The sequence below is a fragment of the Notothenia rossii genome (genome assembly GCF_949606895.1).
Source record: "Notothenia rossii genome assembly, chromosome: 8".
NCBI classification, from domain to species: domain Eukaryota; kingdom Metazoa; phylum Chordata; class Actinopteri; order Perciformes; family Nototheniidae; genus Notothenia; species Notothenia rossii.
In genome coordinates this window covers 60,513,337-60,585,425 of record NC_136906.1, presented here as the reverse complement: position 1 = coordinate 60,585,425, position 72,089 = coordinate 60,513,337, and the positions used below count along the sequence as shown (strand labels likewise).

Genomic DNA, 72,089 nt, shown 5'->3' with positions numbered 1-72,089 from the left:
AACGAGTTAAACTAGCTAAACAAATTGTGAAAAAAACTAACATTGCTTTTTATTTAAGTTAAATACATAATATTTCACATCAAAAGAAACAATGTTTTATCAAATCGTATTAAATAATCTGATGACAGAATTGTAAACAGAATATCTGAAACTTTAACAAAATAAATAACTCAGTTACCTCTATCATTAACCCATGTTTGTATAATTTAGTTAACTCTGTGTGTTGCTGCTAGCATACATAACATACCTGACGTGGAAACGTTACTCGTGGATGGTGCTACAGCGCTACTAGAAAGACAGTCGAAAACGGTACATTTCTCCGTCTGAATGTGGTGCACTTTAGCTAAATGTTTCGACAAATTGCTCGTGTTACCGCCCTTACATGCTAAACTCTTATTGCACTTTTGGTAACGAGCATTGTCCACATCGAGACGGGTAAAGTTTACCACACCTCGGAGCACGTTCTCTCCGCCATCTCCTCCGTGTGTGTGTGTTGCTGCATGTAGCAGCTGGCTGCGTGTGTGTAAACTGCCCCGCCCCCTCGCACACAGACAGGGGAGATAGATCTCTCGTCTGGATTGGAAAGATCGTGAATACTAAATAGACGCATTTTGCAGTCTTTTTGCATATTAGAAACGGAGTTGGCGACGCTATAACTGCAATATAATGTTTGTGTAGCAATAACACATATGACATATGTTTTACATGTCTCCAGTACCGATAAAAAGACTGATAACGTCAGAGCTTAACGGTACCACGGTCTTTAATAATTCAGCCCCGGGGCCCGTTTAATACCGGGGTTCGGTACCCATCCCTACAATATATGCACCTCACAATTTATTTCAATTCCTTTTATTCTCATATCACCCCTTACCAGTTGTGCTAACGGCTCAATGCTAATGGGAAAAAGGAGGGGGGATAGAGGGCACCCCTGCCTACATCCACGTTCCAATGTAAATATGTCTGTCTGTCCGCCTTAACAGCGGCTTGTGGTTCTGAATAAAGTGTTTGTATCCAATTCATGAAATTAGGACCAAATTGTAATCGTTTTAGTGTTTGAGTCAGGAATTGCCATGATACCCGATCAAAGGCCTTTTGGGCATCCAGTGATATAATCATTGCTTTATCCCTCTGATATGACATTATATTAAACAGCCTTCTATTGTTATCTCCATAGTGTCTCCCAGTAATAAAACCTGTCTGATCAGGATGAATAATACGAGTGATACCTTTACTGACACATTTAGCTAAAATCGCTGTCAGAATGCGCAAGTTTCCATTCAATAATGATATTGGCCTGTAAGATTGGCATTCAGTCGGATCTTTACCCTCTTTATGTATAACTACTATAGTGGCTTCTCTCAAGGAGGGAGCCATAATCTTTGCCTTTAATGCGTAGTGATACGCTTTTAATAAAAGTGGGGATAATTTGTCAACGAAAGTTTTGTAGAATTCCTTAATGAATCCATCTGGTCCAGGACTTTTATTATTTTTCAGAGTAGCTATAACTTGCTTAATTTCCAAATCTGCTATTGGTTCGTCTAATCCCTTGGCCGCTGATTCTGTTAATTCAGTCAAATGTATGTCTTTCAGAAATGTTTCCAATTGTGTATCACCAGTGCAGGTGTTTGAGAGGGATTTGTAAAACTCTGCAAAGGACGCTGCTATTTCATCTGGTCTGGTGTGGAATTTGGAGTTCTTTGATTTTATGCTGTTCATTATATTAGACGACTGCTGTTTCTTTAGTCTAAATGCCAGTCGACTTGCCGTATTCATAATATCGCTGATTAGTGAACCCTCAATCTTACCTGCTAGTAAGCTGTTTTATTAAGGCACGGTGTGGCATATCGTTTATGCTCTTTTTCTAGTCCCTTTTATTTTATCCTCTAATTCCCGTTGTTTGGCATCCTTTTTCTTTTTCTTAGCACACGTGTACGAAATGATACGACCTCTGATAAACGCTTTGGCACAATCCCATAATATAAGAGTTGATGTTTCTGGTGAGTCATTATTTTCTAGATCAGGGGTCTCCAACCTTTCTTCATCTGAGAGCTACTTTGAAAAAATGAAAGTGGCCAAGAGCTACTTGCATCACATCGCTTACATTTATTTACATAGCCCTCATCAGTTGAAGGAAGCTATACTTTTGTACACGTGTGAAATTGCAATACCCAAAGCTTATCAAAAATCTTAACTTCACATCAAGGCCCAAGAAAACGAAAATGTCTCACATATTATTATGGCCCACATAGTAATTACATCACTGAACATTCCCATACGTCCTTAATGTCTCCCTTCATTTGATCCATTTCACCCCGAATTGCAATTGTGTTGGTGGTGATTTCTGACCTGACAGTCTGCAGTTCACTTTTGAGCAGGCCAAATTCCTTTGCAAGGGCGTTCTTCACTTCTTCCCATAACATATTAGCCAACTCTCCCCTCAGGGATGACAGGACGTCTGCCTTGATCTTTTTAGCGGTCATACCTCTGGCTTCGGTCCGGTCAGGTGACGCTCCGTTACGGTTGGCTGGAGTACCCTGCGCCGGAGATTGTTCAGGCCTTTTCTTAAATGTATATTTCCGCAGATTTGCCGCCATCAAAGTCGGAATTTCGGACTTAGTTAAGGCTATAATATCTTCAAGCTTCTTTTAGTGAGGTTTTGATGTGAATAACGCCGTTTAAGTATAAAACTCTGCAGGAGCTCTGAAAAAGACGTCTCACCCCATACCCTGCTCACTAGCGCCCCCCGAACAGTATCTTTTTAACTGTTGATTACCCTGAACGTATAATTCAACTGAAAAACCAATACAAAAATAAATTAAATAAATTATACATTTAAATAAATAATATCAAAATAATAAATACCAATAAACAAGATCAACAAATATTTTGGAGCGCACTTCCACAAGCTACTAAACATACATAAATATGATAAATAAAACCACAGAAAAACACACACACACACTTTTTGTCTAACACGCTAACACAGTTCTGTGCTGTTATGTTCAGTCATTGTTCTTATGTTGAACATGAATACATTTACTTTGTAAGTAATTATGGGACATATTTCTTCTTTCATAGCAATTTTCCTTCATACTTTCTTGCCGTGAAATAAGTCTTAAATTATATTCAAAGTCTTACATTTGAGTTGGCAAAACCTGCAGGAACCCTGTTTTAGATTAAAGGCAACCCGTAGTTGGTCAAAACTGGCAAACAGACTATCAATGTATAACTCCCCTATGCAGCGGAGGCCTTCCCTCTCCAAGTGAGAAAATCGGGGGTCAATTGTGGCTGGTAAAAGTAGATGGTTGTTACAGACAGGTGTTGCTTCAGGAAGAGTAAGCCAACCAAAGTGACGTCTAACTTGTGCCCAGATCTTTAAAGTGCCGATTACAACGGGGATAGATGTGAATTGTGAGGGGGAATGGGGTAGAGTGCTACACGCGAGGGCTTGAAGAGACGTGGATCGACATGAGTTGGCCTCCACAAGACACCAGTTACTCTGCGGCGAAGTCAGTGTTGTAGTCAAGTCACCATTTCACAAGTCCAAGTCACTCTCGAGTCACCACTCTTCGAGTCCAAGTCCGAGTCACCAAGGGAGAGTCGTAGTCGAGTCCGAGTCCAAGTCTGAGTCAGCCACGGAGTGTCCGAGTCATCATTACCTGTGTTCGAGTCACAAGTGTTCATGTATCGCCCAAGGAGTGTCCAAGTCGAGTCCGAGTCATTATTACCTGCGTTCGAGTCCAAGTCCGAGTCACCCAAGGAGTGTCCAACTCGAGTCCGAGTCATCATTACCTGTGTTCGAGTCCAAGTCCGAGTCACCCAAGGAGTGTCCGAGTCGAGTCCGAGTCATCATTACCTGTGTTCGAGTCCAAGTCAAGTCCGAGTCACAAGTCTTCATGTATCGCCCAAGGAGTGTCCAATCGAGTCCGAGTCATCATTACCTGCGTTCGAGTCCAAGTCCGAGTCACCCAAGGAGTGTCCGAGTCGAGTCCGAGTCATCATTACCTGTGTTCGATTCCAAGTCAAGTCTTAGTCACAAGTCTTCATGTATTAACCTTCGTGGATATATGTGTTGAAATGTAGCTGCTCCTTTACATTGCTTTTATCCTGTCATGTTATACTAATCTGTCTATTGAACTACTGTGAAGCGAGTTTGGCTACAATTCTTGTAATAGGTGCTATACAAATATAAAGCTTATTATTAATATTATTATTGTAAATTACCTTTAATATGTCCAACTATATTTAAAGTGAGTTAACTTTTAGAGAAGTGATTATATTTGTATGCCAATATTTTCCGATGGTAAGTTTTCGTTTTGCACTTTTATTTTGATAGTAATAAGATCGGGGCTCTTATGTTGAAGGAATTTTTAACAGTTAAATCAGTTTACCAATAAAGATTAAGCCCCAGAAAGCACATGGCTACTTAGCATGCAAAATGAGACATTCTGCATGTTAAGTAGCCATGTGCTTTCGTGTTATCGGCTGAATCTTTATTTATTGATTAGATCACGTTACTCTGATGATAGTGTTCAAGCCTATATGTCTGAACTCGATCCTTAGAGTAATGTGTTACGGAGCCTTCTCTTCAATCTTGTTTCCACATAACGAGCATTTTGCGCTGCTCTTTTCCAATGTGGAAGCAGAATGTGGGAAAGCATACAGCATGATGCGGGGTGTGTCCTAGATATGTTTAGACTGGAATAGCGTGGCCCAGTCCGTGAACTCGCCTCACAGGTGCACAAGCCAGGATAGAGGACATCAGACTCCAGAGAAAACTTGCTCGAGTCCGAGTCCGAGTCGGGGCGTCAATGTACAAGTCGAGTCCGAGTCATCGTGGGGGGAAAAATTCACGAGTTCGATTCCGAGTCCAAGTCATCGTGCGCGAGAATTCACAAGTCCAAGTCCGAGTCACGTCAATCAGTGCGCGAGTCCGAGTCACGAGTCCCAAAAATCGGCACGCTATCTCTGGGTTTCCCTTTATAAATCACAGTCAACTCGAAATGCGGCGCAGCTTTTGCGGGCTTCACGTAACGCCCATATTTGCCTATAAATAGTCAAAGAAACGCCCATTCATTCATTTTGACTGACTGCATGAAGAAGATCGCAGGAAATGACGACAGAACAGCTAAAAAAGACATTTCACACCGTGTCAGATTTTGGTTATTTTGGGGAGGTCGAGATAAATCATATTGTTTGGTGGATGCAGTTTGAACCAGAGTAGCAGCATGGAGGTTGGATCGTCACCAAAATAAATAAATAAGTGGTCCGAAAAAGGTTAATGACAAAAAGAACACACATAACCTTCCTCAGGCAGTGTGTTTGTACCGGCGACAGGAGACACCCCCTTGATGAGAAACATAATAATCCACCAGTTAAAGAAAATATAACTAATGTGTTGTTATATTAGCTGTACAATTTACCATATATTGTGTTCTTAGTTTCCATACCTCCCGTGTTTTACGAGCGACTTATCAATTAGGCTATTGGCGAACGGCATAAAACATGATAGTATATAAAACCATGCTCGTATCTATACAACCTACAGAAATGCAAAACGGCGTGAGTTTAAAGTAATTCTGTCCTTCTGTTTACCGCATCATTTATGAGAATACATTTATTAACAAGAGAACCTAATCGAGGGGTGTTCAATAACATTTCCGTATTTATTTATTTCTTCAAGTTATATTTTTGTGTGCAATGAGGAGTCTCAAACATGTGTTTGTTAAATCATTTTAAGATTGGCTTTAATCAATTTGTGAAAATGAATTCTTCATTTATGATAAATGAGAGGTAACATTCTATTTATGGTATTATTTCCACATATTTCTCTCCATTCTTCCTTCTGCCAACGGTGTTGCAGTTTCTCGTCTCTCCCGTTTTTGTGCTTAGTGCGTACACATGGGTCAGAGTTCGCGTGGAGGACCGAACAGTGAGTAGAAACTGGCATAGGCCATCTTTTGTGTGTATGCACTGTTTATAAATGAGGCCCCTGGGCATTATATTCATTTGTATCATCTGAACTCTTCCTGCTAAAGAGAGTGGCAGATGGCCCCACATTTTTAGGTCAGATTTGACTGTTGCCGTCAGGACAGTAAGATTTTGTTTTCGTAGCACACTAAAAGACTACGTGATTGCAATGCCCAGATATTTAAACCCTGAGTTGGATATTCCAAAAGGCAACAACAACGGAGGTAATTCTGTAGCCAATTGGTTGATAGGGAAACATATTCACGCTTTTGGATGTTTAATTTGTATCCTGAAAATGAACCAAAAGTGAGAGTATGTGTGAATTACTAGCTATAGGATCGCGCACATACAGAAGAAGGTCGTCAGCATATAACGAGACCCTATGTTCGATATCCCCTCTCTGAATCCCCTTAATTCCTCTCTGCTTTTAGAGCAATTGACAATTGCTCAATAGCAATTGTCAATAGTAGTGGGGCAAGCGGACACCCCTGACGCGTGCCGCGGAAAAGAGGGAATAATTTGGCGCACTGGGTGTTTGTACATAGAGAGGAGTGAGGAGAAGAGTACAGAAGTCTAGATCTGATCTAGATCTGTCTAGTGTTGGGTCTATTACACAATTCATATCTCCTCCCAGTATCAATAGATGGGGATTCAAATCGGAGATGGTGGAGAATAGCGATTTCACAAAATGATGATCATCCCAATTGGGAGCATACATAGAAACTAAGATGACCGGCTTCTGATATTGTGCCAGAAATAATGACATAACGTCCATTTGGATCTAAAATTCTATTGGTAGGGGTGAAATTTACTTTTTTCCAAACTAAAATGGCTGTGCGCCTTGTTAAATTGCGAATTAAAGATTTGTCCAATCCACGGCCTCTTCAGCTTTTGCTGATCAGAGTTACAGAGATGTGTCTCCTGTATAAACATTATATCCGCATTCAGGTTTTTAAGATGTGTCATAATCTTTGTGCGTTTCACCGAAGCATTCAACCCACCAGTGTTCAAAGAGAGTATCCTGACCACCTGCCCACCACAAGTAGTGCTGCGTACCGGTACGCCGAACCGGTACTGTTTAGGTTTAGGTTAAAACCGGAACGTCGGGAACCGGTACTTACGTATATTCTCCTTTTTGTTCTAAACCATCTAAAACCTTCCATAGATCGAGAAATTTGCGCTGAGAAAAGACGGAAAAAACATTGTTTTGGCTTCTGATATGGCGGCCATTACTGAACTCACGAAGTCTCGCAAAATATCGCAACTGCTCGCGAGATCTGTGTGACGTCAAGGGAAGCTGGCTTAGACATAGTGGACACTGACAGCGTGGGATGCTGGTTGCCATTTTTGGTAGTGTAGCTTACTGACAGCATGGGATACTGGTTGCCATATATGGTAGTGTAGCTAAGCTAACTCCTTTGTATGTAAACACAATGCCGCGGTGCTTTAAATCCAGTAAGGTGTGGGACCATGTGACGAAACTGCCGCTAGATACTGCGAAGTGTAACCTGTGCGGGAACGTGATCAAGTGCGCTGGGGGAACATCGAACATAGCGAGGCACTTGAGGAGAAACCACAAAATAGAAACAACTCCACATGCGGCCTCAGCCACATTGGCGTCGATGTTTGGCGACCAAAATAACAACGATCAAGGTAAGCTGAACAATACTTTTGGAGGATTTTCAGTTCAGGAAATAGGCTTGTAAAAAATTGGCATTCTTAGTATTATAGCAAGATATACTAGTAGTAGCATCGGTCCGACTAGCCGACTAGGGCGTTTATTCAGCGTCATCTTTTATTATTATTATTATTATTATTATATTATTATATATATATATTATATATTAGTATTATCAACTGATTCTTAAATACTACATTTTTTTTAAAATCATGGCAAGTTTGCAACGGTAGGTATTATGAAATCTATGATAGTCTTATTTATTTTGCATGATCACCTGGCAAGATAACTAATAAACAAGTAATAATATATTAAAGATTTCTTATTTCCTTTATTATTTACACAGTAACCCTGAGAAAGTAGGACTATGCTTTGGTTCAATTGGTTAATCAATTTTATTTTGCTTTCAGCCCAGGCCCAACCTCCACGTGCCCCACAGCCCCCACCTGCGTCCCACACTGCCACTACTGGGACACCTGCCTTACCATCACTAGATTCATTACCGTCAACGTCAAGTTCCACTTCCACTGTGGCCTACTACTGTAACGCCTTTCACCTTGGCAAAGCTTACCAAGATGCCTGCAGAGAAACAGCATAAGATAACCGGCAGATTGTGTCATTACATTGTAAAATCACTGCGGCCATTCTCCATCGTGGAAGACACATACTTTCGGGCATTCCTAAGCGAGCTGAACACATCCTACAAAGTCCCAAGTCGTGGAGAAGTATCAGAGAGGTTCCTCCCCAAGATGTACGAAGCAGCCCTTCTCAATCTCAAGACTGAGCTACAAGAGGTGGAGTACGCGGCCTTGACTGGAGATGGTTGGACATCTAGGGTGGCTGACCATTACTTAACACTGACTGTCCACTACATGAAAGACTGGGAGATGAAAGTAAGAGTCCTACAAACGTTGAAGGCAGAAGTTTCCCAGACAGGGGACAATATCGCGGCCAGTGATTGGACAGTGTTTGGAAGACTTCAGCCTCAAGGGCAAAGTAGAGGTAATGACCACTGACAATGCAAAAGCCATGGTCAATGCTACTACTAGTGCAGGGATTCCACTGTCTCTAGGATGTTTTGCCCACACTCTGAATCTTTCCACACAGAAGGCCATGAATGTGCCAACTGTAGGCACAATGCTAGCTGTCATCAGACCTCCCATCATATTTTTCCGCAACTCATATCTTGGCAAGATTGTGCTAAAGGAGAAACAGAAAGCCCTGGACAGACTATCACACAACCTAATCCTGGATTGCAAAACCCGCTGGAACAGCTCTTACATGATGGTCGAGAGATTTGTGGAACAGTACCCAGCAATAGTGGCTGCATCATTCGATGAGAGACTTAAGAAGAAAGACAGCTTTAAGAAGCTGCAACGATGCACAGACAAGGACATTGAGAGGATGGAACACTTCTTGGAGGCGATGAAGCTCCCTTACATGATAACTGTGGCCATGTCATCTGAGAAACGCCCAACATCAGGACAGGTGCTCCCCATGATCGACAAACTGGAAGTCCATCTGGCTGAAAAAGAAGAAGATGAGAAGTTCATCAAAGACATCAAATCAGCAATCAGGAATGATCTATCTACCCCGTACCAGGATGATGTAAGGAGAGAATTCCTTCAAGAGGCTACCGCCCTAGACCCCAGGTTCAAGGGTTCCTCTGTTGTGACCGTGGATGTGTGGGATCGGATAACAAACAAAATCGAAGTTGCCCAGGCCCAAGTACAGGTGAAGAAGGAAGCTGAGGAGGGGGGAGTTATGCCACAGTTGCCACTACAGGTCAAACAGGATGGTCTTCGTGACACTGTCACACCTCCTCCCGCTAAGAAGTCAAAGCTAACAGCCATGGAGGAAATATTCCAAGATGAAGACGATTTCATGGTGACCCACATTGAGCCACCCCTGCCTGTCCGACTACGTATTCAACAAGAGATCCTGAAGTTCAAATTCATGCCAAAGCTGAAATCAACAGATGATAGGGATGTAACGATATACCGAATATCGCGGTATCGCGGTAAATAAACTTCCCAATACCGTCGTGAGACTGACAAAATCTACCGCGATTTTCCCCCAAAAAATTTTTTCAAAAAAAGTTTTTTTATTAAACACTTTTTTTTTTTTAAACAATTTTTTTTTTTAAAACCTTTATTTAACCAGGTGGTCCCATTGAGATCATCGATCTCCTTTTCAAGAGAGACCTCTCTAACATGGCAGCAAGTAGGTTACAACATGAAAATAAAACAACAGATAACACAAAAGGACATCGTATTTACAGGGCTACATTTACACACCTAGAGACATTGACAAGTATTAACCATATATTTATATCTCGCCCTGTCAATAAGCCTGGCGTTAGACTTTTTCGCTGTCCGTCATTTCGACAGACAGGATCGTAAAATATCCGTCATAATCCCTTATTACCCGTCGGGTCTGAAAAGTTCACGATAGAGCATGCTCGTGAACTGTCAACGGGGGGGGGGGGCGGTGTTATGCCGTGTGTGCATGCACCTCGCGGGACGCGCACAGCGTAAAGCAAGACCTCCCAGACATGTATTGATCTGTACGGCAAAGTACGGTTTGGAAACTATATCATTTCCTTTTGGAGGGCATGCATAACACGGCATAACACCAGAGCCTGGCTGCGGGGAAACGTTGGCGCTGTTCCGAGTTTGTTCTAATCTGTCAAAATGACAGACTGCGTTCAGATTTTTCCGTCATTGTTAAATAAAATATTCGGTTAACGCGACCACTGGTGTCCCAGCAACATCAGTACCAAGCGAGAGAGTTGTTTCCAGAGCAGGGGATATTGTAAATGCCCAAACATCCCAACTTATAAATACCTGGAAATGTGGACATTCTCATATTCCTAAAAACCTTTCTGATGATGCTGAGTGAGTGACTAGTGAGTTTGAGTTGAGTTACTTGAAAAACTAAAGTGAAACTTGATTTATTTTATTGCAGGGTCTGATTATTAAATGTCCTTGTTTATTTGTGAGATGCAGTAGCACAAAGAAAATGCTTACTTTGTTTGGTAGTACTAGTAGGTACAAAAACACTGGTTTTCTTGTTCCAGTCTGTTACTGTCACTTTGTTTTTGACACTTTAAAATACTGCTATCCTACAAAAATGCTGTAAAAATCTGATTTATTATTTAATAAAAAAACATTTTCCGAGTAAAAAAATGTTTTATTGAAGAAAAACAAAATTCTGATTTTTTTCCCCTTCCCTTTATTATTCAATATCGCGATAAATACCGTACCGTGGACTTGTTATCGCGATATTATCGTACCGTGAGTTTTTGGTATCGTTACATCCCTAACAGATGATATTATTGCTTTCTGGGGGGGGGATATCTGATGAGCTACCATTGCTCAGTACATTGGCAAGGAAGTACCTGATTGTTCCTGGTACGAGTGTACCAAGCGAGCGTGTCTTTAGCACTGCTGGTGATATAGTGTCTGCCGAAAGAGCGACACTTCACCCAGACAATGTCAATATGCTGTTGTTCTTGAACAAGAACACATAGACTTGTACTCTTGCATATTGAGTCTTGTATATACATCACTATGTATGTAGTTGTGTTGTGTAGTTAGTAACACATGTAGAGTTCTAGAAAAGACATGGTGTAGACACAAGTTGGAAGGGGGCACAATAAACCTGACAAGTTTGAATTTGAGTTGATTATGAGTTTATTTTCAATTGATAATTAGCTCACAATAAGTTCACTTTAGTTACTCACACAACTTGACACAAGTCCGGACTTATAAGTCCGGACCTGAACCTGAACCTCTGGACTTGAGTCCGGACCTGAACCTGAATGTGAGTCCAGGTACACAGCACTAACCACAAGTCCCTGTCCCTGTACCAGTTACATTAGCCAGGACACCACGTACAGCATCGAAAGTGTCAGGTCAGCCCTAGAACATCCACAGCTAAAAATGGAGAGAACAGTGTACATAAAGGTGACAAAACAAAATGTAAATGAAACGGCTGCCTCAAACAAATGGAAACCTATGGCCCCATAAAGATAAATGCCCCGCCCTCTCCCTCCAATCCTCTACTCCCTCCCCACCCCTTAGCTCCATCTGCCGATGAAATTGGCAAAAACTTCCCTACCTGAATCATCTCTCCTTCTTCAAGGTGTCTCAGTACCCACATCATGCAGATACAACCTCCTTAGTAAGTGTAACAATTGTGAACAGCAAATGTTAACAAGAACATCCCAGGTATAGAGTGTAAATACCATTTTTTATTTATTTTTTAATAAAAATAGATGTAAACATGTCACATTGTGTGCTGTCTTGGCCGAGTAACGGTAGTTATAAAATAAATTACGTCCCAACAGAACGACGGCTGTAAAGTGCCCAGAAACAATTGTGAACAGCATGTGTTCACAAGGACATTTGAAAAAGTGTAAAAAAAGTATTAATACTTTTTGTAAAATATGCCGTCAGTTTTACCTTACTTGCAGGTTTGACAGCTAGTGCTTCCCGTCCAATAAAACTTCTCTTTAATGCATTCTCAGCCAGTCATCATGTTAAAAATTACATTGATAATGATGAAATATTCACTTTCAGACATTGATTCACTAGCCAACTTTTAGGTTGTTAAGGCTGTGTTCACTTAGTGCAATGGTACAGAAATAGATAAATAGGGATATTAGTCCCAGATCTTATGTCATGCTACATCTGTCTCCTTGCCTCTTCTTCTTGACTTGCAGATACTGGGAACCACTATCAACCTGATGTTTAAATGCCCTGATCAACAAAATACAACACATCCATAGTGTCTATGTTCTTCCACATTCAAACCTAAAGCTCAGACTCAAACGGAAGACAGAATAATGATTCAAGAACACATGAATGCACCATTAACCTGCTGTTCTATTGACTCTAGTCCGATTTAATCAACTCTCCGTCATTCATTCAGTCCTGTTGGGTGTGTAGACACAGCTTCCTACTTATTGATCAACCGCACCACTGTACAATGCATACAATCAAAGCAAGTGGGAAAAATCTTGGATCCATGAGCACTGGGTCCATTCAAAAGCCTTACCACGGTACATAGCGGACATTGAAAAGAGTTGTTGACATTGTTTTTGCACATTACAATTACAGCACTGGCCCTATCACCCACAACTCTAAGAAAGGGCCCTTTATCCAAACATATGCCCTGTGAGCCCTGCTTGACCCAATTGAATGGAGAAAGGCTACCATAGGATGATAACAAAGTAGCTGAGCTCAGGCATCACAGCTTGATTTATACTGCCAGTGTGTATTTTGTTGTGTTGCATGAAGAGCTAGGTCGTGTGTAGGCACTTGGTGAGGTTGTTATCCGAAAGTCTTCATTGTGTCCCTTTGGAATTGACTAAACTTGCGTCCCATGAGGGTTGAAACAACTGCGATTAAGCAGAGCAGACCGTTGACTGTGTAGCTATCCTCCATAATCCCCCTGATAGAGGCTCTCATTTATATTCATTGGTTTTCTGAGTCACACTAGCAGTACATCTCCACATTCGACATTTGTCTTCACGTCTGATGGGCTTTGAATCCTGATCGACCATTTGATGCTCTCTAATATTTTTGAACAAGTCAAATTGAGAGATTTTAAACAGTTTGGAGCATATAGAGATTTGTGAGCATCCTCCTGAATTCTGTGTATTTGATTTGATTTTAACACTATTTCAAGATCAGCAATTCTCTGTATTTTTTAAGATAGCCCTGAAATGTCTACATTTTAAAGTGGCCAAGAAGAATATTATGAGTGTTAGTTTAACATCTAGTTATCCCCACTGTTGCCCCTGCACAACTTTATTCTTTTGGTCTAAAAATGGTCTGAAGATGGTGAACAATTTCCATCCGATTTTCCCCAATTTCAAGGTTGTGTCTTTAAAGGTCCCATGACATGCTTTTCCGGTCATTACCCGTCCCCTTGTGTGTTATCTAGCTTGTTATGCATGTAAACGGTCTGCAAAGTCACAAATCCTCAAAGTACACCCTGTAGCGAGTACAACTCTAACACATAAAAGACCTCTCTATGCTGCCCCAGAACGCCTCGTTGGAGATTTTTATTTTTCCATATTTTTTTTTCCTGGTCACAGTGAAGTAACGGTCACAGTGAAGTAACGGTCATAGTGACGTAACGGCTCCGCGGATTGATCCATCACACACAGACACTCACTCAGCCTTATCTTTTCTCAGCCATCGTACTCCGCAGAGCTTCGCCGGCACACACACACTCAGCCTTATCTTTTCTCAGCTGCGGCTCTACACACACACACACAGCCAGCCTGTCTGTGAGTGTGTGTGTGTGCTCAGGCTGAGTTCCGCGGTGTCTCGCTGTCTCGCAGACCCCACGCAGCAACCAGGAAACTACACCAGTAATCCAGCTCACACTGTCTGCTCCTCGAGCCTCAAAGGGCGGAGTAACGAGCCCCGCAACGTCCCGCCAACAAGGCACCCAGACCCCACGCAGCATTCTCATCCGTTTGCCATTACTGGTGTCCTTTTCTGGTTGCTAACAAACGCCATTGTAACACATCATCACTGATGTTCCACTGTAACGGTGGTAGACTCATCAGAACAAAGTGGGCGAGCTGACCAATCAGAGCACAGTGGGCTTACAGGGTGGGGGGGGGGGGGCAGGAGCTCCAACAAGCCGTTTAGGACAGAGTAAATACACATACTATACTGAGATGCTGTATGAGAAACCAATGTCATTTTGGAACATTGAACAATGTAAATCAATTCTAGTATACCTCAACAATGGAATTATGATCAGTAGAAATGGCCATGACATGGGACCTTTAAATGTGTCTTCAATGTTTTGTAAATCCAAACCAAAAAATAATCTGTGTACTATATTATGAAAAAGAACAGTCAAGATATATCTGTATTGGGAGGCTGAAAACTAGGACTAAACCATTATTAGAAATGTTATCGAAATTGCAATATCAGGATGGCAAGAGACGCAAAATGTTATTGGCAAAATATATGAATACTATTCTGAAATGAAGAATTGTGGGGCTGCAAAGATTTCCTGGCCACAAACCCAAGAAAAGATCTTACTTTGGCACGAATCCTTGCAACAAAAAAAAGACACCATAATCATTTAAATATTTTTCTTTTATAACATTTTAAATAATAATGCCAAAATGACATTCCATCTAATGTCACGAATAACACTGCAATTGAGATATTGGTCTAAATCAATGCAATTAGATATTATTTTTGAATGTTTCCGCCATACTTAAAACTGCATTATCTGCTATTTTTGCATAAAAAACGTTATTGATTAATTGATAATAAAAATAGTTACCTGTTTGTTTTTTGTCGATAAACAAATCGTTTAATCAACTTATCATTGCAGCTCTACTGATAGGATACGTTCCATAGAGTTTCAATATATGTAACAATACATAAAGGAAGTTTTATTGTTAAAGGAAAAGAGATAAAGGTCCATTGTATGTTGATTCTGTTTTTCAATATGTTTCAGCTTTCTGTTATCTGTTGTGTTCAGCTTTTTGGAAAACACCTTGAATGAGACTTTGCATTGTAATTGGACCCACTGATACATGTTCTCCCCCCCCCTTTTGTCCTTCAGGATCAGAGGTTATTGTTGGGGTTAACAAGTACCGGCTGGCGAAAGAGGAGACCGTGGAGGTGCTGGCTATAGATAACACTGCTGTGCGCCACAAACAGATTGACAAACTAAAAAAGGTCAGTGATCCTTTGACAATGAAAAAGATAAATGTGCCTCATCTAATGAAAAACACTGATGTTATTGCAGCCTTAGGCATTGCCACCACAATTACATTTGCATGCAAAGATAGGAGAACATTGGTGCTGACTCACCAATTAGAAGTGATGTGTTGCGATGCCCTGCTCTATAGTAAACATAAAAATCATCCATTATTTGTACGCTTTGTTTGTTTTGGTTTGTTACATTGTTGATAGTAAAGACACAGAAAATAGTGAAGGGAGTAACATGCAAAAGAAGTAGAGCTCTTACAAGTGAAAGTTGAATTACTGTTTATTATCTTTAAATGATTCTCATATTGATGTTGTGTTCCACATTATATGTACCATAATCTGTCAGCACAGTATATTATCCATTTTTTTCAAAAAATCTAGAGATGTTTATCGAGTGATGGTTAAATGAATGTGCGTTAATTGTGAAGTTTGACATTTTACTATTATTTTGAATGCTTTATCAAATATCCTCATATTCTAATATCGTCAATTTACCAAACCGCATGAAGTATATGCTAGAGAACAATGAATTACATTTAGAATCGATGATGACAGGAAGATAAATGAACCATCATTTTCTATACTCTACTTGAATTAATACCTACAATTGAGAAATAATGAATAGAGATCTCAACAAATGCAGTTGAGGAACTCTGTGTGTAATTCTTAGTTAGGGAAATCAACAGAACTACTCTTCCCATATTTTTCTATTTTTCTGTCCGTTATATGTACTTGATTTGAATGCACGGCGACCTTGCAGGCAGGCATAGAGCATACTGTATGTAAACTGAGAGGAGAGAATTCCCTTACCGGCTGTCATGGAGTTAAATATCTCTGGCTCACCGCTCTCGTTGGAATGCCACTGGGCTCGGAAATCTAGTTACATTCAGATCTGTCACGACAGGTAGAACAAAAAAAAAACAGGTGCTTATGGGATTTTAGGATGGATAGTTTTTGACAAAAGCTTTAACTGTCAAAACAATCTGCAGTGATATTATAGTGAAAATAATTTATAGTGCGCCTTCATTTAATAGGATTGGTAAACAACTGAGGCTTTTTTAAATGTATGGACCCAGTGATAGAAGTGTTTGTGTGGGACCTGCAGACACTATACGTCATACTCCAAGGCTCAATCACAAACAAGTATTGTTTAGGTCATGACCTAAATTACTATTCAGGGGACGTCAGTTGGACGTCAGTTGGATTGTCTGGGTTCAGGGTTTATGGGGGATGGGCTCTAGGGTTGTCAGTGGGAGACATCATGACGTGCTGCTGCATGTGCCGATGAGTCACACATATCTGAGCCATTTTCACTTTCGATCTTTAACATGTTTTACTACATTTTAAAGTAAGTTCTCCCTTGGTATGTTCTTATTTTTACTGTTTAGTATTGTTAATTTTGATTTTTGCTAAAAAAAATTATTTTAGCACCAAAATATCATAACATTAACATATTGTGCTCAGTGACTTGAAATAGTTAATTCCCTTATTTCCATCTTCTAATCTTTCCATATTTATAATAGTTTTGAATCAGATCTTCTTGAAAATAATTCCCAAAAGTTATGTCGGAATGCCTTTCTACAGGGGAATACAAACAGGGGAAACACTATGTTTTGCTTACCATACTGGCGGTGATAATAATAACTTTGATTAATAATAATGGCTGCATTCCATTCCGCTCAGCCATTTTCTTTAGCACTCAGTGATCTTGTTTTAGTCCTAAAGATTCCTTAAACACATTATTTTGTATATCTTTATACATTCATATATTATTTATAATGAATTCTATTCGTCTTAAAAATGTTGTTTGAAAAATAACTTGTTTATGACTCCTGTCTCTTTCGCAGGTGAGGGAGACTCGTGACCCAGAGGTGGCAAATAAGTGCCTGGCAGCCATTGAGGAGTGTTCCCGAACCGGAGAGGGCAACCTTCTCGGCCTGGCTGTGGAGGCAGCACGAGCCAGGTCAGAACTCCCCCAGTCACTAAAACCTCTAACTGTACTGACCATCTTTTTGTCTGTGCATCTTAAAGAAGACATATTATGCTCATTTTCAAGTTCGTATTCATATTTTGTGCCTCTACTGTGGCATGTTTCCATGCTTTAATGTTCAAAAGGTCTTTATTTTGCTCATACTGCCTCTTTTCACCCTCCGTCTAAAACCAGAGCTCAGTCTCCTCTGATTGGTTAGCTGGACAGCTTTGTTGTGATCGGTCAACCGCTAGAGATGTGTCGGAAATGAACTGGAACAAAAGGAGAACACTGGAGAGTTTTGAGCTGAGGTCAGACACTGAGGATTTAAAGTTAAGGAAGGAGAATCGACAAGACACTTGCTTAGACACATTAATATCTCAAGCCTGAGATCCTCTTGCCTTCTTCTTGTTATTTATGTCACCCTAAGAGAATATTCAATATTCTATGACAAGATACTAGAAGTTCGGTCCCTGGTATCTGACAGGTATCCACTTCAGGACTCCCAGAGGTCCCTCCTGCTCTATGCCTCTCAGTCAAATTGTCCTGGTATTATCGGTCGAGCAGATCCCGGAGGAGTGAGAGGAGAGGGAAAGGCTAAATTAATTAGAACTCAGGATCCAGATAAATAATTCCCTATCAAATGTAATTGCCTTAATGTTCACTCATAGCATATCGTTTCTTCATTGTGCATAATACTTCACAAAGATGTTCTCTGATGATCTCTGACTGTGTGAAAGAAAGTCCCCCTTTGTTTCAGACCAACACTTTAACGATACCTACGCACGCATGCTCCGTGCAGTAAAACAAAAACCATCTTGATAATCATATTTTTTCTTCAATGCTCTTTTTGTTCATCAACCTCTGGCAAAGTGTCTGGCTTAATGTTCATCTTACTTGAGGCTGTCATGCGGAAAGTCATGTTAGAGTCAATCTCATGTGTGGCAATACCGCAATTGTAGGAAAACTATGTTTCTGTTTAGTTGGATACTTAAAAATCTGATTTTAATCAAGTAACTTTAAAATGAGATGTCTGAAATTAGCAGTGTAAGTAAATAGTGATTTTGTTAATTTAATTTTGTTTAAACATCTATTTTTTGTTGTTGTTAGAATACCAAAACCATTACTATTTCTATACTGTAGTGTTTTGCTCACTTCTGACCAAAGTTATTGCAGGTTAACTCAGGTCACACGAGAAATTAGGTCGTATGGTACAATCTGACCTGTGTGTGAGGCAAACACACACGTGGATAACCTGACTACAACACTGATACTGTTGAGCTGTTTCCATGAATAAAGAGCCCACCTGCTGATCAAAACCCACAAACTGTGAGGAGCTTCCACAGCATGAGGCACATTCCCTATAACCACTTCAACATCCTGTGCAATTTTAATACCGTTTGACCTTTACTCTAAATTAAACATACATACATCATACTTTATTTTGAATACAAATGACTCGCTCCTATTTTATTCAATAGCTACCATACAGAACACAAAAGCTTCTTGATCATTGCTTTTTTATTACCCTTAATGCAACACTGATATTGTGGAAATGAGACTAGTGTAAATCTTTATGCCGTGTGACACAGAAGGCACTTCTATAAATAATAATGAAACATCCTGCAGTGAGATAAAAAAGCAGAGGCGTTGGCATTCAGTTTAAATTATGTAGATGTCTTGAACTGAACTGAAACCATTTGAACTGCATCTCCTTGAATTATTGAGCATCATTTAGTGAAAACACATTGAGAAAGATGCTGTCTTCTTTTTTCATTACAGGTGTTCGGTTGGTGAGATAACTGACGCAATGAAAAAAGTGTTTGGTGAACACAAAGCCAGTACCAGGATGGTTAGCGGTGCTTATCTCAGCGAGTACGGAGCGCACGAAGAGATCTCTGCGGCACACAATAGGTAGAAAATGCATCTAATCAGTGTCTTCACATTCATTATGATCTCACTGATTGCTGGGCTGGTTGACTCACATGCGTTTTGTTCCTATTTCTCTCCTCTTCAAATCTCAGAGTTGCAGAATTTAAGAAGCACGAGGGCAGGAACCCCCGACTGCTGGTAGCCAAGATGGGGCAGGACGGTCACGACAGGGGGGCCAAAGTCATCGCCACAGGGTTTGCCGACCTGGGCTTTGATGTGGATATCGGACCACTGTTTCAGGTCAGTGTGAGACAATAGCTATACATCTGCTGCAGTACAACACCACAGTTAAAATCTTCCCAGAAACAGTTACTATACCCAGAAGCTACCTTTTAAGCAAGAGTTGGTCACATAAACTCAAATCTCATTGTATTTGTGCAGTACTTGTAAAATGTAAAACTTATAGTCAGTAATAAAAAGTAAAAGATCTGCTTTACTTGATAAGATACACCTATTATAGATGGACTTTTGATGGTTAACCGAATATTTATTCAAGATACTTATTACAGTAAGTAGGTCTCTACTAGACCAGTGATTCTCAAACTTTTTTCAATAATGTACCCCCTACAAAAATGCAGCCAAGTACCCCTTGATCAGCGCAAAAACTATTTGTCAGGGGAGAAAAACCTATATAAAGAGGTACAGTACAGCGCTGCACCATCAGTGTCTGATTTATTAAAACAACAACATTGTAACTGAGAAACACTTAAATGCTACATTTCAAATGTTTACAATCCATCACTAAATTCATGGCCAACCAATTTTAATATCATGCAATAACACTAAGACGACATTATTGCATTGAACTGATCTTTTTAATAAGTTGTACTTACAATGTAGTGAGAAACATGGGCTTGTGCTTCACTGAGGAGCTTTGTCATTCTGACAGGATGCAGTTATTACACTACGCATTTTTAAATATGTGTAACTCTAGTCAATTAATATAAAACCCACACTGCTCAAACTTTGTTACTTTTCCTAAAATTTGTATATTTATCTATATATATTTTTTACATTAACATAAAATAAATCTCACGTACCCCCTGCAGTACTCCAACGTACCCCTAGGGGTCCGCGTTTTGAGAACCACTTTACTAGACTGTACGTGATAAGATATTCAATCAATCTTATATGACTGAAAGAGTGTTTCTTCTCACTTTTTATTCTTCTAGTGTTCTACCAATTATCCCTTTGTTATTTTCTGTAAGAATGTACAAGTTGGCAAACTCTTAGATGCTGAAAAGACTCTGAATTGGACTTTATTGAAACCAGGTGCACTGAAAAGTTCAAATTCTTCACCCTGTGCCTAGTGCCAGAGAGTGTGAGGGCCAATAAACAGTACAGTACATAGGCATAGGAAGCATCCTCAATGTTGGAGGGACTATTTGACAGGGGGTGTGGGCGGGTTGTGGAACTCACCTCCTCTAGGGGGGTCCGGGGGCATGCTCCCCCGGAAAGATGATTTTTTTAAATGTTGAAGTTGAACGCATCAATCTGCTGCACTTTGAGAGCAACATTAGGGACTAAATGTATGGATACATCTCTCGTCAATACCCATGTGAAACAGAACTGTAAACAGATTTACTTTTTCTTTATGCATATTTTACAAATCACTCCCCTTTTAACCTGTATTTTTGTGATACTGTCCAATAGTATGAGTTGGAATTATTTCATACCTGTTATTCTCTTGTTTTTTATAACTATAATGATCATATAAAAGTTTGCCTTTGAAATACTTATTTACATAAATGATTACCAAACCGTTTGAGACCTACTACTTAGACTAAAGTGAACTATCTAACCTCTCAGAGAGTCCTTTACCTTACTGAGCTGTAGTTATCAGCCTCTCAGTCTGACAGGAGAGGACTCTCCTCCAACTCTTTAATAACAGCGCCTTATATCCGGGTGCTAGTGGAGCTCGCTCGTGAACTGTTAGCTCTGGAGCCTCGCAGCGTGGGAAACTGTGGCGCGCATAATTTTACAACTGAAGACACAGCTACATGGCATGAGCGGCTCTGAGAATCTGCCTTGGTACAAAGTATCAGTGAAAACATGGTCCGGAGTTTCATTGATTTGGGCATTCTCACAATAAGCAAGTGGAATGGATTTGATAATGAAGCACTGACACAGCGCTCTACAAAGAGTGGCGAGTGGATAGACCGATGCACGGACTTTCCGCATAGCAAAAGTGGGGGGGTCTAAACTAATCATTTTAAAAGGAGGGGGGGACTTTTCCCACCCTCATATAATGGCTGCAACGCCCATGGTACAGTATGTTCACTCCTTTAGTTGCATTACAAGTGTAAGGTCATTTTTGCTCATATCTTAATTATTTAGTATAAAAAAAATTCGTACTCTCCCTTCTAACCGTACGTTTTTTATAAAAGGAGGTTTGAATGACATTTACTTTTTTCTTGACATTTGCATTTTATGAATGTTGTGTACATTATAAAATGTCCGAATGTACTACATTTACAAGAATTTCTGAATGTGAGCTTCCAACATATACTTTACCGCCCCACAATGCAATGCACCTACAGTACGTGCCTCCAAACCTGTCATCAGTCTTGTGAGATTGTGATGCAAATCTAGAATATAATAGATTTTATACTCTAGAATATTTTTTTGGTAATAATGCCTGTTTGCAAGGTTTTTTGATGTGTGAAGGATCCTGCTTGTGTTTATGTCAGTATGTAGTCTGTTGGTAAAATTATAATTAAATATGTATTAAGTAGGCAGTGAACATTATATACTGATGGATGTACCTGCTATTGTGACCACAGCTTTAAACGTGTCAAACGCAAGTGCAGCGCATAAACCCTTAATTAATGACTAGTGTCAGTGTAATGTTCCTGTTATTGTGCATGTTCACTTACAGCAGAGCTTACATTAAAATAGTATAATGGCGTTGGTAATCTAATTAGTTGCGCCTGTGTTTCCCTTCTATAACCAATTAAATATTTCCTGAAAGAAAAAGTCTGAAAGCCTTTTTATTGCGTCCTTTCTCCGTGTTAAAGTATAATTAAATCACCAAAAACATGCAACACATCTTATGTCATACCGAACAATTTAATGTGTAACCTTAGCGCAAAACAATTATTGTGTGTCATTTTTTTCTTTCGTTTTTTTTAGATGAGAAAGTAACAATTAAAATTCCCGTTATTTGGAAATTAACACCAATTTTTGGAGCTGCTGGGTGTGTGAGAGTGGCTGGTCAGTGCACAAAAGCAAATGTTGACAAAATGTTTTTGTAGTGACTTAATGGTAGACACAGGTCCAGACTGTTTCACTATTGAGTATTTCATACAAAAACTAATAATAATTTTGATCAAGAGCCATACATTTGCTGACAGATAGCTAAAGCTAGCTAGGTCAATGGCTAACGTTAGCTAGTTAGTTAGTTAGCAGCAACTGTTAACTAGCTAGCCTGTTCATGTAAGCTAGCTATCTAACTGCACACTGAAAGGTTGATTTATTTTGGTCTCTAGATTAATTATGTACTTTTCAATACTGTTGAGGTTTTTTCCCCTTTTGCAGTGACAGTTATTACAAAAACACTTACGACAAATCTTGCTTTAGGAAGGAGCATCCGTCGCGCTGATATGCCTCGTGCTTCCATAGTTCCTCATAGTGGAACCATTTACTGGAAGAGACACTACAAAGTTACTTACTGTAAAATATTCTCACATGTGATTTCTAGCCATTCTGATTTTGTCGGCTCAGGGAATGTGGTACTATAGAATGTTCCAATTGCAGCATTGAAGCTGTGAACATATAATTTATTGTTGATAACGCTGTCGGTGCCAGACTGAAAAACACAATTGCGTTCAAAACCAAAGATGACAAAAAGGGGCACATGGCAAAAGGTGCACATACCTACCGATTTGGGCGGTAGTCTACCGCTTTTGACATGTTTCTACCGCCTACCAACTTAGCTGGCTTTCCCTAGCAATTTTCAATCTTGCCAAACTATAACAAATAAAAATGACACTCCATAGACACTGGACTTGACTTTTGGCGGAAACCGTTTGCAGCGTGTCTGTGATCGCATCATACAAACAGTAGTCCTCTGTGTTTCTGAAAGAGAAACAACGTGCAGACCGGGGGTAATCGCTGCGGGAAAGGCAGCGTTACCCACAACGAGGCTTTTGAGTCCTGCAGGATTTCCCAGTTAATATCAGTGTTTCGAAAACACATGTTGGCGACTGAAAGACATCCAGTGTTTGGTCTTTTCCGGAAGCATCCTACAGTGTCTCACTCTCAACTGAAAGAGGACGACAAACACACACAACATATAATCCAATTTTGAGATTTGGGGATATTTATCTCTCATTCTTTCACTTTTTCTGACATTTTCAACACCAAACATGTCGTTAATGTCTCTGTTTAGTGATCTACAGCAATCTGAAAGCCTGTACATTATTTATATCACACTTTATCAGTAGAAAAATGCAGGAAATGACTTTTTTAATGCAGTATTTTCTGATTTATGGCGCAACACAAAGATATTTCGCTCTGTGCAAAACTTTGACTCTAATATGTCAACAACATGAAACAAGAATATGAACCTGGCTTTATCCAATGTTCACACAGGAGTTTTACATCCTGACACATCCTTCATCTACACTGTCTCAACTGAAAGAGGACCAGAAACACATTAAAAATATAATAAAATGTGGAGACTTTGGGATATTTATCTCCCATTCTTTTACTTTTCGGGCATTTTACAGATCAGACATGTCGTTGAGGTCACTGTTTACCAAACTACCACTTTTTCTGAAAAATGCATAAAATGATGCAATATATGTTAAATACATGGTTTGTACATGTAATTAATGGGGTTCCATTTCTTCTGATTACCTAATTTGGGCGTGCACATTTGCCGCGTGCAAACCTACCTCTTTTGGATTTGGAAAGTTTGGCATGTATGGGTGCATACACTTTATAGTGTTAGCCGCTGATCCCAAACCCTGTAACTTTGATTTTGAAAAGCACATAGAAGGTGGGAACATGCTGAAGGGCAGAATTGCATTGCTCAAATTATAGACACACATCCGTAAACAGACACACAGTCGGTTTCTTGTTGTTTGTTGATAAGAGGATTTACTAATTAAAACAACTTCTTGAGTTATCTTCAAATTCACCCCGGTGAGCTCAGATTCTGATGATGGAAATCATAAAGTGGAATAAAAAGTCAGTACTCCCTGAGCTGAAGTTGTTCAGGTTGCTTCATTTTCTGTGTTTCACCTCACATCATTACCTTGATGTCGACTGTTGTTTGACTTCTTTTTCAAATGAAGTAGTTAAATAATGAATGGAGCATTGGATACAAATCAGATTAAATAAAACATTTATAGAGCTTGTAGATGTCTATTGTTTAGCTGTACTTTTTGATGAAAGTTTCTTGGTCTTATGTTTGTGCAGCTCACCCAGTGTTTTCTCTGTTTTTCCATGCTTGACTCTTGGGTGAACAGACTCCACTTGAGGTTGCTCAGCAGGCGGTTGATGCAGACGTGCACTGTGTCGGGGTCAGCACGCTGGCAGCAGGACACAAGACCCTGGTACCGGAGCTACTCAAGGAACTACGGAAGCTGAACAGGCCAGATATCCTGGTCATCTGTGGAGGTGTCATCCCACCACAGGTAACCTTTGACTTTTATATCATATATCTCATGGTGGGAATAATAATCGATATCTTGTTACATGGCGTTTGGTAGACATTGACCTACATTCTGTGTTTTCATTGTCTCTTCAATTCCCCTCACCAAGAAGGTTATCGGTTCAGTTTGTTTCTCTGTTTCACAGAAGGTTTGTGTAAAAAAATGACTGCCCACGTTTTTATTAAACTGGATCTAAGGATGTAGCGGGGGCCAAAAAAGAAGCCATTAACCTTTGGGGAAAGTAAAAGCATTTGATGAATGGAAACGACCTTCAATGTTGTCTGCGATGTGGACTCTTAGCACCAAAGTGCAGGGTTCCTATGCCTACAAAGACTGAACAATACTGTATCTATACCGTACAAACGGAAACAACCTTGGCTGAGGTTGGCGCTCTGACAGTGCCCTTCTCCTTTGAATCAGATTTTACTCTTTTGTGCATGCTTGAATTTGTAGTTCATGCAATAGTAACTGTGTGTTAAAAAGTGTACTGTAAGCAGGTGTAGGGACAGATAGCAAGGTATTTTTTGCCTGTATTTGTCAGGCTGATGTTTAAATATAGACCTGATGTTTGAACATAGTAAGTAAAAGCATCACACTTTCCCAGTACATTTGAGGAATTTTCAATAATCAAAGCTGTAAAATGATTATGAATAATTAAACCAAAGGTTTCTTTTATATCTTCTAATGAGCCTGAGAAAGGCGTTGAGATGCTGGTGTCTGTTGGAATACATCATTCCACACAGGGAGCTGGTAATCTTGTCAGTAATCACCACGTTGTAGAACTTTAGCTGTGCCTTTTAGAAGCTGCTTGAAAATATCTCGACAGCTATTCTAGAGAAGCTTAGTTCTTAAAGCCTCTGACATGAAAAACACGTAAAATGATGTCATCCCGCTGTCAATTGGAAAAAGATCCAATCTGATGTGATGATCGTCATTCCTTCTCTAGAGGATGTCCTTGATTACATGCAGTGCTGTCTCATTTCCTGTCATCATGTTCCTATCAATCCCATTTCTCGGCAAACACATTTCATCCCTTTGCTTTTGAGGATACGTCTAGTTGTGTCTGTGAAGCGTAATTGACAACCTAATTAAGCACGTTCTTTACATATATAGAGCTGACTTTTTCATTCACTGCAGTTCATATACTGTTTTCCACCTGTGTGTGTACGCAGGACTATGAGTTCTTGTACCAGAGTGGCGTATCCGCTATTTTCGGCCCAGGAACCAGGATCCCACAAGCTTCCGTGGACGTTATTGACAACATCGAGAAGAGCCTGGAAAACATTCGACAGGCCATGTGAACTCAAGCTAAAAATAAAAAAATGGTCTGTTCATGTTGTATCAATGACAAATCAACAGAACGCTCACACTTATGAAAATAATCTGTTGGACTTGTTGCATAGGATTGTAAGTGAGTGACATTCCCAATCATGAGAACACAGCATTTACTGCATTAAACAAATCGGTTGGGGTGTCACGGTTGTATTTACATTGCATTCATGTGCACATGTTTGACATGTGATTACTTATAGTATCCTCACAGTTTGCCTTTTGTAGTCTTGTTACTACTACATCACTTTTACATTTGCATCCTTTGCAGCCCCTGTACAAAATTGCTGTGGTTGAAGGATTATTAATATCCTAGAGATTCAAGAATACTTGAAGGATGTTTTGGTTAATACTATGGAGTTTGATAGGAAATACTTCTGATAGATATTAGACTGTTAGTTTTTTTTCCCCCACACATAACAAACAGTAAATAAAACATTCTCTTTAATAATTTTAAACAACATTTCATAGAAACATTGGCTTGAGATGAAATTTGCGGATTAAAATGTATTTTTAAAACAATACATCTAAGCCCTATACACCCACTTGGAATGTAATACTTTGGATTGAGGAATATGTGTGTTTCTCAATCACGTAATAGGGTGTTATTAGTGCAGTGGAGATGAAAAGATAGATCTTTATATCAAAACAAGCCCCTCATCACTCTGGGTTTTTTCTCATGGATATAAATAAAATTATAAGTGGTCTTCTGTTCTGTCTTGATTGCCTGCAGTCATTTTTAATTCATTCAACTTCTGTTAGAAAAAAACCCCACAAAACAGTAAATGGCAATTTATTTGGAAATTGTATTTTTGTATTTGTGATTCTCAATCAGTCAAAAATAAAGTAATGGAAATGTGCCTCAATATCTATGGTATTAACACTGCACACATCGCATATTGAATCATTTTAAAAGCTAGATATCAGATAGAGACTTTTTGTACAAATTGTGCCATTCCGTACCCTATACAGTATGTTGCAACACCCCCTTTCCTGTCAAGCTATATATCCAAAGATCTGAATGGCAATATATGCAACAAATCTGGTGAGATGTTACGAAAATTAGGAAGATGATTTATTTTGACACCATTTTGACATTTACTTAATTGAGGGAATTGGCTTAAAGGGGATGAACCAAATAAGCACAAATGATGGTTCCACTTCCTTATTAGCTTGAGATCAAACATGTCGGTATGAATGTTATGGAAATTATGTGACTTTCACAGAATCTGTCTTCTACAATCTCTTCGGATAACACCCCCAGTTTGATGTATTCAATTCCATAAATATATTACAATATTGGGTTCCCCAGCTATTCTGATGCTATTGGAGCTGTTATTTTCAGCTGGCAGTAGGATGACGATGCTGGTCAGTCAGTCCATATTGTCATATCTCAACAACCATTCCTTGGCAATAATTGTATTCACTTTGGTTATCCTTAAAAGAGTAATCCACTGATTTAGCAATGCACTGATACTGTATAACATTGTTGGCCAACAATATCATTTTTTATATATCCCATGCATTCCTTCTTTGAACACGGTGTCTACATTACCAACGATGCAACTTGGCCACCATCAGCTTGTTTTTAGAATCAGGTGTGTGAGGCTAATAGCTGTGAATGTAGCCTCAAGCAGCTAGCATTGAAGGCTGCACTTGACAGGTAACCTCACTTCTTTTTAATTCCATAACCATCAATTATTTTCTTTTTCTAACTTGTAGTCTTTGTCTCCAACCAATGTTGATGCTTCAGGGGCCACAAATATATAACTTTTAATCTGATTTGCTTCAACCGAATACCTGTTGCCTATTAGCCTCAGCTGTAATTTATGTTAAGTGTTAATTAGCCAATATTAGCATGCTAACAGGCTAAACTAAGATGAACATGGTTAAACCATACAATGACTTGTTGAGTTTGCACACTAAGTGTTCCCCTGTTTTGGATTTTGCCTCAAAACCTTTGGGCTGTTCCATATATAACTCACAGTCTATTGGTGCATGGAGATAAGCTGTCTTCACATCCATTTGGTGTAGGATAAGATCATCCTGTATAGCCACCTGCATCAATGTACGTACAGAAGTCATATTTGCTGTCGGTGAAAAAGTTTCCTTGTAATCAATCCCCTCTACTTGACTATAGCCTTTAGCTACATATCTGACTTTAAAACTCTCAGATCCGTCTGGGCTTTCCTTTACTGCATATACCCAACGACCTCCCACTGCTTGCTTGCCCTTTGGCAGTGTGGTCAGACTGAAGGTCTCATTCTCTGTTAAAGAGTTTATCTCCTCTTTCATTGCATCAGCCCACATTTCTGATTTCTTAGAGCCTACAGCCTGCATGTATGTTTTGGTATACGTCACAAGCAACCCTGAAATAATCTACATTTTCACCTTCATCATTACAATCAGCCTTACACTGATACTCCATTACATATTCTGGAGCGTTTCTTTGTCTATTGGGATAGCGTCGTGCACTCTCTCCCTGTTCTCTTTGAGTACCATCTGTCTGGATCTGACTAGCCTCAATATTCTCCTCGCTATAGGACTGTACACCCACATTAGGCTCTCTCTGATTCTGACTGACCATTTTTGTCCCTGCTGGTGTTGTGGGAATAGTTTCTCCATAAGTGTCATCATCCATATAATGATTTGTCTGAGTCTGACTATCTGCGCTACTCTTGGTGATACATTTTACCAGCATATGTTTCAGGACTTTCCCTGTCTCAGGATAAAATACTTGGAATGCTGGGCTATATTTGTCTTATCCTACAAAAATACCCTTTGCACATCCAGAATATAGCTTCTTCTTATCCTGCTTATACCCGTAGCATTCAGAGCCAAATATTTTCATGTTGGACAAGTCGGGTGTTTTGCCAGTAAAAACACGGTATGGTGTCTGCTCTAGATGCTTACAGTAACACCTGTTATATATCTGTGCTGCTGTTTGTACAGCATATGTCCATAACTACTTTGGGAGGTTACTCTCTAATAGCATGCATCGTGACATCTCAAATAAGGTCCTTCAACCTCTCTCAACAGTACCGTTCTGGTGAGGTGAGTGTGGGGCACTTGTCTCGTGCCTTATCCCTTTCGTCCTAAGTAAAGTTTGAAACTCATGCCCGGTGAATTCAGTGCCGTTGTCAGATCTTATGCAGTTAATGTGTCCATATGGAGCAGTATCCGCTATAATTTTTCAGTAGCATTTGCTGTATCGCTCTTTGCTTTGATAAAGTATGGAAAAATCATCCCACTATAATCATTAGTAAATGCTATTGCATATCTGTATCCGTCTTTATCTGCTGGTTCTATTGGACCGCATAGGTCTGTATGCACTAGCTCTAGTACTGTCTTAGCTTTTGCATCTGCCTGCCTGTTTCTGCTTTGAGTACATTTTCCCTGCGTACATATTTCACAGTTATGGTTAGACATCTCATGTTTCCCTTTGATCTACATACCTTTAACCACTTTCTCAAGTTTAGACACATCCTCAAAATTACAATAACCAAGTATTCTATGCCATGTCTGGATGTCATGACAACCATTACAAACATCATCAGTATTTTCATCTATCACATTATCCTTGGGTCTAAAGCTCTTATCGATTGTCTTAAACTTTGCCGGGTCATTAATCATGTGTGTCGTGGCACCACAGTCGACCATAACACCTCTCTTTTTTCCTACTTGATTTTGACAGTCACTTATTTTGAAAGTCTCTCTTTTGGGCATTGTAATTATTTGAAAAGACCCATGCAACGTCTGATCTTTTTTTGGCCTCCTTCCACTTGTATTCCAACCCAGTCTCAAGGCATTTCATGTAATAGTCACAAAATAAATGTAGTCTATTGATTCGTGTTCACCAACACGATTTTCCCATTTTTTTCGTGTCAGACAGAACGATTATAAAAGCAATGTATTTCTATCGGTAGTATGTTTCGTGCAACACGTCTTTTTTTTCGTCCGGTCGGGTCTTGGAAGACCAGAAGCTGTGTGGTTCATAAAAACATTTTGTTACTCAATATCAAGCCACGATTATTGTTTTTATTTTTAAATTGTATAATGTCGAACTTTTTTGAAGGAAAGGGGCTCAGAGCCTCAGAATACTGAAATCTGAATTTGTTTCATTTTTTTTTCCTTCTAATTTGTTATTATTTGGTGCAGGCACGAAACATAATACCAATAGAAATACATTGCTTCTAAAATCGTTCTGTGTCAGAATGCTGAAATCTGTATTTTTTTCAAATCTTTTTTTCCTTCTAATTTGTTATTATTTACTGTACATTGCTTTTAAAATCGTTCTGTGTGACACGAAAAAAAATTGGGAAATCGTGTTGTTGAACACGAATCAATTAATTAATTTCGTGACTATAACACGAAATGCCGTGAGGCAGGGTTGTGTATTCCCACGTCACTGGTAAATTGAGTTTTTATATCAATCTTACATATTTGTTTAAACTGTTTTTAAAACATCACATTGCCCTGTTTACATAATCCATCAGGATATGGTCTAAAGTATGCCTCCCGATGACTCGATGCGTTGCTGGATGACTAAAATATTTCTGCAGTCCTCAAACCTCCAACCATTACATACAGTGGAGCAAAAAAGTATTTAGTCAGCCACCAATTGTGCAAGTTCTCCCACTTAAAAAGATGAGAGAGGCCTGTAATTTTCATCCTAGGTATACCTCAACTATTAGAGACAAAATGAAAAAAAAAAATCCAGAAAATCACATTGTCTGATTTTTAAAGAATTTATTTGCAAATTATGGTGGAAAATAAGTATTTGGTCACGTACAAACAAACAAGATTTCTGGCTCTCATAGATCTGTAACTTCTTCTTTAAGAGCCTCCTCTGTCCTCCACTTGTTAACTGTATTAATGGCACCTGTTTGAACTCGTTATCAGTATAAAAGACACCTGTCCACAACCTCAAACAGTCACACTCTAAACTCCACTATGGGCAAGACCAAAGAGCTGTCAAAGGACACCAGAAACAAAATTGTAGACCTGCACCAGGCTGGGAAGACTGAATCTGCAATAGGTAAGCAGCTTGGTGTGAAGAAATCAACTGTGGGAGCAATTATTAGAAAATGGAAGACATACAAGACCACTGATAATCTCCCTCGATCTGGGGCTCCACGCAAGATCTCACCCCGTGGGAGCAAAAATCCCAGTACCACACGGGGGGACCTAGTCAATGACCTGCAGAGAGCTGGGACCAAAGTAACGAAGGCTACCATCAGTAACACACTACGCCGCCAGGGACTCAAATCCTGCAGTGCCACACGTGTCCCCCTGCTTAAGCCAGTACATGCCCAGACCAGTCTGAAGTTTGCTAGAGAACATTTAGATGATCCAGAAGAGGATTGGGAGAATGTCATATGGTCAGATGAAACCAAAATAGAACTTTTTGCTAAAAACTCAACTAAACGTGTTTGGAGGAGAAAGAATGCTGAGTTGCATCCAAAGAACACCATACCTACTGTGAAACATGGGGGTGGAAACATCATGCTTTGGGGCTGTTTTTCTGCAAAGGGACCAGGACGACTGATCCGTGTAAAGGAAATAATTAATGGGGCCATGTATCGTGAGATTTTGAGTGGCAACCTCCTTCCATCAGCAAGGGCATTGAAGATGAAACGTGGCTGGGTCTTTCAGTATGACAATGATCCCAAACACACTGCCCGGGCAACGAAGGAGTGGCTTCGTAAGAAGCGTTTCAAGGTCCTGGAGTGGCCTGCAGTCTCCAGATCTCAACCCCATAGAAAATCTTTGGAGGGAGTTGAAAGTCCGTGTTGCCCAGCGACAGCCCCAAAACATCACTGCTCTAGAGGAGATCTGCATTGAGTAATGGGCCAAAATACCAGCAAAAGTGTGTGAAAACCTTGTGAAGACTTACAGAAAACGTTTGACCTCTGTCATTGCCAACAAAGGGTATATAACAAAGTATTGAGATGAACTTTTGTTATTGACCAAATACTTATTTTCCACCATAATTTGCAAATAAATTCTTTGAAAATCAGACAATGTGATTTTCTGGATTCTTTCCCCCCATTCTGTCTCTCATAGTTGAGGTATACCTAGGATGAAAATTACAGGCCTCTCTCATCTTTTTAAGTGGGAGAACTTGCACAATCGGTGGCTGACTAAATACTTTTTTGCCCCACTGTAGATGTGCCAGAGAATGTTTTATGTTGATTGGTGTATGCACCATCATACAGTGTGTCAATATCACTGAGGGTATGAATTTATAAACAGCAATGCAAAAATAGTGGTCACAATATTCCGATTCACAATTTGTCCGTATATCTGTACATATGCATGCTCTATGCAACCCAACATTGCTTAAATTACTTGCTGTTGGAGTCAAAGCAGTTCTGCTTGTACAGTATGGGCTGCATCTATAGTTTTTCCAACCCAGTTTAGATTTAACCACGCCCACTTCCGCATTACGCAAGGATCGACGTAGCTCTACGCGATAGCTTCATAGACTTCATCTTCGGCGGTCGCGTTAAAGCAGGATATTGAATAGTTGTTTTTTGTCTTTCCAAAGGATTTGTTGACTGAAAGTAAACAAAACACTTTCTAAACACTTTAGTTTTTATTATTTTGACATGCACATTATCATAAGATCCCACAAAAACCCAGTGTTGAATCTATTCCTAACAAATGAAAACAATGCTCAAGAATAAACGAGACAATGCAATACACATTTAAAAAATAATTACAAGCTTTTCAATTACAAGCCAACAACAAGGCATTTCATCTATTTCTAAGAAAATAAAAGGCAACAGTGCTCAAGAATAAATGAGACAATGTTATCAATGCGATCCATAAAAAAAAAAGTCAATACAAGCTTTTTAATGTATACTTATTAGAGGCTCGACTGAATGTGTCACTACGTCATCGAAGTCCCCATTTACCTATTCAGCTTCAATACATAGAGATCAATACCAAATGCACAAAAATAGGCAGCATGGCTCTCGTTGAAGTGGTCATTGTTTAAGGAGAACACGTAGAAGCAATGGTCGATTTTGATATCTTATTGCCAAATGTTTAGCCATTTGTTTAACCCATTCAATTAGATATTTCAATCAAGACAACAGAGTGTTGTCTGCGTCATTTAGTTAATTGTTTAATGTGTTTTTTTGACAGTAACATCCTCATCCTGTACTGGCTGCTCTTCCAATTGTTCTTGGCAGTTTTCTATGTTTTTTGACTCAAGGTGCTTAGTGATTCAGTACTTTTTTACTATTTTTTAAATGGATATTTTAATTTCATAACAAAAAAGAGGGTTATCATCCATTGCTGCGAAATGGTTTTGGTATTGAATGTTGTTTAGAGAAGGGGGCGTGATCATAAGACAACCATGACTATATATTAGAGCATTATGATTTCATTAAAAAGTTCTTGCTTTGTTAGCTTTCTAGAGGTAGTGTGTGAGTCAGTGTGTCTGTCTTTTGTACACCTCATGCAAATGAACACAATTTACATGTAATTTCTTTATGGAGTATATATTCTGTTTTACAGTATGGCTCTGTAACCAGTCGGCTACCAAAACGCTTCAACCTGGTTGTTTGTAAGATGTCTTTTATTTTCCTAGCGTCCTTCAAGATAACATAATTTACACTCTCATTTCATTTGTGACAAAATGTAGCCACAGGGTTTCGATTATCTGTATAATCCCTATCAAAAATCCATCGTAGTGCTTGAAGGTTTAATAAGGTGTCGAAGATGGAGAAAATACATCTATTCTCTCCCAATTACATAACGTGACAGCACAGCGGTGAACCCTGAACTTCATTTTTCTGCTGGTGGAAGAGTTTATCTACCTCAGGAATACCCTTTCATCACAGTGTTGTTCAGACACTTTCAAAAAAGATGTGGTCCCTATGTGTGTGTATCAGTCTACATACATAAGTTGTAATAGGCAATGATGCATCCTCTGCGTGTTGTACAAACCTATTGATATTCACAGCCACTCTTTAAAACATTTACTATAAGTAATGTACTAAAGTACGTTCCATACGCACTCTCACTTGCCTGTTCTACTTATACCCTGGGGAATGAAAATCGACTACACACTCATTTCTAAAAGCTTTTATTTTCATAGTTCTCACAGTTCAGAGTTACAAGTACATTATTTAAGGGGATTGAGATTGTTTTATTTTAATTATTAACAAATCAAATGTAAAGGAGAATAAATCTTTATTCTACTAACAAGCACTGACAGTATAGTCAAAGCCTTATTTCTTTGTGAAAAAACAGTATTGTGCGCCTTCAACTGTATCATGTGGTTTCTCATTTTTTTCGTGGAACTATTTCATCCACTTAAAAGTGTTTAGGTCTATTGTGACTGATCAAAGTCCATCGGCTAATGAGGACTGTGCGATACGGTCAAAAGCTCCTGAACTTGAGAGTTTCTTGACTGTTTTGTAAAGCACTGTGTCTTTGAACTGTTAAATGAACTGTCTAGGTAAACTGCATTTATGTTCAGAAACTGTTCAAACAGACTTTTAGCTGTCAAATTGAGAGAGATGACAGGACTGACACCACTCTTATATCGATCTATTTAATATAAAGCCACCACCAGCAGTTAGCTTAGCAAAGTTTATCACACAATCTGGAAACAACGGAAAATAGCTAAATCTGCCTACCAGGCAAAAATAAGTATGCCTTTGGAGGGAGGCACTTCTCCCCCCATTTACAGTCTTTATGCCAGACTCAGCTAATGGGTTGTAGCTTGACAATACATAATAGAGTATAATTACATACACCAAAGCGGTGTTGACTTTCCCATCAAACATCCAGCAGGAAACCAAATAAATTAGCAAAAACCTCTGCAAAAAAAGGCATAAATTGTCATTATATTTCATTTAAAATGAACACCAGTCTAGATGTTATACAATGCAATGCTTGTTGGTAGAATACATTATATGGCTTTGGACCACATTTTTTGGTAAGAAAGTTATAAGAACAGTTTTATCCTCAAAATAGAACACCTTATCACATTCCTTAACAACATGTAGATTGCTGCTTAAAATTGAAAGAGAAGCCAATAATACAGTACATGCATCAGACAGGGTAAACAAGGAAAGTGGGTGTCACTTCTGTAAACACTTTAAGAGGCAAACTTATGAAACATGAGCAGCTGTCACTTAATTTAAACATTTAGTACAAACAGTAAATGGCAGACGTCATCCCTGAACGGTCATTCCTTTTTTCTGGAATGTACTGATTTGGTGAGTTATTTTTCCAACAAACAAGTATATCTATTACAGATTAAACCTGAAGTATTCGATTAAACATTTCTTCTTCTTTCTGTGCTCAATATTAATGTTTTTGTTGTGTTCTGCTGTACAACCTTTGGTATGTGATGTGAAATGCATGATTCTTTTATGAAAGGTGGATGTCGCTTTAGCTTCTTTCACATCTTTCTATTACTCAACAGTAAATAGGTATTTTTTTAGTGGGCTACATTGGTTTAGGGGTGCAAAGACATTTGCAAGCACATTGTTAATTCTTAACAATTGGTTAGTTGGCTCAACTTTCACAGCATGTAACATATTGTGCAAACACCCCGTCTCTTTCATTGTGACCGCATGTAAAAGAAGCCATTATTACCCTGCTCATTTTGTCATAACGGCACACACACAAGTACACAAGTTGTACCGGAAAAAATACAATACAAATACAAGTGTTTTCTAGTGATAACATTTGTGACATCATGAGACGACTTATTCTCCCACATAACCAGCACAAAGTCTTTCAACCCTAAAGTCTTTCACTCCACGAACTGCTGCAAAGTGGTCAGTACTTCTACTTTGCTCTTGTCACCAGCATGACTCATGCTAATGTTGTTGTCCTTGATGGTGTTGGAGGCATGGCAGGGGCTCCAGCCGAGGCACCACGAGCCCAGCTGCTTCACCTCCCTTCTGAAACTCTTGCTGAAGATGTAGTAGATCAAAGGATTGTACACAGTGGAGCTCTTTGCAAACATGCACGGGAGGAGACTGACTTCAGGTGGGATGCTGCTGCTGTCCCCCAGAATAGACCACATGCTGACGATGGCATAGGGTGTCCAGCATACTATAAAGCCAAAGCTGATGACCACACCAATCTGCAATAGAATCGAAGAACAGTCATTAAAATGTGAAAATATAAAAAACCTTCCTATGGTTTTTATAGATGTTTTGTCCCGCATTCCCATCCTGAATTCTGTCTGCTAGATGCCCTTTATACCATGTGTTGTAATATTTTTGTAAACATTTTCAACTGTATTGTCCTTGGTAATTATAAAATCAGAATGTAAATTAAATTCCACCAGTTATCCAATATTTGACATGTTTGTCAGTCTCGGGGCAACAATATACAGCTTGTACTAAGCAGCTGATCTTAGATTCAAGAATTTCATTAAACAAACAAAGTATTGCTAGCTATCCTTCGCAAAAGTGACTTGAAAAAAGTTTAAAAGTCCTCTATACCATTGTTTTCCAACTAGCGGTAGGCTACTTGAACCAAAGAATCTTTTTTCAAGATTGTAGAGTAGCTAAACGTAACTAAAAATAAATATCTTTACATATTGAGTTGGTTGTATAATGTGCTACAGATGAGTGTGTGAAAATGTACCCCATTTAACTCTAAACAATAGATACATTATTTAAATAACTAAAAGTTATATATGAACGGTTCAAATAGTAATCTAAATGGATGAAGTAATTGAAATAGCAAGCTAAAACTAATAAGCATGTCTCCAAATATACGGCTAAGATCAGATTTTGATTAGGTTTTGTTTTTGAAAGACGGAGTCGCTACACCAAAATGTAAGTGTACTTGTGAATTTTAAATATGCATACAGTATGAATCATTAAATAACCTGCCACTGCTAACATAACTAAGATATTCAAACAGATATTGAAGCCCCCAAGGACAAACAGGAATCGGAATTACAATGACAGGTGTCATTGGTGAGAGTCACTTACCACCAACAGCCTTCGATGGAGCTTGATATTTTTGGGGACTCGGTTGATTTTGGAAATGGAATTTTTGTAGGTGAAAAAGAGCTTGAAGGCTATGCCAAAGTAACAGCAGAGTATGATGATGGAAGGCAGGACGAGGTTGAAGGTAAATAAACTGACGACGAAGGTGAAACCCTCATTTTTCATTTGTCCCCAGGCCAGAGAGCAGGACAGGCCGAAGGGCTCTGGGCCGTAACGCCCCCAGCCTAGGACGGGCAACAGAGCCCAGATCAGACCATACAACCAGACCCAGAGACACAGAACCTTCACCTTTCTCCAGCCGATTTTCTCATCTGCAGAGAAAAAAAAAGGTGTGCTGTTTTTATTTGTTGGTCTGGTTGTTTACCCACGGTTCATTGTAGACAGATGGTCCTTTATTAAAGCACTATGTGTATTTGCTACATCTTATTCAAAAAGGAGGGGCTGTATTCCTGCCATGATTCCTGCATTTTTGCACAAAGAGAGCTCAGAAAAAAGGTTAAAAACATTATAATGGCTAAACTGACTGACTATGGACAACTTTTGCTATTAAGACATGTGGGAAATGATGATATAAGCGGCCTCAACTTCAAGGCAGTTTGCAACAAACAGCGTCTTGTATTTTAACCTCTTAGTTGAACTGTTAAGCATATTTGTATAAGAACAAAGTCATGTTTCAGTTCATGTGTATGACATCATCAGAATGTGCCTGAAACGTGGTGATGCTAAAAAGCATGTGCAGATGTAATAAACGGTCTGTACTCCAGGCCAAACTCAGTGTGATGTGGTCGTGTGTTTTTTCTGCAAGCATACTTTGGTTGACTGCAAACGTGGAGACTTCTGCTGAATATAATGTCTCACGCAACATGGACACAAACCAACAACCCACAATTCTAAAATAATCATAGACTTAGACAAGACAATAGTTAATTGTCTTAATAAGGTTAAGGCAATTAAGTCTCATATTTGTGACCATATGACACAGAGAACATATAAGTACATATCTGCATTTAAATTCAGAAACGGATAAACAAAAACATGGCGATGACATCCGTTTCTGTATTGCTCTGTTAAGCGGATTACAATATGACATTAGAGAGTCAAATACAAAACTACGTCCTTTCAAAGTTCTCTGTATCAAATATAAAAAATAAATAATAATTCTGATCTATTGTATTCTCTGATTGATCTCCTGCATGGATTGGTAATCTGGCAAAGATATGATTTTTTGCAACAGATTACTTATTAAAGTAGATCAGCTTGATTTACGAACAACTCTAAGCCTGCAGCGAAATGGACCTGTTTTTATATGAAGACAGAATGTTTTATTTTATATTTACAGATATGAACAAATGTATGTAGATGTATTCTGTATATATTTGTGTTGTACATATATTCGGAAATCTTTGCCAGCCGTTCTTGTCTTGGCTGTTTGTCCCTGTATTACTTGGTGTGGAAACTACAAACTAATATCAGATTCTGTTTTATTAAAAAGCTTTTAGTATGTGTTCTACAATGTGGCTCTTTTTTCTATTGAATAGGACTATTCCACTTGACTACACCCACCTGGTACCTCTTGGGAGTCTAAACCTTTTCACAGTTATTACTACATCTCTTGCGCTGTCAAACCAGTCTGTTTATCTCAGGATCACAGCCGCCATCGTGGTTGTCGGCTTAGAAAAAGGTGTGCTGTCAATACAGTGTGTTCTGATACATTTTCAAGTGTCTGGGAACAAAGCTAACGAGAGAACCTGACTAGATAGAAACTCAGTCAAGCACAGACACAGACGGTTACCATACTTCTCTGACAGGATGCTCCAACAATTTTCAAAATGTTATAAAAAATTTTTTTCCTATATAAAATAAAACCTTGGAGATTGACTGAAAATCCTTTAAAGGTAGTGCTAGAATCCCTCGCCGTGCAAAGAGTCACGTCTTGAATTAGAATGCCCTTGTCTCCTGGATATAAAATAAGGTCTACAGGGGTCAGGTATTTCCTAGCAGTATTTCCAACCATGAATTACTCACTGGGTGACAGATTGAGGGACACAATGAAGCGCACTATTGCCATGAAGGTCAGGTTCATTATGCTGGCGACACCGAAGAAAAACCCTGCCAGAGCGTAGTATAAACACAAAGCGTCTCCCCCGAGCCAGTGGTGGTTCCACGCTGCCGCCACAGAGAGAGGGTACATGGCAACAGCTGCTCCCAGGTCTGTCACGGCCAGATTCACACTCAGCAGCTCTGGTGGTTTCATCCTTGATGACCTCTTGACTGCCATGATGAGGACCAGCAGGTTTCCCACAATTGAGAGAACAGCTGAGAAAGAGAGGGGAGAACAAGAAGGATACAAAGTAGATTGAGTGAACAGTGATAGTCTATTCAATTCATATAATGCATCCTTTACATGTAATCTTGTTTTCTTTGCTTTTAGGGTATTATAATCTTGTTTTGCTGTCCCAATGGGCAACTCTAAAAAGTCACTTTAGCAGACGCAAAATATCACAATGCTTTTTTTTCAGTTAAAAATCTGAAACACTGTTACATGCTTAGATAGAATGGATTTGAGAGGGTTTCTATTTTTAACCAGCACATAATATCATGATTTGACCCTCAAGAGATAGACAGCGTAAATGCAAGAAGAAAGAAGGTGACACATCTTGTTTAGGACAATTAAGGAGTGAGCCCACCCGTTTATTATCCATATCCGATATATACCTTAGGAATAGTTGCATAAAACATTCGCTTAGTATTAGCGAAAGTGCTTTTTTGGAAAGAGTTAGATGGGAATATTGAGGATGACAAAGCGACAGCCATCTGTAGTTGAGCTAAACTTAGCGTGAAAACTCAAAGCAGGGGAACACAGCTCAACTGAGTCAATTCAGGGCAAGAAAATCCACCTGTCGCACCTCATTAGCTCACTTGCTAATGTGTATTTTTTTGTTTTGTTTAAAAGATAAGTTGTGGTTGTAGGTTATGTGGTGGAATATTTATTGGCAGGTAGCAGTAACTTCAAGGAGCACGAAACAACCAAAGACTTCAGAAAGTCAATACGTCTATCTGAGAAATAGTCCTGACCCTTAAAACCCTTAAAACTACAACTTGGTCTGATATTTAGCGGCCTTTAGAGGTGCCGGTATGCATTTTTTAGGTTAGTTGTTTCCTGATGTCAAGTCTTGCTGCTACAGTATGCTAGTATTCTCTTGGCTATAGCTTCAAATAGCTGAAGTGAAATCGGAACTTAGATAAGTAAGCAACTTCACTTAAAATTACACTGACATTTGTACAAAAAAATATGGCTAAAATAAAAAAATCCATTCAACATTTCTATTTTAAGCGGGGTTTAATAAGCACTATTTCCACTATGGTAAAACTTCCATGGGGTGTGGGGTCGCAAAAGTTCAGACTCTGGGGTTGGAGTTTAAAGGTGACCTATCATGCAAAATGAGTAGCGCTACGGCTATTGGGCCAACTCCACCAATCAGGAGGAGACAGCCACGGATATTGCTGTTTGAAAGCGCTGGAGACGCTGTAGTACATATGCCAGGCCTGTAGATGGTGCTGTTCTCACAGAATCAGCCCATGAAAAGACAGTGTTAAATTGAGCGAAATGAGGAATGGCTAAAATGCATGATCTGTTTGGTATTTTGAAAAATAAAAAGTATAAATAGGCCTTATATAGGTATGGTCCTAGACTATATTATTCAAATATAGCATGATAGGTCCACTTTAAATAAAGCACAGATTATAGCTTTAAAAAATGGCATTAGAAGAGAGTGATCATGATTTTTTTATGGAATGAATCAAGTCATCATGACCCTAACCCATTTTTATCAAAAAGGTCAAATTAATCTATTGAGCTGGATTCGATGAAGGTTTCGGGCTCTTATTAAATGAACACATTGCTACATCTCCCATTCAATATGATGGCAATCTCTTGCCGTGACCCTCCAAGGTGATACTATCAGCAGCGAAGGAAGCATATTATGATGGAAGAAAACCAGAATAAGGGGACGGGACTCAAAGTAAGGCTTCTGCAGAAAACCTTTTATAAATGTAAGCAGAGGATTTTACCTTTATTGGGTTAGAATGTAAAACAGGCTCAATGTGATGCTTGGAAAGGGAAATTGGCAAATGTCTAATCACAGTAAGAGCCCTTCACCCTGTTAAACCACCCAGGAAAGTTACGGTTGCAGATTAGTAAAATGCCAGGGACGTCTTGTAATCCTCTGAAATCCATATATCACAACACACGCAGGACAAATGCAATTTATACAGTGAGACGGGAAGTGCAGACAATCCCTTGTCTAGTTGAGACGAGCCCCTGTCTCAAAAAGGGTAGATAGTGTCAAGGGAATTAAATGCTGTTGGACTGTTCTTTATCATTTAAGGTATCCTCGGGGCACATTGCCATCCGTAATGTATTCAGAATCACTCCTTTTAGAGCAAGTGCTCACTCTCTGCTGCCTAGCTTGGAGGTGAGCAAGGTCAGCTATTGGTTTCGAGGAGTGATGAATAATTTTTCAACATCCTGCACCCTACTGCTCCGTCTTGTTCTCTAATCTTGCACTCATGCTGAAACGACCTTGTTAACTCTCCCAGTTGAAAGTGTACCATGGGATATTCTTCTGCAGGTTGTAGGTTCTGGTTCTGGAGGTTGTAGGCTAACTGTCATTGTGTTGTGTAATAGAAGCTTCGAATGAAGAACCAAGCGAATCTTGTCCAAACTGAACGCGTTTACTTTATATTCATTTAACAGTTTCCAACAAGAACAGTGGAGGACGGAGAAAATGCACTCGACATACTCATATTCATTTCTACTTCAAAATAAAATCATTTCCTTTTCTACCTTCAACATTTTACCCTTAACTTCTGTCAAGAAGCAAATAAATGTTTTTACTGCCTAAAATAAAAGTTACTACACATTGCAACTAAACCTTTAATATCATTAGCATCACTGAAGCTTAATTGAAAAATCTAATCATATCAGCATATTACATTACATTACATGTCATTTGTTAGACGCTTTTATCCAAAGCGACTAACATACAGTACATTCAGTACTGTGTAGACAATCCCCACAGGAGCAATTTGGGGTGAAGTGTCTTGCCCAGGGACACAACGACATGCTGACTGCAGTGGGACTCGAACTTGGTACCCCCTGATTCGAAGTCAGTCAATTTCTCCTTACATTGATAACCTCGGCTTCGCCCTCACATCTTCCTTTAGTGGGAATACTTAAGCACAAATCTCAGTGACCCAATCAACTTCCAGCTCGCTGATAATCCCTTTCATGGAAGTGCTACCTGGCCAATTGCTCGAAACCACTTACAAAAACACAAAATAATCAATGGTGACACCTCACTGCTTAAGGTTTACAAGGAAAGTGTCTTTCACAGTTCACTTGGGAGAAGAGGGATACAGAATTTGAACATCCTCCATTACAAGCAGCGATAGAGATGAAGAATGTTTTGAAATTCCAAATCTGTGACGCTTCCTTTAAAATGTTGCATTAACCACCGATCCTCAGTTAAGGCTATGCATGTTTACTTCCTACCACATTGTTTTAGGTTTGCAGAACATTTGAACAAACATTAAGCATTTGTGGCAGCGGGAGGCAAGCCACCCACAGAATCAGAAAGCAGAAGTAATTTAATGAATATATTATCCAACCTTAAGCATAATCATGAATGTTTACAGAGGGCAGAGAGTGTACAATAATGGGAGATTTTTAGGAATGGGCATCTGCTTGCAGGAATACTATTTTTATATATTTTTTAAAGATCGAAGAGTCAGTGTAAGATGCAGGCTTCATTCTAATCCTTAGGGCTCAATAATGAACTAATGGTACAACATTTACTGAAAAGGGATTACATGTGAGTGAAGGGAGCTGTGGGGGAGGGTAAAGAGTGAATACAAAGAAGAAAAAGGAATACACCTGGGAACCTGCCGTGAGCCAAAAGCAACAACATCTTTCTTTGACATTCAAAATGAATCAATACCAATCAATATGTTTTAAAACAACTGTTATATGACCAAAAATAAGTATCTTGTTGCAAACACTTTGTTGACAGATTCATTTTGCAGCTTTGCTTTGTTACTGAACACTCCAGCCATGTATAATCGCTACATTAGGAGGGCAATGTGCGTCCATGTGACCTAGTTACCCCAAGATAAGAGTGAACGTGTATGTAACTTAATGACAAAATAGACGTGATGCATTATTCAAACACATTGCCAAAAGATCCCTATAACCCCCATCTCCTTCAGTGTCATGGCCCGAAATTAGCACGAGTGGGCTATAGTCAAACATATTTATTAATGTATTTAGTCATTAATTATGTATGTATGTATCTATTGACTCTGAGTAGCCGCCAGCCATGTCTTAACAATAATCAAATGTCCACCCTAAGGCAGGCCAACCCTGTCTTCTTCCCATAATGAAAGTGCATTCTCAATTATGATCCAGGGAGGAAACCTTTTGCTCCCAGATTATGGTCTGCGTTTTAAGTATGTCAAACAAAACAAAACAACTTGGTAAGGTTCAGTGAAAAGATCAAGGGTTTGTTTAATTAAATTGACTATGTTTGTAACATTAATCTAGTTACGAACATACGTTTATTTTTAGTTCCTCACAGGATTCAATCAGTGGCCCCCTGGGTTAAAGGCCTGTGTTTGTTTGGAAAATCCATCATCTCCAACTTCCTCTACACACTAACTTTTGTATTTTTAAAATGCTGTTTCATTGAATAGGACTACATTTTCGAAAATACAGATGGGCAGTTAGCGATTTTTCACACTGGGCCTCATTATTTTGCTTTACAAAGTCAGGGATGTAAACACTGTAAAATATTTAACCTGAGGGACTGTATGAAAATGATGAGAGTAGAAAAGGCTCAGAAAAGGGTAGGGGGTATTGTTATTTTTCCTTCGGCCAAAGCGGGTTAGTCCAAATTGTGTGTGTAGCAGGGAGGCGTCTTGTATTTGTTTCTCATTCAATATATCTGTTAGAATAATGTATATTTTATTCCAGCTTAACAAATATTGTTTTTTAATAAGAACAAAAAGGTGCTCTTTGCTTCATGAAGAGGACAACAGTTCTACATGTTGATTATATTGGCATTTCAAGTTCCATTTAGAAACTAAGGTGGTACAAGCTGACTATTTTTAGACTGATAGCATTTTGACATGCTGTAGGGTTGGCGCACTTCAGTAAAGTGTAGTCAAGTGGAGAATTCCAAGAAAACATTAATATAACAAGTGACAGTTATTTGTGTACAGTCCCTGTTTTTAGATTTCAAAGCAAGTGTTGAAGATAATTGGTATGTACACTGGCTGCTACATTCAGTGCCTGTGATGTGACTATTAGTTTCATCATAGTTCCTGACTTCTATGCAATTTGTGCGAAGCATCTGAGAAGAGGCTTTCCACTTCCTAATGACCCAAAGAGGATCAGTCGTGGCATGCTGACATACCGCTCCAATTCCATGCTAATGAGAGACATAGGTGTTAGAAATTCATCCTGTGTTGGTAGCACGGTGTTGTAAGGCAACAGAATATGTAATTTATGTACTAGAAATAACACACATCTGTCCATATTTGAATGCCTGACTCACCTTTGGAGGTGGTTAATTAACGATGGGTGTTGTATATTTTTTAGTGACTGGTTTCATATGATCATTTCAACTTGTAAGTGCTATTATAAGCGCTCTATAAAAAAAAAGTATTGTTGTTATTATAACCTCATCTTACCCTTACCCCCACCTGCCACACCAAGAATGCTTGAAGAGAACTCATCACATACACTTCCGTATAAATAGGAAGTAGGCCCTACAATCCACTCCCACACAACAGCTTTTCTTCAGCTATTCGCGGAGCCAGTGGGGCCCGAACCTTAGAGGGCTGCGCTTATACTCATAGAAACTGGGTTACAGTACTTAACCCCAGTTTTATACCGTATAAGGCTTCACCCTTTAAGGCTATCGCTATTGGGTTAAGGGCGAAGCAGGATGTAGTCTACCAGAAGCAGAAGCACAAAAGAAAACACACCTACTCAGTTAATAACCCATGTCCATTTCGCCCTGCGTAATGGAGCATCACATTCCCAGGGAATATAGCCTTAAAAAATGAATATTCTCCATACGGGAAAGAAGGTAGGCTAAATAGGCTACCTGTCGTTATAAAAAGTAAAGACCAAAGTCCCACTTGTTAAAACGATCAAATAGGGGGAAAAGGGCAGCTCTCTAAGTGCCGACAGGCAGGAGAGAGGGCACGCAGTTGAGTCCCTGACATTACTCACTACTGAGTGTGTCAGAGAGGAATGGGAAACATCCCTCAAATACAAACGAATAAAAGAACAGGGGGAAGACCAAGATGCAGCAGTGCAAATGTCCTTTACTGTCATTCCTCCGTGCAACGCCGTAGAGGAGGAAAATCCTCTGGTGCTGTGCGCTTTAATGTTCTCCGGGGGATCCACCCCAGAAGAGACATACGCCTGTGACACAGCCTCACACAGCCAGTGTGACAGGCGTTGTGCAGACAGAGGCTGCCCTATTGAGCGCTCTCTGTAATGCACCAACAGACGAGCTGCGTAAAGCAGCCGTGCGTGCAATATAGCATGACAGCGTGCGCACGGGACGGAGGAGATGAGATGTGGCTTCTTCCTCTGATGTGTGAGGAGGAGGAAAGAAGCCATCCAAAGTTATCACTCTTGATCTAAAAGAGCTTGTGATAACCTTTGGCATAAAAAAACGGGTTAGGGCGCAAAACAGCTGAGCTACCATCTCCTTGGATCTCGAGACATGACGGAGCCACAGAGAGAGCAGACCAATCACTCACCCTTTTAGCTGATGTCAGAGCCAAGAGCAGAGCTACTTTGGCTTACAAAAACTTCAGGGGAACCTGATCTAAAGGTTCAAATGGAGCTTTACTCAGTGCGCGTAACACTAAAGCCTGTGCTCCTCGTAGAAAACGTTTTGTCAGAGGGTGACTAAACACCGTGCTGATCCCAAAACCTACGTGGCAAGATGAAATGGCAGCAGCATATGTTTTGACCGTGCTATAAGCCAATTCCTGTCCAGCTGGAGGAACGACAGCACGAGGCAGGGGGCCCGTAACGGGGTCCAGGCTTTTCCCTACATACCAAACGGAACATTGTCCATTTGGCTGTGTAGGATGTGTGTTCAGCAGCTGCGCTGATCGCTACTTTATTGTCTGTTCAAATCAACACGTGTTGATTGTACAGCAACAGGGTGAAGTGCTGGCTTACTTTCCATACGGAGAGTAATTCCCGCACGTTTATATGGAGAGACATGTGACCCGGCCACTGTCCCCCCACTGCCTGCGACATGCACGTTCCTCAGCCTGCGAGAGATGCGTCTGCGAACACTGCGGTGTGTGACGTCATTCTGCTCAGGGGCACCCCCACTGGCGTGGAGATTTTTCCAGTAGGTTAAATCCAAACCCACGGAAGGAGGAATGTACACCATGCGTCTCCTCTGACGCACGGGGCCGATACGTAGGCGAATAAACAACCTCTGGAAGTCTCCTCACTGTGAAGGAGACCCAGGGGGATCACCACGTGACCAGCTGATATCATGCCTAACAGCTGCATCACGGAGAGGGCTGTCACCGCCCCGCGGGGCATGACGCGCCGGAGGAGAGCTGTCCGAGCTGCCTAAAAACCAATAGGTTTTAAAGACAGCCGGTTTATGCAGCGAGCCATGCTGCCTATAACCCACAGGTGTAGGGGCAGCCGGCTTAACCGCTTGCTGCTTATTATTATCCATCTGTCCATCGAACACACGCGTCGCCACTCTGAGTAACACTCTGAGAGCGCACGACATGCTCTGGATGTGCTGTGGTTGTTATGGTGACGAGCCACGTCAGAGCCCTCGCCGCCGTTGCCCGTGAAGCAACCCAAGAGGGGCCCGGTCCGAAAAGGCTGCGAGGGGGCCTCCACACACTGCATCTCACACCGGCTCTCATCCTGTCTCTGTTTAGGAGAAGGCTCGTAAACTGGACATTGAGGCGCATTTCACGCTCAAACCCGCTGAGGAATGAGCGGAGGTGTGTGCAGTGCTATTTACACAGTGCGTAATAACAGCCCTGGGCTCATTACAACCGTGTGTAGTATAGGCACATCTGGGACAGAGGAAAAACCGTGGGTCTGGACCGACAGCCCAGGAAAGGCACAGTTCATTGAGGGGCTCTCGGGCAGACGGCCCGGGGGCAAGGCAGAGTCCATGGTAGGGGTCTCGGGCGGACGGCCCGGGGGCAAGGCAGAGTCCATGGAGGGGGTCTCGGGCGGACGGCCCGGGGGCAAGGCAGAGTCCATGGAGGGGGTCTCGGGCGGAAGGACCGGGGGCAAGGAAGAGTCCATGGAGGGGGTCCCGGGCGGAAGGCCCGGGGGCAAGGCAGAGTTCACAAAGGGGCGTAGGCCACAGCGGGCAAACTCAGGGGCCCGGGCATGAGGGCGAAGGCAGCGGCTGGAAGAGTCAGGGGGCCGGGCCCCCGAGGGCAAGGGCCGCGATCAGGAAAGTCAGGGGGCCGGGCTCGAGGGGTAAGACCACGGCACTCAGGGGGCCAGGCTCGAGGACGAAGACCGCGGCCGGGAAAGTCAGGGGGCCGGGCTCGAGGGCGAAGACCGCGGCACTCAGGGGGCCGGGCCCGAGGGCGAAAACCGCGGCTGGGGAACTCAGGGGGCCAGGCACAAGGACGGGCAGGAGCTGGTGGAACCCCTGGCGGGTCAGACATAGACGAGACCCTGGACGGAACCTGGGCTGGTGTCAGTGGGACCCACGAAAGAGCAAGGGCTGGTGTCAGTGGGACCCGAAACAGGACAGGACACGGTGTTGGCAGGAAACCCGGCAGAGCAGATGTCGTCGGGACCCCCAACAGGACAGGATATGGTGTTGGCAGGACCCCTGGCAGAAGAGCAGTCGACGGGACCTCCAACGGGACAGGACACGGAGCTGGCAGGACCCCCGGCAAAAGAGTAGTCTGCGGGGCCTCCAACGGCACAGGACATAGGGTTGGCAGGACCCCCGGCAGAAGAGTAGTCGGCGGGGCCTCCAACGGCACAGGACATAGGGTTGGCAGGACCCCCGGCAGAAGAGTAGTCGGCGGGACCCCCAACGAGACAGGACATAGGGTTGGCAGGACCCCCGGCAGAAGACTAGTCGGCGGGACCCCCAACGGAACGTCCAACGGCACTTGAGTAGGGACTTGAGTAGGGACTAGAGAAGTGACTTGAGATGGAACTCGAGAGGGAACTCGAGAGGGAACTCGAGAGGTGACTTGAGAGGGGACTCGAGAGGTGACTTGAAAGGAAACTCGAGAGGGAACTTGAGAGGGGACTCGAGAGGCGACTTGAGAGGGGACTCGAGAGGGAACTCGAGAGGGGACTTGAGAGGGAACTCGAGAGGTGACTCAAGAGGGGACTTGAGAGGGGACTCGAGAGGGGACTCGAAAGGAGACTTGAGACGGTCGGTACGCCAACAGGACACGGGGAGCTGGAGTCGGCCGGAACGCAGACGGGACACGGGGAGCTGGAGTGGGCCAGACCACTGACATGACTCAGGGGGCTGGCGTCAGCCCGGGAGCCAGTAATGGAGCCGAACCTGGAGCCAGAAACATGGCAGCAGGGGCCGAAACCGGGGCCGGAACCATGGCTGCTGGGGCCGGAACTGGGGCCGGAACCATGGCTGCTGGGACCAGGACTGAGGCTGGAACCATGGCTGCTGGGGCCAAAAATGGGGCCGGAACCATGGCTGCTGGGGCACGGGCTGGAATCCGGGCCCTGCGTGTCCTAGAGGCCCTTTGGAGACTCCGTGGACCTCTACCAGGATAGTAGTCGGATCCCAGGAAAGGGTTAGAGGCTTGAGAAAAGTTTCCAGGACTACTGGTAAAAAGTTGTAGCCACTCAGGCAACAAAGTCCTGAGCCAGGGCTTGCGAGCAACCTCCTGGCGTGCCTCCTTCAAAGCAGCCACTCTACCCCGTATAGATGAGGCGTCATACCACGTATAAAAAATGTACTCCAGAAAGTACCCAAGACGTATCATCCTGTATCGCCTGTATCATCAAAAAAGCTGAATCTGCTGAGTCCAAAGCTGGTCGGTTCATTCTGTTACGGTCACTGTTTAGATCGCGGAAAGAGATAAGACCCAAAATGCAGACTACAAAAAGATAAAGATCTATAAACAAAAGCAAGCTTTATTCTTAAAAAAGCCGATCAACAAAAAACATGGCGAGGATAATCCATAGGTCACACGAGGAAGATAACATACCCAAAAAACGATCGTGACCAACATGAAGGGAGAAAGGGAAAACAAACAATGAACCGACACCGAACACAGGAGGAGACAAGACTAAATACAGTGAGGGGTAATCAGGAGACGAGAAACAGCCGGGCAGGGAAGGAGAAATACAAGGGCAACAGGTGAACACAATCAGACAATCAGACACACCAGGGAAACTAACGACAGGGAGGAAAAACACAGGGAGAAGGATCAGACAAGAAACAAGGAGGAAAACATGACAGAGAGAACAGAACAATATGTTTGTCTTTTTTGTTTTCCTGCGATGATGGTTCTTCAGGACTGCTTCTTAAGCTCAAATCACACTCTCGCAGACTTTTCCGGTGTTTCTAAAGTAGATGACAATGTGTGTGTGTCGCTTAAGAGGAAAAGATGCCTGTTTTTGTTGTTGTTATTACTGTCAGGAAATGTACAACCTAACCCTGGTCCGCCCAGTAGTAGTAGTCAGATCGCTACTCCTGCTGATTTTAAAGCTAGGTCTGGGTTGGGTTTCATCCACTTGAATGTGCGCAGTCTGCAGTGGCGGCTGGTGGAAATTATTTTAGGTGGGGCTATTGTAATGGTGAATAAACCACACGGGGAACATTTTGAGAAATTACCCCTTAAAATAAATTGGCTACACCATTTCATCGTTGCTGTTGTATGATGGGTGTTTAGCTACGGTATTTAGCGTCTACAGCACCTCCGCTTTTAGGGTTGACGTAGACCCAAACGTCGCACGGAGGCCCCCCGGTGTTGTTGCGGGAGCTGCTGCACTAGCTAACGCTCCACTAGCTAGCGCTACATTAGCAAAACAAACGCTTATTTCTTTTGCAAATGGTGCGGCGGGCTTCAAACACATTCCCCTCCACTGGTTTCAACCAAGCACTAAATTTGATGTTTTCCAACCAAATACGGTTGAACTGACACTTCCCCATATTAATTTGTAAGTAGATTCCAAGATATATGAGTTTCTGACTGCCGCAAGCTGAAGCTTGGTTGCTAGGTTACTAGCTGGGTGTTCTCCAATAAGGGGCCGGGGAAACAAAGTTAGTGATTACTGGTTCCATGTTGATTTAATTCAATACAAATTGTTGGGGGGAACTGAAAGGCTATTACCGTACTGGTTACTTTGCAGTCCGGACATTTTCCCCAAAACACATTTAGACGCTATCGCAACACAGAAGTACCTTTCAAATCCGATCATTTTTAAGACCTTCTAAATCATATTTAAGACCTTTCTTATTTTTTTGGTCATATTTAAGACCTTTTTAAGGCCTTACATTCAGATTATCAAATGTAAGACTTTTTAAGACCCCGCGGGAACCCTGAGGAGACTAAATACGAACATTATATGCAGACACAGACTAGGGGTTTCACCAACTAATCGACTAGTCGACTAGTCAACTACCTTTACCACTAGTCGGCGCTGTAGGCCCTAGTCGACTAGTCGTGGAAAAAATGGAGGTAAACGAGGTGCTGCAAAATGCTACAAAACACGTCCGACATTCTTATGTATGGCAGTACTTCAACGAAGATGTAACCAACTCCACAGTGAAGTGTCAGTTGTGTACAGCTGTACTGAAGTACAATACAAATGCATCTGCTATGCGCAACCATCTGAAGATGAAACACCCGCTGCCGACAGCTAGCACTAGCAGTAATGCTAGCACCAGTGAGCAACGGACCGGCGCCAGCACTGAACAGAGGCAAACGAACAGCAAGAAAACACGGGTCAACAGTGATGCGGATGATGAGCTACGGGATTACTGCCAACGGACACCGCATATCCCCACAATGGATAATCCACTGGAGTGGTGGGCAGAAAACGTGCACCGCTTCCCCCGCTTTCGAGGAGCTACCTGGCTATTCCAGCCACAAGCACCCCGAGTTAGAGGGTTTTTCCCCTGGCAGGCAACACTGTCACCCGAAAGCGGTCAAGCCTCCTTCCCTCACATGTCGATGCGTTGGTGTTCAAACCAAAAATATGGAAAGGTGGACGTTATCGTGGAGGACAGCGAATAAAGTATTGCGCAATGCGCTGTTGCGCACTGGATTTACGTGGCATTTATGTAAACAAGAGTTTTTTGCTGTCGATTTTGGTGAGTCCAGTGTTTGTTATTTACTCAGCCATGTAACACAAATTAAAATGCAGTGTTTAATGTTACTGTATGAGTTCCAAAAGAAAATACAGTTGTAAACCTCTCTTTGTGTGTCTCTATTATGACGTAACGACTAGTCGACTACTATTTTGAAAAACTAGTCGACTAGTAAATATTGGTAGTTGTGAAACCCCTAACACAGACGTGGTTCAGAAACACAGAAATATTAGAAAACAGACCATTAAGGCAAAACATCTAGTTTGATGGATGCTGTCAAAACTCAACTACAATAATGTGTGTGTGTGTGTGTGTGTGTGTGTGTGTGTGTGTGTGTGTGTGTGTGTGTGTGTGTGTGTGTGTGTGTGTGTGTGTGTGTGTGTGTGTGTGTGTGTGTGTGTGTGTGTGTGTGTGTGTGTGTGTGTGTTATTTAGCACGGGCACATAGTATCTGTCCCCGGCTGTTTGAAGAGCAAGCATGGGAAACAAAAGACAGTGTTTACCTCTTTGCATCCAGCTAGTCACACACACAGTTACAATCACACCCCCTGTAATTGACATAATTAATAGATAGTTTAGCTTCTCACCATCATTTGCTGTGGCCCACTGATGTTAACGATCGTAACTGAAAGGCTGCCTGTCAAACGTAAACATTCAGCCAAGTGACTCACAAACTCTCGCGAGAGTTTTACACAAGACGGATCCTTTCTAGCCATAACCCTGCACCGGGCGCTGACATTGGCGCCCGGTGATCATCAGATTTGACGACGCTGATTGGCTGAAATTATGTTTCGGAGCCATATCTTACAGATAGCAACAGTCAGCTGCTAGTGGCTGCTGCTGCACTGGTTGAGGGCTCCTCTCTTAGCGCCCAGACGAGAGAGGGTAATGATACACGGGCAAGGCCAGGCAGGAAACATGTGACTTATCAGTAACTTTGGACATCGTAACACCATTTTAAACGAGATTTGATTGTAGATTATACATTTTACTGATACCAATTATATAATATTTACCTTGTTCATTAAAAATTAAAATTAAAAAAATATATTTAAAAAAATATATATATTTTTTAATTTTAATTGTTTTAATTTTAATTTGTAATGTGGGAAGAGGTGGGGCGGCGCCCCTAGCGCCCCTAAGGGCCCGCCGCCACTGGCAGTCTGTTAGGTAAACTAGATTTTGTCCGCATTTGGGCGAGCTCGACTGACGCTGACGTCATTGTTTTATCAGAAACATAGCTAAATAAATCTATTTTGGCCTTTGACATTTCCTTAAATGGTTATAATGTGTATCGTTCCGACCGGCCTAATAAAGGTGGTGGCGTTGCCATTTATGTTAAGAATAAGTTCAGTGTAACTACATTAGTTTCCAAATCTATAAGTAAGCAATTCGAATTTTTAGCCTTAAATATAGAAGTGGCAAAGGGGCAACAGGTCATGGTGGTGGGCTGTTACAGACCCCCCTCAGCTGGCAAGGACTCCTTGTCTTCGCTAGCAAATCTTTTATCGCAACTAGACTACAAGGAAATAGTGCTACTTGGAGATTTTAACTTGGACTGGTTAACTGCAGTGTCAGAGGATTTTAAAAACCTTTGTATCTCTTTGAATGTTACTCAGATTGTTGACAGTACTACTTGCCCTAACATTAAGTCCCGTAATAAATCCTCCCTAATTGATCTCATTTTAACTAATGCTCCCTATAAATACTTATCTGTGGGAGTATTTGCGAATGATCTGAGTGATCACTGTGTTGTTGCCACAATTAGGAACACTAAGGTTCAAAAGGTTAAACCTCGTATTATTATTAAGAGAGACATAAAACATTTTGTGGAGCAGGGTTTTGTTCATGATCTGTTTGGGTTTGATTGGGGAAAAATCGATCTGTGTGCTGATGTAGAAACTGCATGTTCTTATTTTTATCTTGGTTTTATGGAGATCATTGATAGACATGCACCCCTGTGTAAATTTAGAGTAAAGGGACGAGACAATCCTTGGTTTTCTGCTGAACTGTCCAGTCTCCTTCATGAGAGAAACGAGGCCTGGGCAAAGGCTAGGCAATCAGGCTCAGAGGTACAAATGGATGCGTTTTAGGCAGCTAAGGAATAGCTTCACTTCAAATGTCAAAAGTGCAAAGTCGAAGTACTATTTGTCAGTTACCACAGAAAACCTAAATAATCCTAGGAAATTTTGGAAAGCCATAAAATCGATATCCACCGGTGAGATCCGTAATGAGCTACCTCCGTGCCTTACCACAGCATCTGGCTCTGTATCGGACAGTGCCACTATGCTAAATTGCTTTAATAAGCATTTTGTGTCCTGTGGCTCTCTGTTTGATTCTGTTTCTAACTCTGCTTCTGTGAACACCCCAATCCGTGACTCTGAACAATGTGGTCTGGAAAACCCTTTCAGTTTTACTCCTTTTACTGTCGATGTTGTTCATGAGGCCTTATCTAAGCTAGATCCTAAGAAACCAGCTGGCCCGGACAACGTAGAACCTTTATTTTTAAAGACAGCTGCAGATTTGATTGCTCTTCCTCTTACTACTCTCTTTAACCTCTCCCTCAGCACAAATGCAATTCCAAAAGTATGGAAGTCAGCTTATGTCTTGCCTTTGCTAAAAGGAGGGGAGGCAACTATTTTAAATAACTATAGGCCAATCTCAAAATTGTCAGTTCTGGCGAAGGTGCTCGAACGCCTAGTGAGTGAACAGGTAAAGGAGTTTTTATGTAAAAATGATATCCTGTCTAAACATCAGTCAGGCTTCAGAAAGCAACACCATCACTGCGACAATGAAAGTGGTGAATGACATTACGACTATTTTAGATAATAAGCAGAGTTGTGCAGCTCTATTTATTGACCTTTCCAAAGCGTTTGACACCGTTGATCCTCGCATTTTGAAGCAGAGGCTTCTCAGTATTGGCATATCCAGCCATGCAGTGGGGTGGTTTGTGAACTACCTCTCTGAAAGGCCCTAATGTGTTCATTTTGATGGGCTGTCTTCTGAGTGGTTAAACATTGCTAATGGTGTTCCTCAAGGTTCTGTTTTAGGTCCACTTTTATTCTCTCTATATATAAACAGTTAGGTGAACATGTGGATGAAGCTACTTTACATTTTTATGCGGATGTTACCGTGATGTACTGTGCAGGTCCCTCCATTAAGGAGGCTGGTGTTAAATTACAGGCTGTTTTTAACATTATTCAGACTCAGCTTGCTGAGCTTAAGCTTCTTTTAAATGTTGATAAAACCAAGGTAATGCTCTTTTCTAAAGCTAAAAAGACTACAGACACTGCTTTGGATATTGTTACTATGCAAGGACAAGTACTCAAAGTGGTTACCTTTTATAAATACCTGGTATCTGGCTTGATGATTGTCTTACTTTTAAACTTCAGGTCATTAATCTGCTTAAAAAGCTGAGGGTTAGACTAGGTTTCTTTTTCAGAAACAAGTCCTGTTTCTCGCTTGAGGCCAGGAAAAGGCTGGTTACTGTGACCTTTTTACCTGTGCTGGACTATGGTGATTTGATCTATATGAATGCACCTGCCCATTGCCTCGAAAAGTTAGATGCCGCCTATCACAGTGCCCTGAGATTTTTTACTAACTATAAAGCACTTACTCATCACTGTACCCTGTATGCCAGGGCAGGTCTGCCTTCACTAACTGTACGGAGGCTCAGTCATTGGTACATGTTCATCTATAAAGCCATGTTGGGTAAACTACCTTTTTATATCTGCTCTCTGATCTCTCAACGAATTGAAAGTACTTATTGCCTGAGATCTCATGATGTTGTTTGATTAAATGTGCCAGGTGCTAGGACTGTCTTAGGGAAGAAAGCTTTTAGTTGTGCAGCTCCACTAAATTGGAACAGTCTGCAAACATGTTTAAAACTGAGCACTTTGGTTCCCCTGCATCATTTTAAAACTCGGCTGGGTGACATGCTGTTTGATACTCATGGTACCTGTCACTGTAAATAGAGTTTGTAAACTGTACCCTGTACATTATGTTGTATGTCATCCTTATTGTTGTTCTGTTGTTTTTATGTTACATGTGTAACTAATGTCCTGCAGGTCACCCTTGAAAAAGAGATCTTTTGATCTCAAGGGGCTTTCACCTGGTTAAATAAAGGCTACAAACAAACAAACAAACAAACAAACAAACAAACAAACAGCAAAATTACCCCACAACTAGACACAACAAAACTCAAACCCTGACAAATAATTCTATACAAAAAGATTTCCTTTAATGAGAAATGTGATAATCATACTAGAAAGACAGTTATTTGCAAAGCGCTAAGTGTGACATAACCAATGTGATGCATGCCTCTGTGAATCGTAACCACCGCATAATGTCATTTACACAGCAATAAAACCCAGCAGGATATATGAATTCTTACAACATAATTCCATGTTATTTAAATGATAAAATGTGTTCAACTTTGAAATGGCAAGTTCACTGTCATATTACAATTATTTATATCATATTGTTATAATACAGGGCAATGAGAGGAGCTGAACTGCAGATGTGAATGTCAACGCTCAACCAGGAGGACTAAACCATCTCCTTCTGTGCATTACAGGGAACAAATCACTTCACAGTGCAGAGGATTTTATTGCAGTGCCCCATTCACTGCAGGGTCAGCCTTCTGTTTGCTTTTTGGCCAAGACACTGCACTGTGTGTTTGTCCAAAGCGATTATCATCCATCTTTCATCACACTCTGTAAATCTGTTTATATTCCTCTGGTTTTACAGTAGATTTACTGACTTATCATAAAGACACACAAGGCTGGCTTTGCTTTTGGATATATAAAAATGGAAATGAATTTAAAATAGGAACATATCCTTCAGGAATACATGTATGTTAAAATATCTCACAACGTGCTTAAACCCCCTGCTGTGAATGGGCTGCCACTGAAATAATTGCTCACCAATTTGTCTTCTTTATAGTCAAGGTAAATGGCTTTAATGTACCTTTCAATTTCACTAATTAACTCATGGCACTATATATAGATCCTGCCCGACACCATTTGAAAGGTTATGTATCCTTTGAGGTCAAGGACTGCCCTATTACACAACGGACTCTTTTTGTCACTTTGAAGGACATTGCACGACTTACAGGTTTTATCTGGAGTATACTCTAACCTTAATCATCATCACCATATGTCTAACCAAAATACTTAATTCAAGAGTAGGGTTTATAATTGAACGGGTTTGTTGGGGAACGGGTTTGTTGGGGAACCTGTTGTGTGCACAGCACGATGAAAAGAGAGCATACATTAATTAGATGTAAGCAACACAGTGGCTCTTATGTCACTTTTAAAACACTTGACATATAACTTGTGTCTAAGTGTCGTATATACATTTTAGATGAGTGAGAAAAAACAAAAATAGGAGAACCAGCCTTCAGAGTCAAATGTGCGTAAAATGGATTGCGGAAAAGTGAATTTAGTGCTTTGCTATTCTGTTTTTTAAGTCTCCAAATCCTGTGGAAGAAATTAATCCACTATAAAAGTATTTTTATCTCACACTTAACTGAGCCATAGCAGGGATGCAGAGCCATTGAGAGCTGTATAATCGTATTAAATCATTCATTCAAGCTTAAGTAGGGCTTTTAATTACCTATAACCATCAGATAGCATCCTGTGAAGATGTCCAGCGCCGGTGAGAGCGTTGAGCTGTAGATATCCATTGCTTCTACAAAATAATAGAAGTAAAACAGAGAATAAATGATCCGAATTCGGGATGGAGAAAAGTCAAAACGTGCCGCTGTCGATGCGTTCCGGTGTTAGATCCATCTATCCTTAAGTATGGAGCAGAGACGCAAGAGTTGGTCTCGGGGCACAATGTCGCGCCCTGGTGTTCCCGGCTCCAACTGAAGTTTGTGGCATGCAAAATGTGCTAGAGACATAAGCTACCATCAAGCGCCTCAATGCACAGATGCTACATCTAGGGCGGCATCGACAGGCAATAAATGGTCACCCACATATTTTTGTGGTTTCCTCTGTGTTCATGATTAAAGCACAGCCGTGAGACAAGTATGATACGTGTTGTCAGGTTAAAATGAAAAGTTATGGCAAGACAGATATCTAAGCTACATTTCTTCACCTGTTTTCACTATTGAAAGTTCAAACCCTTTAGACAATTTTTCCCTGTTTTCTATGATATTAAATTATTGCTGATTGGACAATTTTAAAGGGATACTTGTTTTTGCTCTATACATACATAACTTGACAATATAACTTGCTGATTCAAGCTAAATCCTTGATGTACTTTGTTTTTAAAGTGATTGGAGAAATTAAATCTCACTTGAAAGAAAACACTAATGTTTTTAGTCCTGTGAAAATGGGGCAGCCTCTTGTGGCCGAAATGCATGTTACAACAACAAACGTATTAAAAAAAAGGGATAACCGGCGGGGCCCTTTCTCATTTCTCTAACTCCCCTCCTCGACTCCTATCCTCGAGACTTAGTCCCGCCCACAGGAGATGCGAGCGGGGGAACTGAGAAGAGAGGAGGGGAAGCAGCAGGTGGTAAGAGAAATGAGAACTCCTCTCCTCTGAGCGGTCATTTTAAAGAGACGTCCATTAGTGATGACAGGAGGCACAGCAGCACTCTGTCTGATGGGCAGATTTGTTCATGACGACTTATATATTTACTTTTAATTCATTCACAGTGCGGTATAATGAGACAATAACAGGCTACAGATGCGGACACACACACACATTTAACAGATGTAAATATGCAGTGGGGTTTATTTAATTGTTTCTTGTATAATCACACAAATTCTGTGTTTTATATTATTTTATTCTGTGTTCTTCATTTTATTGATTTTTAAATACCTAGCAAGGTCGGAGATCAGTGGGCGGAACCTCTGAAGTGTGGTCGCTGTAGTCAGGAGTGTATTGTTGTGAGGACTTTTCCCCCATATATATTGTGTCCCTCACGTTTCCTCTGCCCTTTTGTAAACGTTCCACGTGAGAGGAGTGACTGTGGGAAACTGATGTAAAACTGATTGTTTTATCTATTGTCAGAAAATAAACAGATCGTCTCAACTTTACGCTGGCTCGGGTCTCGTCTATTCACACAACGCAGAGACGCTTAACCACACCGGTTACACTTGGTGCCGTTTGACCCGATGCATCGCCGATCGGCGCTCGTCTGATCAGCCGGGAGAGAGCCGCGGACTTCCATCTTTTCCCTCCCTCCTCCCCGGTTATGGCTAGAAAGGATCCGTCTAGTGTAAATATGACGTCACGTTCTCGTTGTAACTCTCGTTGGAGCGGCTCGGAAAAACATCTACAGCAGTGACATGATGCAACATACACATTCATGCAGCAGGATAATAGTAAAACACTGAAAGGGAACATTTTATTGCACCAGGAGCTATCTTGGGACTTTTACTGTGACAAGGTTGACTTGCCTGTGAATAAAAAATAAACCGCAGTGTTGGTGATCTACAGCGTTGTCATTCTTCTTTGAACAGCAAGACCACTAACACCCTATTTCAACAATCACACTCCTTGTCATTGACATAATTAATAGATAGTTTAGCTTCTCACGATCATTTGCTGTGGCCCACTGATGTTAACCATCCTAACTGAAAGGCTGCCTGCCAAACGTAAACATTCAGCCACGTGACTTGCAAACTCTCGCGAGAGTTTTACACTAGACGGATCCTTTCTAGCCATAACCCTCCTCCCCGCTCTGTGGACTCCATGGACCCTTTGAACAGCGCTCGTGCCCGAGCGCGGGAGGTGTGTCTAGAGAACCGCAGTGACGCGTCCAAAAACCCGGAAGTAAGTTAGCATTTTTAGCACTTCCGGTTCCTTCGTCAAAAAGCAATGCATTTTTTCCATAGGGTTTTGGAAAATAGCCCGAAATAAGGTCTGTGGTTGACACAAATTTAAGAGATAAATCACGTTTTGTTCTACGACATGAAATACATCAGCAGTGACCCCACTGGTGATTTTTGAAGAGTTTACGTGTCTGAAAAACGATGGTTGTTACCGAGTGGCTGAATAGGACTACAGAAATTGTCGAGGCTGTTGTACGTCATTACGCCTAACACGTAAACACTCCCGCTAAGTTTGTTTTCCCCTGTGTTCTGCTTGAAAGCAAGTACATGCCTATCTTTAGTATCTCAGGGTGTCCGCGGGGTCTTAACAAGTATTAAAAGTTGATAAATCAATTTAGCGAAAATTAAGGCTATTCAAAAGTATTACAAAGTATTAAACGGCATTTTTCAAGGTATTAAGAAGGTCCACAGCAACGACAACATGAAACACCCTTTAATTTACTGAAACGACATGTCGGGAAACCCCCCAAGGCGGCCCCATGCATAGCGCACCGTAAAATGCTGCTTATTATTTTAAGTTTCGTTGCCTTGCTCCACTCTGTGGGGGGGGGGGGGGGGGGGGGGGGAACTAAACGACTACGGTAACAGGTCCCAAGGTGGGTAGACCGGCATACGCAACGCTCTGGGGGTCCTGACGGCTCCGTGCGTAAGCCCTAGTATATGATCATTTTCTGATAACGATGAAATAGCCCGCCTCCCTCTCCCCGCGTCTCCTGCTGCTGCTGGGCTGTCAGAAGAGGGGGAGGAAAAGAGAGGCAGGCACCGTTTATTAAATATTATTATACAGAGAACAGAGTCGTTATCAATTTGTTTTAAAGCTCAATAAATAACAAAGAAGACCTCTGACCGGCACTTTTCTAACTTTGTACGGAAGATTTAAACTTTAAAGGACATGTTGACCGGTGGAACATCTTTTTTATGGAAACTCTGCCGCACGGTCCCCTCGTTCCTTGGAAGAGGCGGTGAGGTGGGTGTTTTTGATCTGCTGTGGACTACCGGAGAAATATACAGCAGGAGAACACGCCGTCCACTGTGGAGAATAAACAGAAGGGCAACCATGGCAACCATGCTCCGGGGTCTTCTTCGCTGCTTTTTGTGTATTTCGGGCGGCAGCAGCGCCACTTACAGGCCTGGCATATGTACTATATCGTTTCCAGCATTTCCAGCGGTCTAGTTTGAACGGACACGTTAATGAATCGAATGCGTGTGAACGGAAGCCTTTTTTGCGCTTGTGTATGCGTTTTACCGTATGCGTGTTACCGTATGCGTCTACGTGTCTAAGCCAAACTATATCCGGTAGCACAGAGATCTTCTATTTTAGGGTAAAGTCAACACATATCGACCCTAAATATAGTCTATATTAAGAACGAGAAAATTCATAACATATATATCCTTTTTTTTTAGCCCCGGAAAGCCCCAGCCCGATTGAACCCCTGGGTATTTGAGAGGGAGCTCCTATATGGCATTACCCCGCTGAAGCTCACCAAAGTTTAACATATTTCATAGTTCAAAGTTTTTTCAATTGTTTTGTTTATTGGTCAAATATTGGTTTCTAATGGTTTCTGAGGAGTTTTACTGGAATGAAAGAGCACAGAGTCTACAGAAGCAAAAAAGCAGCATACTGCATTAAACCTGACCTTCACAGAGAGGTTGAAGTTCATGTGGAAAGGAGGCTTCAGTAGTCTGTCTGCACTCTATTTAGTTTTGCTGTCTTACAATCAATATAGTAAATGTGAGGTAAAGTGTGTTGCCAATGTAACCGGTTAGAACTCAAAGTTGCGATGAGGTCTTAAAATGTATGGAAAGGGTCTTAAAAAAGGTCTTAAAAGGTATTAAATTTGACTTCAGGATTCCTGCATATACCCTGTATCTGTATATCTATATCTGACCATTAGAATCTGTATTTTTGAAATTGTCGTTTTTAACACCGTTGTTTTACAAATTATAGAATAATTAATCACCAGTGTTTTCCAATTTGACTCGGCAGTTCGTTTCGTTAGCTAACGTTAGCTAAAGCTAGCGCTACTAGTTAGCTACGCAATGGTTTGTTGCTTTGCTCCGGGTTGCAACCACAGGTCTTCGCATGAAACGTGCTTGTTCTATCGTTTCCCGGCCAATGTTTTCCAAAGGAGAGTCTGGATTCGTGCCATGAGGTAAGCTGACGTTACATTTTTGTCCATGTCACGGTGAAATGTAAATGATGGGTAGTGACTGTATCGCCGTTTTAGAGATGACGCTGCTGAAAAGACCGCAACATATGTAAAGATAATGAATAAATCCTATTAAAACCTGTGTGGCTTATATGATAAGTCTAATGAGTACAAGCAGCATAACGTTTCACCATGTAACTAAATATTGTAGTCAGGGAAATCAGTTTGACATATTGAACTAATAACAAATCACCTCTGGCTGGCAGAGAACTCTCTGCTCCATCGCATCTCTTGGACGTAAAATCACATGTACATGTTACATTTATATTCAATGTAATATCCCATCCCTCACATACTTTTGTATACAGTATATAATAACTTATATTTTGTTTTTCTTGTTATGCTGCTGAAACACAAACATTTCCCAAATTGCGATCAATACAGTAATATATTATCTTAATTAATTAAGAAATATAACTATTATAATTAGTGTAGCAACTGACACCTATTTTCAATATGGATTAATCTACCATTTATTTCTTTAGTTCAATTTTGATCTATAAAAATGTCAAAATAGTGAAAATGTTCACAAGACTTATCAAAGTGGAAGGTTATATCTTTAGATGTTTTGTTTTAGCCTATGTACTGTATGTCTTAATGCTCTTATATGTGACGGGGTGACTTCCATGAAACTAATATTTTATATCTTCCCAACAGAAGAGCTGACAGGAAACCTAACACTCTAACAACCACAACATTGCAAAGGCGAGTAAATGTAAATTAAAAACGATTCGCAATTTTTTTTATTTCTTCTTCTTTCTTGCAGTGAGGTGAAATTCACCTTGCACTTGGTGCCATTAAGGATGTTCCTCACGCAGGCTGAATGTTTCTCCTTCCTTACTGACACAGAAGCCCTTGATTTGCAATGCTTCACTAATTGTCATTTCCCTGGCTCCGTAGGGACACTTTACCTCCAGCACAGCGGAAGACCCTACCAGACCATCTGGAGATGCCCCCAACAATCCTGACTCATGGACCTGCATCTGGGTTGCAATGGTGAATGCCCTGATGCCCTCACATTCATTCATTCATAGTCCCCCACTGTACAGACAAAACACCATCAAGGGCCTGTTATTGCCCTAGCACCCTGGCAATAAGGGAAGCAGTCACATGCTTTGACCTCAGGACAGCTCCAAAGTTGCTGGCAGTCAACCTTCCTTTCCTGAACAAATGCCAGTTTGGGTTGGTTCGCTGACCAGTGGTAGCCACCTGAATTGCCCTCTGTTGCTCTTCAGACAATGCCATGCTTGCCACAATTGCCTCAGGTCCCTGATGCCCAACAGATTTGATAATTTCGGGGAACAGTAACGGCCCGTCTACACTACAGGCATAAAAAAATCTTGAAGCTGGGCCTGTCTGAAGCTTGGCGATTTTTTGCGAGCAACGCGACCAACAAATCACATGAATCTCCCGCCCCCGACATACAAAGCAATAGCAATGTTAAAACGAAGTAAACTGGATATAAACTCTCCAAACAGGCGAAAACCTACCAGTTTCACCCACTGTCTCTGCCACCTCCCTCCATGCCTGGTTCCTCCGGTTTGTATCCCTGTAAATAGTTATTGTCGTAAAGAACCGGGTGATTTGCTACCGTAATATCTCGTTTGGAATATGAGGAAATGGACTGCGGTCTGGCTCTCCCAGCTTTCACGCGGTTTGATTGGCTAGTGCTTGCACTGGCGGGATTTGCATAAACGGGATTTGATTGGCTGATGCCAAGCATCGAGCTTGATGATGCTCGTGATGCTTGCAAAGCCATGCCATGCTCCCCACAATGCAGTTCGGCGAAGATTAAAAATCTTCTACGTCACCCCATTCAAGTGAATGGGCGAAGCGTTGAAAGCATTTTTCGATGCCTGTAGTGTAGACGGGCCGTAAGTGTTTCCAAGCTGCAGTGTTCCTCTTCTGGCTCGGGGGAGAGAAGCCAACAAATTCCTGAGAACCTGCCCCCGAGTCTGTCCCTCAGCCAGTCACGATCTTCGGAGGTGGGCTCTCTTTTCAGCGGGTTGAATGAGTTATTGGTTGGAGGAAATAGCTCCTCCACTGAATGCATACGTTTAGCTGACTTTGGCTTCTTCCACTGACAGGGGGTGTCAGTGCAGCTGAAATTGTGGATGGCAAAGATGGCTAATGCAGCCGCATGACTGCATTCTCCACATGAGCATTCACATTTTGTGGAGAAAATTCCCTCTTCTCCTGTAGATACCTGTGGTGGTGGGATTGTTTTATTATTTAAAAATATATTTACATTTGTAATGCCTTCCCAATTATCCCTTTAATTGTTTATAGCCTACTGTATGTTTATTTCATGGATATTTCTGTGTTTTCTGGTGTGTAATATTTGTAATCTTGGGGCCTCTTCTCTTTAACGTCTACATGCTACCACTGGCCCAGATAATGAAGAACAACAAAATAAGTTACAATAGCTATGGGGATGACACACAAATTTACTTAACCATTTCACCAGGAGACTATGCTCCAATTCAAACACTGAGTAAGTGCATTGAACAAATCAATGACTGGATGTGTCAGAACTTTCTCCAATTAAACAAAGATAAAACAGGTAATTGTTTTTGGAGCCAAGGCAGAACGTATAAAAGTTAGCGCTGAGCTTCAGTCTGCAATGTTCAAAACAACAGATAAAGCCAGAAATCTAGGTGTAGTCATGGACTCCGACCTGAGTTTCAACAGTCACATTAAAACAGTTACTAAATCAACTTACTATCACCTAAAGAACATATCTAGGATTAAAAGACTAATGTCACAGCAGGATTTGGAAAAACTTGTCCATGCTTTTATCTTCAGTAGACTGGACTACTGTAATGGTGTCTTCACAGGTCTCACTAAAAAATCTATTTGAAAGCTCCAGCTGATTCAGAACGCCACTGCTCGAGTCCTCACTAACACTAAGAAAGTGGATCACATCACTCCTGTTCTGAAGTCTTTACACTGGCTTCCTGTGTGTCAAAGAATAGATTTCAAAATACTGCTGCTGTTTATAAAGCACTGAATGGTTTAGGCCCAAAATGCATTTCTGACCTCCTGCTAAATTATGAACCATCCAAGTCTCTCAGGTCTTCAGGGACGGGTCAGCTTTCTGTCCCCAGAGTCAGAACTAAACATGGTAAAGCAGCGTTCAGTTATTATGCTCCAAATATCTGGAACAAACTCCCAGAAACCTGCAGGTCCGCTGCAACTCCTACTACTTTTAAATCCAGGCTGAAGACTTTTCTTTTTGTCGCTGCTTTTAATTGAACTATTCATATCTTAGACTGCACTGTAACTTTTATCCATGTATTTTCTTTTATTAGCTTTTCTTTTTAATGACTGATTTTAAATGCCATTTTCTTAATGTCTTTCATTTTGTAAAGCACTTTGAATTGCATTGTGTTGAAAAGTGCTATATAAATAAACTTAACTTGCCTAATAAAGATTTCATGTGACACATAAAATGGATTTGTTGATGGGAATTAATGTGAATAAATTAACTCTAGGTTAACGGTACTCTTGCTATCCCTACTCACCGACACTATAAACCTTGTCCCTCATGCTAGCCCTGACAACAGTTGGTAAGCACACCTTCATCTAGGCTGCACTGTTTTACGTGTCCTGACTTGTAGTGGTTCTCTCCTCTCTCTACACTCTTCTTGTCATCTTTGTAAAACGATATCAGACTGGTAATTGACACAGCCATGACTTCTAGTTAAATTCAGTGTGGCTAAAATGAAAAGCTTTGATAAAATATGCAAGCGCGCGAAAGTCAAAGTCAGCTTTATTGTCAAAAATTCTACATGTGTTATACATCCAGAAATATCGAAATATCGTTTCCCACAGTGTGACATGTATACATTAAACAAACAAAAAAGGCCTAGATAACCGGGGTATACAGTTTAAAATGTTAATATATTTAAAATGTTCAAAGTGCAGTTTCAGTGCAAGTCAGTTGAAACGATCTTAAGTTGGCGTGACGTTGAAGTCGTGCAACCCTGCTGCTGTACTGGCTTGTAGTTTGTCTATAGCATAATGTTAGCATTTTGCTTCTGGCGACTAGATTTATGATTCAAAAATTATAAAAGTAGGGTTGACATGTAGAGATTATCCGGCTGAACAAAACGTGATCCCTCTCTTAAATGTGTGTCAACCACAGACCTTATTTCGAGCTATTTTCCAAAATCCTATGGAGAAATTGCATTGGTTTTTGACGAAGGAACCCGAAGAAGTTTACTTCCGGGTTTTATGAGCCGTCACTGCGGTTCCCTATTGTGACGAGGGAGTGTGTTTTTATTTCATTTTTTTTTTTCTCTTTTTTTTTTTCTCTCTCTCCCTCAGTCCATTTTATTTTCTTATGCTTGTAAGACTATGGTGGCCTGAGAGTGCATTGAGAGGTTACTCTAGGCATAAAAAAGTATACATTCTGAAAACGTGTATGTAGAGTGTTATATTCTGTGTAGAATTAGTTCTTTTTATATTTGTTTAATTTATATGTATTTTGTATTCATCTTGTGGTGATATTTGATGTCTATATCTGTTTTATACCTCTACTGAGAGTGATAACCTGATTTCTTTTCTTTTCTTTTTTAAGTTTTCTGGGCATATTGTGATATCAGAGGGTGGTACATTTGATCTTTGAGCTATGGCTGGTCATGGGCATGACTTTACTTTTGGGGTGGGGAGGGGTAGGTCTATGTTGCCCAATACTCTCAACTACACGGTTGATCAGTCGGCTGTTGATCCACGTTTGGCCCCCGCTGCCAGTTCCACACCATTCATCCCACCAGGCCCTAAGCCTGCACAAGTCATCTCTGTCGATACATTTGGGGAGTTGATTACAGACTTGGCTAGACAGATTGGGGATAACATCTCAGCCAGCCTTAGCGCTATTCACCAACCCAGTGTTATCCAGCCTAATTCTGCTACGAGTCAGTCATCCAGTCATGATGGTTTGTCACATTTGAAGGTTGTTGTGCAGTCTGAATCAAAGGCTCCACCTTACTTCAGGGGTGACTATAGTGACACATTCTCAGTTCATGAATGGGAAGACATGATGATATGTTAAATGAATAGGATTAAATGTGACACTCATGAGGAAAGGTTCGACCTGATAATGTCAAGGCTAACAGGCAGAGCTAGGGATGTGGTGAAAGTGTCGCTCCGCAGCCGCCCCGAACTGGATGTCACTGCTCTGCCTGCAGCAGTGTTCGACGTATTGAAAGGTAACTTTAGCGAGCTCTCGTACTCCAATCTGCCAATGAAAGACTTCTATAGTACCATTCCCCGTGCAAATGAAAGTGCCATGGATTACTGGATTCGTCTCAAAGAATCCATTGATGCTGCTGACGAGTGCCTGAGGAGACGAGGTAGGTCTGTTGAGGACCCCAGTGCTAAAGTGGTTATGATGTTCATTAATCACTATCCCGATCCCAGTCTTGCCATGTCATTCCAGCTGAAGGCACCTGAGCAGTGGACTGCATCCGAGGTCCAGGGGCGTTTGGATAGTTACACAAGAAATGTGAGGAGGACAGCATCTGAGTCCCCACAAACACAGAGTGTTTGTCAGCTTGCAGTCAGAGCCCTGTGGCTGACTCTTTCCGTTCTTCATGTCCTGGCGGTGCACAAGCTGCCTTCGGAATATGCCAGTTGAATCCCCATCAGACCTCTCTGCCTACCCCTGTGGGGGTCTGTGATCAGCCTCGTCTGGACAATGTGTTAGTGAGTCAACATGCATCTAATGCACTGCCTTCACCCCTTGCTGCTTTTTCTATCTCAGCCCCTGCCACCATTGACTCATCAACCAAGGAGCCTGGTGTTCAGCAGCTAGTGGCTATGTTTGATAAAGTTCTGTCATTGTGCTCTGCTTCCTTCGAGAGCAGCCAACGGCCAGGTTACCATCAGGCAGTTTCCCGTCAGCCTTCCTTGTTCCTGGCCAGAGGGACGAGTTAATCATTGGGAGCAACGTTATCAGACCCATGATACAGAAGATGAAGTCTGATGAAAAGTACTGGGAGCTCATATCTTCGAGCACCTCAGACCCAGAGTGTGAACAGTTTCTTCAGATGCTCAGGGGCATCACACGCTGGTCTGGTCCTGAGTTGCCTAACAAGATTGGTACTGTCAGACTGCAGCAGACAGTCACACTTGCCCCTTAGCAAGAGTATTTGGTCTGGGGGAAATTACCCAGTAGCGCACCTGTGTCACCAGGGAGCACTGTCATTGTGGAATCAACATCCTCCCATTCAGCCCCAAAGAACATCATTGTTGGGCGGGTCGTAGCACCAATGTGGGGAGATCGCTGGGTCCCAATGAAGATCATGAACTCGACGAAGAAACCTGTGACGTTACGTCGCAATGCCAAAGTAGCTGACGTCTTTCCTTGCGTTGCTGTAGAGGACCTCCACATCTCAGGTCACAGGCAGATCAGCCTGCTGAACCGGTCTTCAATCCAGAAACCACCTGTAGCCCTCCTCAACAACTCAAGGAATGTGGTTTGGCGGACATAGACATTGATGGCTGCGAGGTGTCGGGCGAATGGAAGCAGCGTCTGGCTGACCTTGTTCTCACTTACCAGGATGTATTTTCCAAGGACAAGCTAGACTGCGGGGAAGTAAAAGGGTTTGTCCATCGAATACACCTCACTGATGATCATCCCTTCCGGCTCCCCTACCGTCGCGTCCCTCCAGCATACTACCACAAACAGAGAAGTCTTATCTGAGATGGAGTTGAAGGGCATTATCAGCAAGTCAGTCAGCGAGTACGCCTCGCCGCTGGATCTGGTCTGGAAGAAGACAGGTGAATTGAGGATCTGCACTGACTTTCGTTGGCTGAATGCCAAGACAGTCAAAGACGCCCACCCATTGCCCCACCAGGGAGACTGCCTTGCCGCCCTTGGGGGGAATGCCTTTTTCAGCACCATGGATCTCACATCAGGCTTTTACAATGTCCCCTTTCATGAGTCTGACAGATGGTACACAGCCTTCACAACACCATTGGGCTTATATGAGTACAACAGACTTCCCCAGGTGCTATGCAACAGTCCTGCATCCTTTATGCGGATGATGATGAGTGTTTTTGGTGACTTGAACTTCTCCAGCCTCCTTTGTTATATGACCCGACCTCCATCTAAAGCTGAAGCCCTGAGTCGACTCGAGACGGTCTTCTCACGTCTCAGAGCTAACAATCTGAAGCTGTCTCAGAAGAAGTGCCACTTCCTTCGCAGGTCTGTGCGGTTTCTTGGCCATGTGGTGAGCAGTGATGGTGTCTCAGTCGATCAGGGGAAGGTGGAGGTCATATCTGCTTTCAGGAAAGAGGACCTTATGGACGGTGACGGCTGTACTCCATCTCAGCAGAAGGTAAAATCTTTCCTTGGGATGGCACTGTACTACCAGCATTTCCTGGCTGCTCTTCCATCGCCAAACCGCTGTACGCTTTGACCGCAGGGACGAAGAGGAGTGTGAAAAATTCCCCTGGTCGGCGGAGAGCCGGTACCTTCCGAAAATTGACTCCTCAGTGGACTCCTGTCTGTGGGAAAGCGTTTGAAGATCTGAAGAGTGCGCTCCTCAATAGTGTAGTGCTGGCTCACCCAGACTTTGATAGGCCTTTCATCCTCTCCACCGATGCCTCCCTTGATAGTTTGGGTGCTGTGTTGTCCCAGGTGCATGCTGGTGAGGAGATGGCAAGGCCCATTGCCTTCGCCAGTAAGTCTCTCAGTCGCAGCCAACTCAACTATCCTGCTCACAGGCTTGAGTTCTTGGCGCTCAAATGGGCAGTATGTGATAAATTCAGTCATTGGCTGATGGGTCACAGGTTCACTGTCTGGTCAGACAACAATCCTCTCACATACATCTTGACCAAACCCAAACTTGATCCATGTGAGCAGCGTTGGGTCTCCAAATTGGCGCCGTACTCCTTTGAGATCAAACACATTCCTGGTAGGCTGAATGTGGTTGCAGATGCTCTCAGTAGGGAACCGTTTGTGAAGCCTTTGAGAGAACAGTTGTTGCTTGAGCCTTACTCTGAGTTGCTGGACCGGGCCTGTGAAGTCACTGACAAATTTGTGCGGGACTCCTTCCGTCTCACCTGCCAGCCACAATCACTGACACACCCATTGACTTCGTCGGCCCTTGATGTCTCAATGTCCAGTTAGGATGTATCCTCAATCCTCTCCTCGTTAGATGAGTGGGATTCTGGCCCCGAGCAACGTGCGTCCTCTCTAGCCGGTCATCTTACCTCATTGGAGCCTCCTGGCCAGGATGTGTTGTCATCTTTGTCTCTTGCTGACCTCCGGTCTCACCAACAACAGGACCCAGTCATCTCCCGGGCTGTTCTCTTTGTTGACAGGAAAAGCAGGCCTTCTAGACGTGAACGTTGTAACGAGAGCCTGGAAACTCTGAGAATTCTTAAGCAGTGGGAAAGACTGACACTCACGAACGGCATCCTTTATAGGGTTGCAAAGGACCCTCTGACAAAACACAAAAAGTTCCAGTTTGTTGTGCCTGAGACTCTGAAAGCAGATGCATTGGCTGGTGTTCATGACCATGCTGGTCATCAGGGTCAGCCCCGCACACTTTCTCTGGCCCGCCAGCGGTTCTTCTGGCATGATATGGAAAAGGATCTTCACAATCATGTAAGGAGCTGTCACAGATGCATACTCAGCAAGGCCAACGAGCTGTGGGATAGCTTTTTCTGTATTTATGTCTTCCCTCAGCGCCTCCATTCTGACCAGGGGGCCAACTTTGAAAGTGAGCTGATTGCAGAGCTACTTGAGTTGTCAGGCGTCAACAAGTCTCGTACTTCACCTTACCACCCCATGGGTAATGGCAGTACTGAAAGGTTTAATCGCACCCTGGGCAACATGCTGAGATCTCTACCCCTCCGTTCCAAACAGAAATGGCCAAAAATGGTCCAGACCATGACTTTTGTGTACAACTGTACCATTCATGAGACCGCTGGGTTTGCGCCTTTCTATTTGATGTTCAGGAGGGCCCCCAGACTGCCGGTTGACCTTCTTTTCAAGAATGTATTGCATGATGACACAGTGTGTGACTACGACGCTTATGTCAAATCCCTTTTGGATGACCTTCACTGCGCTATGGTGCTGGCTCAAAAGAACAGCACTGCTGAGCAACGACATCAATGTGACCAGTACAATAAACGGGTCAGAGGTCATCCCCTGTCTCTTGGTGACAGGGTGCTGCTGGCGAACAAAGGAGTCAGGGGGAAACGTAAGCTTTCTGACAAGTGGATGCCCATCATTTACACCGTGGTGGCCTCAAAACCTGCTTTGCATATATACCGGATCAAGGATTGTGAAGGGAATGAACGTGTTGTCCATCGGAACCTGCTGCTCCAGGTTGACTTCCTGCCACTGGAAGAGGCCTCAAATGGTAGTCCTGCTCCTTTGTCCATGCTTACTGTTAGCTTGGCCGATGTCCCCCCTGCAACTGATTTGCACAAGACAGCGATCTCAGAGTTGGATACTACGGCTGCTGCTGCCGGATCGTCTCTTGCTGGTTCCCTTTCGAGTGCTGTTGGCTGGGCAGATAGCCGCACTGCCTCATGGGTCCACGAACAGTCCTCCATTGATGGCTCGGTTAGTTCAGAGTCTCCACTGTCTACCTCTGTGGAAACGTCCCCTGCTTTGGATGTTCCTGCCCCAATCCCTGTTCCCCTGTCACAGTCACTGTCTGCCCATCCTGGTCCACAGCAGTGTCTAACTGCCAATGGGGGGCTCGCCTCCCGGTTTGGCAGAATCTTTAGGCCAGTGTGTCGTCTGATTGAGTCCATGACACAACTTGAGTCTGTTCTAGGGGTTGATTCAGGCCCCGGTGCTGTTATCCATGTGTAAGAAATTGGGGTGGCATAGGATTGACGTTTTGGTTTTATTGTTATTTTATGTATAATGTTTTTTTCTTGTGACGAAGGAATGTTTTTGGTTGACTCTGCTGCTGTATGTCACACTTTCTTTTGTGTATCCACATGGTTTGGCCGTATGTGTGATGTATAAGGCATCTCACTTATCTAGAGGGTGTCGGGTAATGCTCTGATTCTCTTATCCTTTCAGTAGGAAGTTTATATTGCTGATTCCATACACTTTGTTTGTGTATTTCATGGCCGATGTGTTGTATGTGTGGATTGTTTAAGTACAGATTTATTTACACACAATTTCCAAATAATAATTCAAGGCTCAGATCATGTAATCAGTATTATCTATGGGAATTATTATATATTTCTTTGTCAGGGGACTTTTCGAAACCAATTCCTGTAAATTACACTAAAACCTTTAGAAGAAGAAGAATACAGCAGGGTCTTGCAGGGCATCATTGATTTTTAATGTTCTTGAATAAAA

At 41.5% G+C, this 72,089-nt stretch overlaps 2 protein-coding genes across 3 annotated transcripts in view; one reads left to right on the top strand and one right to left on the bottom strand.

The window, feature by feature from the left end:
• The window catches only part of mmut (methylmalonyl CoA mutase), a 44,913-nt gene extending 17,755 nt beyond the window's left edge, over positions 1 to 27,158 (top strand). The window contains exons 8-13 of the mRNA XM_079643103.1: positions 15,260 to 15,375; positions 17,256 to 17,371; positions 19,160 to 19,291; positions 19,402 to 19,549; positions 24,784 to 24,951; positions 26,142 to 27,158. Of these exons, the coding sequence (XP_079499229.1) occupies positions 15,260 to 15,375; positions 17,256 to 17,371; positions 19,160 to 19,291; positions 19,402 to 19,549; positions 24,784 to 24,951; positions 26,142 to 26,270 (809 nt within the window). The 3' untranslated portion in view covers positions 26,271 to 27,158. The remainder of the gene's footprint in view (positions 1 to 15,259; positions 15,376 to 17,255; positions 17,372 to 19,159; positions 19,292 to 19,401; positions 19,550 to 24,783; positions 24,952 to 26,141) is intronic.
• An 8,813-nt stretch (positions 27,159 to 35,971) lies between these two features.
• On the bottom strand, positions 35,972 to 61,967 carry opn8b (opsin 8, group member b). 2 transcript variants are annotated; one of them, XM_079643123.1, is made up of 5 exons: positions 61,941 to 61,967; positions 57,304 to 57,378; positions 39,321 to 39,611; positions 37,278 to 37,606; positions 35,972 to 36,415 (listed from the first exon to the last, which is right to left on the bottom strand). In XM_079643123.1, the coding sequence occupies exons 2-5, from the start codon at positions 57,371 to 57,373 to the stop codon at positions 36,080 to 36,082; spliced, it is 1,026 nt and encodes a 341-aa protein (XP_079499249.1). In that variant the 5' UTR covers positions 57,374 to 57,378; positions 61,941 to 61,967; the 3' UTR covers positions 35,972 to 36,079. The 2 variants fall into 2 exon arrangements, with proteins under 2 accessions (XP_079499249.1, XP_079499248.1); XM_079643122.1 differs by lacking the exon at positions 61,941 to 61,967 and adding an exon at positions 58,522 to 58,865.
• Between the last annotated feature and the right edge of the window lie 10,122 nt (positions 61,968 to 72,089).

Bases quoted from the DNA above. Each gene is read 5' to 3' on its own strand.
- opn8b (XM_079643123.1), bottom strand. From the start codon at position 57,373: ATGGATATCTACAGCTCAACGCTCTCACCGGCGCTGGACATCTTCACA. The intron at 37,607-39,320 runs GTGAGTAATTCA...TTTTCTCTGCAG, and splicing joins GTCCCTCAATCTGTCACCCA to ATGAGAAAATCGGCTGGAGA. The intron at 36,416-37,277 runs GTAAGTGACTCT...ATTCTATTGCAG, and splicing joins TCCATCGAAGGCTGTTGGTG to ATTGGTGTGGTCATCAGCTT.